Raw genomic sequence first — 72,089 nt, forward strand, 5'->3', positions numbered from 1 at the left:
GATATTTATTATAAGGTATAAAAATCTCTGGTATAATACTCATGCTAAACATAGTAAAATACAATTCAAATTCAAATATTTTTAACTTTTGCATAAAATAAACTTAAAACAAACAAAAGGAAACCCCTTTTTTATTAAAAAATATGCTCGGTATCAATGAAATTTTATTATTGTTTACGGGAGATACGTCGAGATATTTATTATAAGGTATAAAAATCTCTGGTATAATACTCATGCTAAACATAGTAAAATACAATTCAAATTCAAATTCAAATATTTTTAACTTTTGTATAAAATAAACTTAAAACAAACAACAGGAAACCCCTTTTTTATTAAAAAGTATGCTCGATATCAATGAAATTTTATTATTATTTTAGATTAAGTACACATGATGTTGCATACTTACAAAACAGGGTTTTCCTGAAATACTGGAAAAAATTTATAAGGTTTCAATTTGATATTGACAGACACAACAGTTATGATACAGTCTGGTAATCAATTTCAGGCTTTCTGATAAACTATATGTTTTGTATTGTTTTGTTTTGTAGTGCGGCTAGGTTTAGAAATTTTATTTTTTGACAAAACTTAAGATTTATCAATCTTCATAACAATAATTTAGTATCTACTAACTACTATCTAGTACCAACTATAGTTACTAAAATTAAGTTTATTTTTTACCTCCTGAGAAAATTAGAAAGATAAAAAAATTCTAATTAGTTAATCATTTTAAACTATTCTTTCAATTTGATTTCTGGACGACACATCAAAGGAAAATCCAAATTGTTGTTCTTATTTAATTCCGAGTATTTTCATATTTATTCAACATTTTAAACCTTCTCTGGACTTCCACAAATAATTCAAGACCAACATTAGCCAAATAGGTCCAGCCGTTCTCGAGTTTTAGCGAGACTAACGAACAGCAATTCATTTTTATATATATAGATATAAGACATTATGTAAATAATTCAAAGAAAAAAGAGTTATATGTATTTTGACATCTTAAAACTAAAAAGTTACTTATTTGTATTTGTAAGCCATACAGCCAATAGGAGCTTGTCCCTGATTGGCTGTTCGCGCTAGGATTCGTTTCGGTTGGTGCAGCATGGCTAACGATACTTAAGATCAGTCACATTTGGCTGGTTGCTGCTGCACCGAACGGTCACGTAAGAGTTAAGTACCAAACTGATACACATATTTTTATTTTCTGTTAAGATATTATTATAAGGGATAATAATATCTGTACAGAAGTATATCAGAACAAGTATCTATTAATAAATAATTTTTAATAAGGATTTCATAATCTGATAGCGCCTTGTGAATAATGAGTCAGAAAATGTTTTAACATAAGTACAAGTTATTAAAGATTCCTCAACTTGTTGAATGTATATTGTACATAGATTATATCTTAAAAGATGGGTTAAGAGTTTCTTATCAGTTCTACTACCCATGTCAAAGCCCTTTACGAACAGATGTCCCTTCTTGACGCAATAAATATATTTCTAAAATTATGGTGGTTTACTTGAATATCAATGCTTCATCATTAGTTTATTATCATATTTGCATTACTTGTAATTTAATAATAATAATAATAAATTTTTTAATTGCGAAAAACTGCCACCAAATTTTTTACAAGTACAATAGATATGACAATTAACATTGTATAAAGAAAAGAAAAATAACAATACAAATGTTTAAAAAACAATAAAGAAAGAGATATTAATGCTTTAAAACTAACTATGTAGAATGATAACAAACCAGGCAGCAGCGCGATTCGCAAAAAGGAAAGTTCTCAGCAAACGTTAGGACGTATTTTCCTAACACTGATATTATGAACTTCCTATATTTTTTTTTTTTTTCCGTGAAAGCTATTTTGGCAGTAATGAGTGAAACAAATAATTATAATATTTAAATATTTATCGTATCCTCTATCTAATAAACAAAGCTCAGAATTTAGTAAATTTATAAATCTGTAAAAAAAATATTTATATCAAGTAGTGATGCGTATACACGCATTTACGTACATCCCCACTAGCTAGACAAGTATATAATAAAAATATATATAAAAAATGCATGAGTAATTTAATATTATATAGATAAAATATATCCATTATGATAACCATCCTCACTACAGTCGATGTATTTACTCTTGCAATAATAGCTTTTTGTAGTTATTCTTAAAAGATTCCTTTGAGTGCAAATTTCGAAGTGGTGGTGGCAGGTTATTCCAACACTTAGTGGCTGCGTAGCGAAAGCTACCACGAAATGCGGTTGTGTGGAAGATGGGTATATTTAAAGAATCGTGCGAAGCGCGGGTCTTATGTGGAATGTTAGCATCACTTCTCCATTTTAACTTTTTAAATAGATAAATAGGGATTTCGTTCTTTATTATACCGAATAGTAAGGTAGCAAAGTGCAATTTCATACGACTCCCCATTTTTAATAATGACTCTCTATTTAAATAAGGGGTAACGTGGTCTCGCCGCGGAATGGAGAAACAATATTTTGCACAAGCGTTTTGAACACGTTGTATGAGACGTTTAGTACGCTCCAATAAGCGTGGACCTATGGCTGCATCCATATAATTAAATTTGGAAAGAATCAAAGATTCACAGAGGAGTACACGTAGGTGTTTTTTTATTGAGTTTCTGATTCGGTATAGTACTTTCAGTCTATAAAAGCAACTACGAACAATCTGAAGTATATATTTTTCGAAACGTAAGTTTTCGTCTACGAGCAAGCCAAGATTTCGGACCTCGGTTACCCTCTCTATTTGTTCATTATTAATTTTAATGTTGGGTTTACCAGTTACTACTTTTTTAACTTGATGCCGAGTACCTATAACCATATATTTCGTTTTTTTCGAATTTAATAGTAATCCATTGGATTTCGACCAGTCAAAGATCCGATTAAGGTCTGAGGTTGTTGAATTGTATTGAAGGCTTCCTTATCATACGGCTTGAAAGACAGGTAAATTTTTATGTCATCAGCAAACATATGAAATTTACAATATTTGATATGTTGAACCACGTCCGCTGTGTACAGAGTAAATAATAAGGGACCTAGGATAGACCCCTGAGGTACCCCTTTTTTAGTTGGGAGAGGCCGCGAAGTGGTCACATTTCCGTCATGGTTAGTAATTTCAACGAATTGATGTCTGTCACGTAAGTAGCTCGAAAACCACCGCAAAGTTCTTTCTTCTACGCTGTAGAATCGCAATTTAGCTAAGAGAAGATCAAAATTAATGGAATCGAATGCTTTGGAAAAATCTAATAGAACCATAACAGTAGCTTCCCCTTTATCTTGTGAAGAAAGTATATCGTCTATTACATTTATTAGGGCTGTAGTTGTGCTGTGTTGTTTCCTAAAACCTGACTTTAATGTAGGTAGAATATTGTTTTTTTCTAAATAGGTCAGAAGTTGACTATGTACAATCTTCTCCAAAATTTTGGAAGCACAAGGTAAAATACTAATGGGTCGTAATTCGTTAATTTCGTCGTTTTTTTTGGGGATAGGCCTCACTAGTGCATTACGCTAAATATCCGGAAATATATCTGAAGCAATTGATTTATTAATTAGTTTGGTAAGTGGACTCAGTGTATAAGGAAGAGACCACAGCATATTCAGTAAGACTCCATCGGGACCAATTGCGTTTGACTGCAATTTTCGAAAGGTATTTGCAACTTCAACCTCTGTTACAGGTTGAATAGTAAAAGAATAAGATCCGAATCTGTTCATATTGAATGAATCTATGTATGTCCGAGATATACCCTCTCCTCCCGGAACGTTTAAAAAATATTGGTTTATAGCCTCTGGGTCACATAAGTGGGGGGGAAGAATTTCGTCATGTTTACTCTCAAACATCACGTTTTGTTTAATGTGTTTCCACATAGTTTTAGGGTTATTTATATGAGTGCTTATATATGAATTAAAATATGCCTGTTTTTCTGATATTAATGCGTTCGACACAACTTTCTTAAGATCCTTATAGTACAGCAAATGACCAGGATGTTTACTTAAATGCGCCCTCTTATAAGCCTCGTCACGTCGCTTCATCATTAAACGTATGTTATATGTGACCCAGGGTTAGCTATGTTCCCTAATTCTAGCTATTTTAATTGGTGCAATGGTGTTAAAAACCTGTAACAGATTTGAGGTAATAACGGAAGCAAACTCATTTACACCAGACGGCACGTCCTCATTCCAGTTAATAGATGACATGCAGCTATGCAACTGAGCTGGATCTATATCTTTGATGGGTCTATACTTAATAAGTTTAATTTTACGTTTAGGTTTGGGCACATCAAGTTCGCACGCAACAAATGCATGAGAACTGAGAGAAGGAATGTGATCGACCCAAACCTGTGACACATTTGCATCTGTACAGATAAGATCTAATAGGGTATCACTGTGGGTAGTGAAGTGAGTGGGCTCAGTAACATACTGTTGAAGAGAAAAGCTGGCCAAGAGGTCACGCAGAGCCAGAAGTTTTGCCTCATTTACTTTTAGAAAATCAATATTAAAATCGCCGAGTAGAACAATGTAGTCATGCTGTGATAGAGTTGAGATGGTATCACATAGGGCATTTATAAATGTATATGCACACAACCAGGGTGGGCGATAAGCTGTACCGATGGCTATTTTCCTGGAGTTAACGCGAACGCTTATCCACATTTGCTCAACTGAAGCTACAATAGGATGCTTGATAACATGTGCCTTAATTTCCCGGCGAATATAAAATCCAACTCCACCACCCCGACTGCGAACCTCTGAAGGACGAGGAATGTGACGAAGGCGATATCCAGATATACGTGGAGCTCGCATTTCCTCTCCTATTCCTAACCAAGTCTCATTAACAGCCAATACGTCTAAATCATTACGTAGTAACCCAGCCACAAAGTCTTCATGTCCTGTACTCAGTGAACAAGGATTGATTAGACCAACCTTCATTCTCTTAGGACCCATTTATATAATGAAAATATATACCCATTGCAATACATATATGACCGAAACGATGTAATGCTACAAAATGGCAATAAAAAATAAAAATAAAATAATCACAATACATACCTATATAAGAGACAAGACGTGTAACATATATGATAGGCAAATGACTATTTCCCTTTTGTGTTAGTTTATACGACTTAATAATTAACTCAATTTGATTAATTAATAAACTAAATAAATTTAATTTAAACGAATGAATATTTCTTTTGCGGAGCGCGCTGCTGTCATAGTTCGAAATGATTTCATTTTCATTTCGTAAACATAACATACGAAGTTCTATAAAAGAAACGAGGACTACCACTACATTATATTTACTCATTAATAACCAAAACGAATTATAGTTAATGCAATAATAAATGAAGAAAATTAACTCAAATACAGAACATAGTTTTAAAATAAAATACAATATAAAATAGTAAATGCTACAATTAATGAATCTCAAAATTTGTGCGTTTTTAATATGAAATACGAATAAAGATAACAAAAAAATGTATTTATTTTTCAATATATAAACAGCGTATTTATAGATTAAGGTACTATAATATGTGTAATGTATACAAGTTTTTAAATGTATATATACTAATGTAAAACCATACAAAAACGTTTTTAAAAATAATTTATGACACAGTATGAAAACCAATAAATTTTTCAGACAAAATCCTTTTTTAAGTCCTGTTCCGAACGGATTTGGTAGGATTTGGAAGTACTATTTCTTCTAGCAAAAATTCGTCCGCCTTTAGTCCAGACGAAACGCCAGTTTTTATTACGGCCAAGCTGCTCACGAGCAAGATGGAATAGTTTCCGGTTTTCGAACGTTAGATGTTCGTTGATATAGAAACGTCGCGCATGGTCACCTATTGCAGTCCCGCTAGTGTCAGCTCCCCTCCTAACCCGCGCAGCATGAAGCAATTCGTCACGTAAGTGTCGTCGAGTCAGGCAGACCACAAGCGGACGAGACCGTGCAGTCCCCCCCTCTTCTACCGGACGCTTTGGACCGCGCCGCGCCGTATGAACAATATCGCGATCGTTAATGACCAGGCCGACCTTTTGAGCCAGGGTAATTGCTATGTGCGACAAATTTTCATTGCCGGTCTCAGGTATTCCTGTAATCTCCACGTCATTCAATAACTTTTCCTGCTCGGAATCATTCAAATTCTTTTTTAATTCATTTAAAGTACAAGTAAGCTCTTGATTTTGCACACTATAATCATCTACCTGTACTGCTGCGCAATTCAACTCTAGCTGAGAAAGTCGCGTCTCGATACTATCGAGTCTCGAACTGAACTCGTTGACTAGTAACGATATTCGACTCATGTCCTGTCTGAAGCCGGTCAGCTCGGTGCGAAGTAATTTAATTTCCTGGACAAGCGAGGACGACTCTTTCTGCTCCGAATCCAGGTACAGGTCTTCGTCTCTGACGCGATCTTTCTGTACCGGTCTGCAGGGCTTGGGTTTACATGTAGTGCACATCCATTGCTTATTCGTTTCGCATCAGGGCTTAACTTAAGGCATTGCTTGTGAAACGTTTCGCTACATTTGTTGCATTTAGCGCCATCTGTATTAGCGAAGAATTTTCCACACGTGTTGCATTTGTTGGTCATTGTGATGTGGTCAACGATTACCCGTGTCGATTTCGTATCAGTTAGATATCTCAGGTGTCACTAGATGGCACTTTAAAGCAAACTCCACTGAATTTATTATATTTTTTAATAATATTATGAAGTAATTGTCCTTATTTAGTGAAATTGGCCTGATAAAGTGTTCAAAATCAAATAAAAATAATTAATGTAATTAATGTAATTAAAATAAAATAAAGTACGGAACAAAATTCGTAAACAGTTAGTTAGCGTTTTAACTTTCAAACCTTGAAGGTAGTTCCATCAGCTGATCGATTGCCGGATTCTTTAATCACTTTTTTTACACACAAACAAACACTATTTCAAATGGATAACATTTACAGTTGTAATTATAATATAAATTTACACTTTATACTAGTTCTTTTTATATTTAGTTACTTTAAATAATTCAAATTTCAAAGACAAGACAAATAGCAACGTTACTGCTTGACACGGAAAAAAAAAATCTATTATTATACTATTCCTATGCTCTATTTCTAGTAACTAGTCTAACCCGTGCAATATGTTTTGGATAACATTGTTTCTTCCAGTATATTTTTGTATGTAAGTCTGTCTATATTTGTTTCTACCAGCTTAGCAGTTCCAACACTATGTCTATGAACATACCCTGTTTATTATTGATTCTTCAAAAAAGAATATTTTTCTACTGTCTAACCGTCCAGTTTTCATACCTTCTGGCAAATGCAAGCCGGGCTTGACTATGACGCCGTTTCGACATGGACACCTTCCTTGCTATCCTACCGTGCAACCTTTCTTCTACCAAACGCCTTTGAATAGTGCGTACCGAGATTGCTGAAGGGAAGCTTCAAATATTCTTTGATGTCTTTATAAACTTTGGAACGATTTTGTTTGATGTTTACTATTGTTTAACCTACGATATGCGATAATCTCGACGAGACAAATTTCTCTTTTTAGGTACACGCGGAACATTTGAAGTTGTTTGATACGTGGCAAAATGCTTCACAGCGTGCTAAAAGTCATCGTTTTAGAGTATTGCAAGATGGTCGGCTATATTTTGATACGAGCAAAACCTTCTCGTGATGTTTTATAATTACATTCCTTATAGATTTATAGCAACAAATTTTTTCCCATTGCTTTCATTTGAAGCAATCACCGTCAAGACTTAGCAGCACTAAATGGCGGGAAAATAATAGAAATATCGACCTACAACCAGAGAGCCATAGAGTATTGAGTTTAATAATTTTGAATAAAAGAATAAACTGTACGGCGTTCTTAATTTGACCAGCAAGTAAGTAGTAATACTAAGTTCAGGTTTAAGGTATAAAGTTTATCTATTTATTTTTTAGTCAATTATATTTAACAACGAATGTATGTGAAAGTTATGCAATACAGAGAGAAATACAAAAAAATACATGCAATTAGAAATACTTGCGGTTCTTCCTTGTAAATAAGCGTTCTTAATTAAAGAAGCGTCAAAGTGAAACGAAACACTATTTTTAAATTATATTGTCACACACACATATTTAAGATACGAATAAAATGAAATGAAAAATAATCAAAGGAAATATTCTCTTGAATTTATCTTGATTTAATTTTCGCTTTGTGTATGATTTTTAATCCATTCGCTAATACCAGGATCCGCTAAGTTAGTAAAAACTGCAGGCATATATTCATTGCAATCGTAAAGAAAAGACGACAATCCGCAGACTTCCTTGGTACTAGTGACAAAGAGGGGACCGCCGGAATCACCCTGTATAGAAATAAAAATATATTTTAATAATATACATTTAGAAGAAATAATACAGACGACCTAACAGAAAAACAAATATAAAATAAAGAAAATTATACAATAAACCACAATCCGACTAGAAACCGTGTAATTTTCAAAAGTCCCAAATGTCCAGATAAGATTATTATATATGATGCAGCAGTACTAAGTATATTTGACAGTAACATTTTACTTGGCTGTTATAACAATAAATTTCTCTTAATTTATTTTATTTAATGCTCTGTTTCATGCATCAATGTACAAGTAAAGCCACGAATAGGCTACTTCCTACTAATCTATCGAATAAAGATATAATTTGCGTCTCACAATGTATCAATAGGGCTATCTAGCAGATAAGTGCCATTTTAGTTATAGGATGGATCTAGAAGCAATTATCATAGTTATCTGCCGGGCACTTGATAGCCTGACAGAGTGAAAAGTATTTGAAAAAATAATGTCAATTTATAAAATACTAGGGCAGCTCTAGAGGCTAAATAGGGAAGGATTTGTGTAAATGCTAAAAAGAAAAAAGCTTATCTGATCTATATACACACAATATATGCGCCCCACGTTTATGACAACAGAAAAATGTCAATCTGCCGTTTTGCATGGTGGGGGTGGCCATACGAAGAAAATAGGAAAAAAAAGCCATGTGGTGTCGTGCGACACCGGATAGGAACGTAGTTCTAAAAAAATGGGCAGGTTCCATTGAATTCCACTGTTTAAAATAAGAAACGTCAGAAAATTTCTGAAAACTTTTATTTTTAGATGTCGTTGTGCGCGCGCAACGTAATAGTCAAAGAAATTTATTTTCAATAACATCAAAAAGGTATACATTATGTACATGTTTTGCTTTTATGTCAATGTACTTTTGCAGTTATAAACCAATTTAAATATGATTTATTTATTGCATTTTGGTTTGATTTCGCTTTGTTACCAATGCCCTAAATAAATAAAATAAACAATCAATGTAATTTGTCAGAAATGTGTCAAATGTCAATAATTATTACGTGTCAATTATTTATATACAAATAATACTACGTTCCGGACGTTTTTTCCAGGTTAGGGTACCCCTCCGCATCGTCCCATAAGGAATTTTGTTCCAAAATTTTTTACAGTGTGTATCTACGAGAGGATTTTAAGTGAACCTACTTGTAGCTCCTATTCAAAATACTGACGATTTGTATGTGACCAAAAGCTATGACAGATTTTTGAAAATACAAAAAAAACGTGACAATTTGAATTTGAATTTGAATTCACAAGATGCAAGATTGCCCCACGTATATGATTCTGACGTGCTCCCAAAATCCCCACCTCCTCTACTATAATATTTGGTACATGGCTTGATTATGTTATTACTTATGGACAATATTATGAAAGGCTCATGACTATTGATAAGTTGACATTCTCAAACTTCGATACTCGAAAGTGCAAACCCATTATGTCATGATTAATTTTATTGTGAAATAATTAGTAGAAGTGCTAAGATATTATACAAATAGGAAACTGTAAAATATGAAATTTAAATTTGCCTTAAGACCCCTTAAGAATGTGTTACATTATTTCGTATAAAGGTGGAGATTGACTTGTAATATTTTAATGTAATGTATCGCGTTTTTGTAACAGAAACCAAAGACTGACTTGTAACATTACCCTGTAATGTATCATTCGTGGCGAGCACCGCGTGCTCCACTCAACTGTGGGTTTTTTAGCGAATCCCTCTGATTGTTACATTACAAGTCAGTCTTTGCACGTCGACAGAGCAAGTCGCAAGCGCAATCCATTTAGTTTTACACTCACGATTTTCAATGAGTATAATGCAGTGGGACAATGAAAAACCCCTTTTTATTTAACCACAATTACAATGAAAATCAATTTTATGGGACTCCCACTCATGCAAATTTTTATTTGGTTTCTTATAATATTCATTAAATTCGTACCACCATTTTCGTTTCTTTTTTGGTACAAATTGAATATCCAATATAGTTTTCTTTTCTTCTTATTCGAATAACAATAACTTAGTAAAATTAATGAAGCACACACAACGTCTACATCTGCCATTATGAGAAGAAATGGAGCAAACTTGAGCCAAGACCTCGAATGATACATTACAAATATAATATTATGTTACAAGTCAATCTGTGTCATCGAATTGGCCTCGAATTTTACATTACAAACAAACGGTGCAAGTCAGTCTCCACTTTTAGAAATAGTTTTTTTAATTACTGCCTTTAAGCCATCTAGAATATAAATATAGCAGTAAAGTGGTGAGATACACAATCTGTGTTATTCGGAACTTTTATGTAGCCATGAATTTATCTAGCCTATGACAATTGCTACTTTACTTGTACATTGTGAAACAGCCTCTAAGTCTATATGCTTTATGTTGGAAAGGTCATGGGCCACGATATGGTTATTTATTTATTTATATATTCCAGCAAAATATAACTCAACTTTACCAACACAATCCCAGTAAATTCCCGTAAACTTTATTTTTAGAAAATTAGCATACGTCCTGTAAAAAAACGTTTTAATGAATATAAATATATATTTACCCGACATATATTCGAAAATTGAGTGGAACGATCAACAGGAGCTTCTGCACAGACCATTCTAGGTGTAAGATATTTTTTGTAGTCTTTTAAACATTTAGTATAATTTACTTTCTCAAGAAAGGTTGCCTTTAAAAACGCAGAGGGTCGCCCGTATTCCTGAAAACAATATGCGCTCTTATAAAAATACTCATTGAGAACCTAAACGTTTTAATATTTTCTGTCAGTACCGGAGCTTTGTTAGGAGTACACACCTAATGAACCCAAGCCATAAAAATATATAACGAATATAAACGAAGTATTTCTTACTCTTGTAGCGCCCCATCCAGACGCTGTACAGTTTGTACCATCAGCAAGCTCCTTTCCTGGTTTGACGAAGGTGGCTTTGGCTATTTTAACACCATCAAGCTTCAACTTTTTTGATAATTTTACGACTGCTACATCAAAATCAAAATTAGTATTCTTTCCAGGATTGTTATATTTTTCATGCACGGTATAGGTTACATTTATGTATGGATATTTCTGTAATAATATATTATATCAATCTATTGAATACTCTCTCGCATGAGATTGAAAGCAAAAACAATATTATGTTCCTAATGAACTATAATTATAATAACCTACTTTGGAACCTCCAAAGTAGGTTATTATCATCAATGCAAAGGAAGAGCTTAGTTTTGTTAAGCTTTGAAAAGTATTTATGATATTTTTTACTTACTTCTTCCGAATCATCCCATTGGGTAAATCCCACTCTTACTTGAGCTCTTTTGATACTAAAACATAAGAAAAACAATAAATTTCATCAAAGGTAAAAAATATATAGATACTGTATCTGTATGGCTACAACAAGAACTGCAGTCGACAAAATGGGCAAAATATGGAGAAACAGAAACATTACAAAAGCCACAAGGACCAAGCTAATGCGAACGCTTATCTTACTAAATTTTTTATATAACGCTGAAACGTGGACATTGCGAGAGGTTGAAGAGAAGATGATAAACACGAGAATATGGTGCTGGAGAAAGATATTCGAGTATCGTGGACCGAATTTCGTGCCAACGTTTTGATACGCTAGGAGCTAAAAATCAGACACCATTAATATTCCCTTGTGCAATCTCGTATACTCGCCATCTTTGGAATGTGGTCCAAAGAGAGGGCGGCAGTTAGTACATAGGACCTTCTGGACATTCACGATCGCTCTGGCAAGAGCGTATCTGTCATAGCGAAGAAGATATGTACACATTAGACAACTTCAATATAAAAGAGTGGTTTTGCCAAATCAATATGACATTGGCAGGGAACACCTAGCAGAGTTAAAAAAGAGGTGAGTTGACTTGGAGCCTATATATTTAAAAATGTTAAGTTGGGGGAGTGACGGTCTAAAGTCGTCAGTACACGTCGACGAGGTCCGAGTTGCTGCTGCTATAAACCCTGTGCCTAAAACACATATTCTGTAAGATTTCGTTAGTGTTTTACATCCCATACCATTAAATGATGAATTCAGGTTTCTTTAAAAGTAGATACTAAAAACTAAGACGTCATTTTGTGCTAAAACTATGATAATCAAGCTCATTTTCTTTTGAATGCAGAAACTAATTTATGGATTTTCTCATCTTACTTTATCTGCTAAAACTCAGATATTTATTTATAATAGCTGATACATATACTTAAAAAACTATTTACAAAAATACAAAAAATGGAAAAGAGGTGTTGCCGAGTCACTTCTTTTGGAAAATGTTAAGGAATGTAAACAAAATTTCAAATTCAGTGTTGTTAGCCCAGCAGAAATAATTAAAACTTTCAGATCCTTAGAAATGAAAAAAACTGCTAATATATGGGGCATATCTGTAAAAATAATAAGATCTGTTATTGACGTCATGGCACTATATCTAGCACTAGTTTTTAATAGCTGTATTGAACATGGCGTGTTTTCTGACATTCTGAAGTATAGTAAAATTACACCAATATTTAAATCGGGACTCACTTCTGACCCGAATAACTATCGCCCTGTTTCAATGTTGCCGACCCTAAGTATATTTTTTGAAAAAAACATTTTAAGCCAAATGCTTACTCACTTTAACGCTAATTATAAGTTACTTCATATAAAACAATTTGGCTTTACTAGGGGACGCTCAACTACGGATACAGGTGTTGAACTCATCAGGAATATTTTTGAGGCCTGGGAGGAATCACAGAATGCAATTGGTATCTTCTGTGATTTATCTAAGGCTTTTGATTGTGTTCAACATTCAACGCTGGTCAGGAAGCTATGTCACTATGGTATAAGAGGATCTGCACTCGATCTTCTTTTTTCTTTTTTTTTATATGGAATAGGAGGACAAACGAGCGTACCTGTTGTGAAGTGATCACAGCCGCCCACAATCTCTAGCAACACCAAAGGAATCACAGGAGCGTTGCCGGCCTTTAAGGAAGGTGTACGCGCTTTTTTTGAAGGTACCCATGTCGTATCGTCCCGGAAACACCGCACAAGTAAGGTCATTCCACAGCTTTGTAGTACGTGGAAGAAAGCTCCTTGAATGGAGGACCGCCACACATCCAGATGGTGAAGATGATAACCTAACTTGTGGCGTGTCGTGCGAAGGTGGAATTCGGCGGTAGGAATCAGGTTAAACAGCTCTTCGGAACACTTGATATGATAAATGCGGTGGAAGACACACAATGAAGCGACGTCTCTACGCAACGCCAAGTGATCCAGCCGTTCACAGAGCACTGGGTCCCCGACAATTCGAGCTGCTCTGCGTTGCACGCGGTCAAATGGATCGAGCTGATACTGGGGTACGCCAGACCAGAGATGACAGCAATACTCCATGTGGGGCCGGACCTGTGCTTTGTAGAGCGCTAGTATGTGGGCCGGCTTGAAGTATTGTCCTGCTCTATTAATGACGCCCAGTATCTTTGAAGCCAATTTGGCTTTGCCCTCAAGATGTCCACGAAATTGGCAATCGCTCGAGATTTCGAGACCCAGTATTCCGATACTAGGCGAGGCTTTAAGGGAAGTGTTGTCGAAAAGCGGTGATACAACAAATGGGGTTTTTTTAGTGGTAAACGCGCAAACTTGAGTCTTCTGGGGGTTAAATTGGACAAGGTTCAATTTACCCCATTTCGCGACCTTCTCAAGAGAGGACTCGATAGAGGACACAAGTTTCTCCCGACACTGGTCGACGATTTCCCGAGAGAGACCTTCATAGCCTTTGTATACGGCATCACCAGTGCTGTCGTCTGCATAGCAATGAATGTTGGAGGTATCCAACATATCATTGATATGCAGAAGAAACAGCGTGGGAGATAGCACACAGCCCTGGGGCACTCCAGCATTCACGGGCTTCGGGTTCGAGCAATATCCGTCGACAACGACCTGAACGCTGCGCCCAGTGAGGAAGCTGGAGGTCCCCTGGACGAGTCTGGCCCGATTGTGCTGACGTCAAAAGGCGGCAGCGGGACTCTCCCACTTCTAAAAAGCCCTTAGTCGCCTCTTACGACACCCATGGGCCTGGGACTCCCCTATTCTTTTTACGCCCCGGGGAAAGTCTTCTGATCTCATATTTAAATAATAGGATTCAGAGGGTCTCTCGGTATGGGGGTACCACAAGGGTCTATTCTTTGACCCTTCCTCTTCCTAATTTATAAAAATGATCTACCTAACCTTGTAGAAAAAAACACAAGATGGTATTGTTTGCGGATGACACTTCACTTATATTCAAAGTGAAACGAAGCCAAGTTTTATATGACGAAGTAAACAATGCTCTATCTGACATCGTGTACTGGTTTAGCGCCAATAACTTATTGTTAAATAGTCATAAAACCAAATATATTAAATTCACCACGCCAAATGTCAAAAATGTAGATGCGAATATTTTTTTAAATGGACAGGTGGTAAGACCAGTGGAATCTGCTGTATTTCTTGGCATTACTCTTGATTCCAAATTGCAGTGGGGCCCCATTATTGAAGGATTGGCGAATAGGCTTAGTTCTGCAGATAAGCGGTTAAGAAAATTAGACGGTTAACTGACATAGATACGGCGAGATTAGTATACTTTAATTATTTTCATAGTATTATGTCCTGTTATATGTGGTATATTGTTATGGGGCAGTGCAGCCGATATTAATACCATCTTTGTGCTGCAGAAGAGGGCTATTCGCGCGATTTATAACCTAGGTCCTAAAGAATCATTAAGAGAAAAATTTAAAGAAATAAACATTTTGACTGTTGCTTCTCAATTCATTTTTGATAATGTTCTGTATGTTCATAAGCACATTGAGGAATTTTCTAGAAACTGTGACATTCATAATGTTAACATGAGGAACAAACATAAACTTGTTATGCCTACTACTCGGTTGGGTCGAGTTAGCAAGTCTTTAGTTGGGCGATGTATATGCTTCTACAATATGATCCCAGAAAATGTACAAAGCAAATGTGTTACGTAATTTAAAAGAATTGTTAAAAAACGATTGTGTGGGAAAGGTTATTACAGCATAAACGAGTTTCTTAATGACACTACGGACTGCGAATAAAGCGAACACCCTCAGGCTCTTTAATTATAAATGTTTATTGTACGATATCACATTGTAATCCATATTTTATATTAAAAAAAAGCCCGCTGAGTTTCTTGCGCCAATTCTTCTCAGGTCTGAGGCAGTCTCTTTTGTATGGCTAGTAGTTTTTGACATTCAATAAGTGATTTTAAATCCTATTTTGTATTAAAATATTTGAATTTGAATTTAGAGGAATCCTTATAAAAGGAAACACTTTGAAAGCTATTTCTCTACATCAATACACCAAAAATACAGATTTGACTCCGGGAATGCTGGAAGAAGTGAAAACTTTAAGTAGCATTTATTTGGTTAAATACAATATTAGTTTAGTGCGTTATCGTACACAAAAATTATAATTTATGTAACATAAAAATATTAACACTTCGGGGGTCTACTCGCAAAATCGACAACGATATATTCGGAACGATACGATAATACCCCGAATACTTATATTATATTATATCGCTCCCACCCTACTCAAACAAATGTTCGTATTCCGTATCGTTTATCGTACCAACATCGTAATCATGGACTAATATTTTGATTTTTTTTTACGATGTTAGAGTCAATGAATTATGAGCAAACCTTGAAAAACTAAATATTATCTGTGCTATGTCGCTGTTAAGTTTCAAAAGTCAAAACATAATTTAGGCGCTAAGGACCATACCAGACTCTGCACCACCAATTTGCATCATTTCCACTAAATGTAAATACTCAAAAAATATGTAATGAATATAATATGACCATTTAAAATCAAATAAATAATACAAAACTAGCGGATAATAAAATATAAAAAAAAGTGATTCAACCCTTCTCGTCCACTTCCAATTTCTCAGCCGGTCATTTGCATTACTTTCTACGCATAAACCATCAACAAAATAACTTAAATTACTTTGTAGTAAAAAAACCTGTTGAATAGTAAATCACAATTATTTTTAAAATATTTATTAAGTATGTATATAGTCTGGCAAATATATCTATACAACTTGAAACGATAATAGCAACGACAGCCTAGAAGGTGTCGTTGAGATTATTGTAAAAGTGACGTTTGATTATTTGTTATTATTATACAAATTCTAATATTCGTCTCTGACATTTTTAACCGACTTCAAAAAAGGAGGAGGTTCTCAATTCGTCGGTACGATTTTTTTTTTATGTTTGTTACCTCAAAACTTTCGACTGGCTGAACCGATTTTCATAATTCTTTTTTTATTTTATGTTGGTGCTTCCCGTGTAGTCCCATTGCAGGTCCAGATGAGAAAACCATAAAAGTCTTAAATTTGCTATACATACGTATAGCAAAGTGGATGATAAATTTACGAATAACTCAATATCGCGCCAACCGATTTCGATATTTCTTTTTTTTTTTTGGAAAGGATATACTTCAAAAATAGTTTAGTGAGAGTTTGGTTAGGTTCTGATTACGGAATCCATGATTGAATTATTAGTTAGTGTACTTCAAATTCACTAAAAATCATAAAATATTTTTTTAACAAAAAACAACTGACTTCAAAAACACTATTTCAAAACAATAGACTTAATATGCACTAAAAAGTATAAGAATAATTGCGTATCTTTATACCATCTGAGCAATTAATCTAATTCTTGTTACGATTATTGTAATTTTTGGAGTCGGTGTCATCCAAGATAGATTTGTAACTACATACATGGTTATAGGTGAGATGTGCTTGAGTTGTGAGACACCAATTCCAAAAATGACAATAATCGTAACTAGTTTCGACATACTCCATTAGTTTCGACATACTCCTAAAATCGAACTCTTACAATAATTTTACATTATAAAGTGTATCTCTCAGAACAATCAACTTTCATCCATAATAAACGATAATAATATTTCACGGCTGACATTCGATCCCTCGATCTCGCGGTGTTTCGGTTTCGCAATCACAATGATTAGGGATGTTATAATAATGGAAAAGAATCGATTAAATAAAAATCGATTTTTTAGTATTCAAATTTAATCGATGTGACAAAAATCGATTTTAATAACAATAAATAATCTATGTCTGCGAATCGAAAAAATCTATGTTTTGCATTATTTAAAAGTACATGTTTTTCATATTCCAATAATAATCCTAAGAGATTCATATTAACAATTTATCAGATGAAAATCAAATAAAATTATATGAATTAAAAATAACCAATTCAAAACTAAAAGAAGGAAATGTTCTTTTAAAAAGTTCAAGGTAAGGAATAAGAAAACCAAATAGCATTATTGATACAAATTTTAGTACTATTAAACGTTTTATTTATTGTAATTAAAATGAAATGATGAGCATCCCAACATAACGACAAACTTATTGTCTCAAAAACTAAACAATAAATCAAATAAAAAAAAATTGCCATAAATGTCAAGTCCTATTATTTTTAAAATTGACTAATTTTAAAATGAGAATCATAAAAACTTATCGATTCTTCTATTATCTCAAAAACTAAACTTAAATACAAATATTTCGTTAATCTTCAAGTTTAAACAATAAAATAATAGTTACTTACCGGACATTTGGTCTTATTTAAATTTGACTAGTACTATAATAAAATACTTAAAGGATCAGCAACAAATCCTGAATCGATCCAAAAATCGATTTAAAAACGTAATTTATACAATCGATTTACTAAAAATCGATTTAAACACGTAATTTATGTAATCGATTTACTAAAAAGCGATGAATCTATACATGTACAGTGTAAAATTTGAGTGTCTGTTTGTAATATTGAAATAACCGTTTTTACTACATGTAAATGAATATATATACGGTACATATACCAAAATAACATTTTAACAATTTTGTCAGTCTGTCTGTTTGTTCCGGCTAATCTCTGAAATGGCTGGACCTATTTTGACGGGACTTTTATTGGCAGGTTTATTAATAAGCTTATGTAATAAGGAGTAACTTAGGCTACGTTTATTTTAGTAAAATTCTTTTATTTTAGAAAAATAATTTAATGTTGCAATGTACAAGAGACGGTTTAACTCTAAAAATAATTTATATGGCAAAAGAACGTTTGCCGGGTCAGCTAGTATCACTATAAAATCGATGATAAAAAATAGATTATAAGAAAATAATAATCGATTTAAAATAAAATCGATTATTTACTAACATTCCTTAGAATGATTCAACCACATGTTCATGTCCAATGAACGTATGATCATTAAGTCACAATAGCCGAACTATAATTAAGTAGTATAAATCTTTCATCAATAATTTCAACGACTCTCTTTCGAATATTTGATCAGGCCACGTGTCCTGTACTACTAAAAGTACTCTACGCCGTTTAAGTTTTCACTTTAAGAACTAAAGTAACATAATACCGATAAGCAAGTAAATATTGGGTGTTTGTAACAAATATTCGCAGAAGAAGAAAACAATTGAAAAGAGTATTTTATTATGTTCAACAGTTATGATCTTCGAGTACAGGAGGCAGGCCAATTGTTTTTGCAACTTGCCAATAACCACCATTTCTTTTTCTCGGACTATATAAAATAGCTTGTGTAGTTTGAATCGGTGGGAACCAAACTATCTCTGTTGATGCCGGGGAACTGGCTAGGACAATTAGTTATGTAAAGTCAAATGTTAACATTTTTTTAACAATAAACATCGCTAGACAAACTTCGACATGAGTGTGAACAATACTTGGAACGTAAGCATAACGGGGTGGTATATTGTTAGTTACTTAATCCCTTTCGAGCTCTAGTTTGTTAGGCTCTCTATGTAGTAAGGCTTATTATTACATTATGTTAGGAATATTTGGTAAAAAATTGTATTTAATGTAGTTTTTTATGTTAAAATAATTCCAAAACCTTTCAACTCACTGTGATCGATGTACTAGATTTAGATATTCTAGTTAAAAAAAATTAAGTGAGTTAGTTATTGTGGTGCATCAATCAACACTGTGAAAAATAAATGTATAATGGGAACATCATTTCAACATTATTAAAATACATAAAATACTTTGTTAAGCGTAGTTCTAGATGTCAGGATAAACCAGCCACCACAGGAGTACACGATCGCTAGCATACCGCGAGGACAAGCCATCATTACCTCTCTCGAACATAATTTAGGAAAAGAAATGTCCCACCCCATGACTTCGCCACAAGTGCCATTTAAGCGAGTATAACGAAGCCTTCCACAATAACTCAACCAAATAACAAGAAAAAATTATCGTGTACCTACATAGTATAATAGAATGCTCACTAAATACCCATCAATACAATTATTAAGTTTTCGTAAATTATTAAGGTCTCACATTCGTAATAGTGATGTCGTCATCGGATCTACTACGACGTGTTGAGATCGACTAATGTATTTAACACTCGGGTGAGGTAATAACTACGTGCATGCATATTATGTACGTACAACCTAGACCGTCGTAGTTTATCTCATTAAGCTATTGGGCCCGGGGATGCTCATCTTCAGGAGGGTCTCCGAAACAAGGTCAAAAATGGGTCTACCAATTAAAGAGTCATGACCTCCTGGACTAAATTCACGTGTGATTTTAGACCGCAGGCGCGATGACTTTGAATAAGCCTACGGATTCCCACATAAAACTCTATAGGGAGTGGCCGTGGAGAGATGGCACGCTTAGCGTGCGACGGAGGTGATAAAGGATTGGGCGATTAATTGCCCTTCTTTTTTACAGATACGTATGGCACTGAAACTACCTACGACTCGCATACTGGTATGCCCCCGATATAAAGCTAGTTTAAACTCACTAACATCATTTCATGTCGGTTAAGGCTCACGGGTTTTTCACTGGCTTTTTGATGATTTTTGCATAAAATTATTTTATGTCACTTAATTATAGTTCCCCCACCCTCGACCATTAGTCTGGCGAACACATCTTGTGCAATCCTAGGTGAGACTAATTCGACGACAGTTATGACTAAATTGAGAACTAAAATGGTAAATTAAAATAAAAACACATACTCTTCGAGACAATGTGCGGCAGTCACAATATATTCTTCATCATATATGACTCCTCCACAAGTATTCTTATCTGTTAACACGAAAGCTTGAAAGGGAACTTCTTCAATGCCGATGTAACGCCCACCCACGATTTTATTATCTGTGGTATCATCGACTGAGTAGCTGAACACATCTGAAATAAATAAATAAAACTTGTACATTCTGGTATACACAAAAAACACAAGATTCGCTTAATTTGGGGATAAACCTTTTAGTAACACAAGTAATAATAATTGTCTCCCCCACATAGTTTGAAATTTCTGATGCTGTATCGTTTTGTATCTTCAAGTTAACAATGTAAAGTATGATAATATACTACACCCTCAGCTCTATTTATACCATAAATTTACTTAAGTTAAAGCTGTAGTCTTGCATAATTTAACAAAGTAATTTCCCTTCCTATAATTACTTCTAGAGTTAAATGAACATTTTGGCACAGTTGTCATATGTACCAGTATGTAAACTAAGCCTTGTTGATAAAATACTTACCTACACTTGCGTACATTCCATTGAAGCAATAGGGTTGTCAGGTTATTTTTCTAACCAAGTTTTAAAAAAGGAGGAGGTTCTCAATTAGACTGTATTTTTGGAACGAAGTTCCTTATGGGGCGTTGCAGAGCGTAAAAAAGTAAAAAGCGTAAGTAGTATTTTTATGTATAGTGTATGTATGATGGCTATAATGTGTCTAATGCAATATTATATAGTCTACATGATGACTTTTATATATTTTCAAAAGATTTTATTGTATGTTTTTCTTGGAAAAATATTTTTTGGAATATCTTTTTTTAATTTTCATTGAAATATTGAAAAGAAACTTTGAAATATGTGATTTGAAGATTTGTCCGTTGAAGTTTCACTTCTACCACAGTCTAGAGAAACTCTTCCCTGCAGTCATCGCAATTATCGTATTTATGAGTGTAAGAATAATTAACATCTATTTCGAGATACAAAATGGTGGATATGACTTTTTGAATAAAATCAATATAGGTATCATTTTTAAGGTTTACGGGAGTGTTGATAACGAATATGACATCTATTTTGAGATCCAAGATGACGGATGTGACTTTTACAATAAGATCAAAATGGGTATAATTTTCGAGATTTACGGGAGTGTCAATTACAAATATGACGCCCATTCCAAGATCAAAGATGTGACATTTTCAATAAAATCAATATGAGGTGGTGGTGGTGGAGTATCAGTGAATATACAATTCTTTTTCAAAAGCCCAGCATTACCGGCTTCAACACCCTCGAGAATCATGAAAACAGCTCCCATGAAAAAAAATGTTGATAATTTCAAATTTCATGTAGCTCCAACTTGGATTTACATTATGACAGCCCTATCAGTTTCAACATTCTCAAAAACGATGAAAACGACACCCATGACGAAAAAGTTATTATTTTCATGCAGCCGTCATCTTGGATTTACATCATGACAGCACTACCATATTGAGCACCCTCAAAAACCATGAAAACGACCCCTGTGACGAACAAGTTGATAATTTTTTGCATCTCCCATCTTGAATTTTCATTTTGACAGCACTAGCTAGTATTTATTTCAACACCCACAATAACCATTACAAAACACAAGTGGGTAATGTAAAAGCAAGCGAAGCAAGCTTCAGACTTCCTTAGTAACTCGTAACCTTCATTTCAAGGTATTTTAATCTCAAGATATAAATATCTGAAATCAAAAACGCATATCTACTGATTCTGTGTGTTAAAGTTTCTTTTGTAAACAATGCTCTATCTGACATCGTGTACTGATTTAGCGCCAATAACTTATTGTTAAATAGTCATAAAACCAAATATATTAAATTCACCACGCCAAATGTCAAAAATGTAGATGCGAATATTTTTTTAAATGGACAGGTGGTAAGACCAGTGGAATCTGCTGTATTTCTTGGCATTACTCTTGATTCCAAATTGCAGTGGGGCCCCCATATTGAAGGATTGGCGAATAGGCTTAGTTCTGCAGATAAGCGGTTAAGAAAATTAAACGGTTAACTGACATAGATACGGCGAGGTTAGTATACTTTAATTATTTTCATAGTATTATGTCCTGTTATATGTGGTATATTGTTATGGGGCAGTGCGGCCGATATTAATACCATCTTTGTGCTGCAGAAGAGGGCTATTCGCGCGATTTATAACCTAGGTCCTAAAGAATCATTAAGAGAAAAATTTAAAGAAATAAACATTTTGACTGTTGCTTCTCAATTCATTTTTGATAATGTTCTGTATGTTCATAAGCACATTGAGGAATTTTCTAGAAACTGTGACATTCATAATGTTAACACGAGGAACAAACATAAACTTGTTATGCCTACTACTCGGTTGGGTCGAGTTAGCAAGTCTTTAGTTGGGCGATGTATATGCTTCTACAATATGATCCCAGAAAATGTACAAAGCAAATGTGTTACGTAATTTAAAAGAATTGTTAAAAAACGATTGTGTGGGAAAGGTTATTACAGCATAAACCAGTTTCTTAATGACACTACGGACTGCGAATAAAGCGAACACCCTCAGGCTCTTTAATTATAAATGTTTATTGTACGATATCACATTGTAATCCATATTTTATATTTAAAAAAAAGCCCGCTGAGTTTCTTGCGCCAATTCTTCTCAGGTCTGAGGCAGTCTCTTTTGTATGGCTAGTAGTTTTTGACATTCAATAAGTGATTTTAAATCCTATTTTGTATTAAAATATTTGAATTTGAATTTAGAGGAATCCTTATAAAAGGAAACACTTTGAAAGCTATTTCTCTACATCAATACACCAAAAATACAGATTTGACTCCGGGAATGCTGGAAGAAGTGAAAACTTTAAGTAGCATTTATGTGATTAAATACAATATTAGTTTAGTGCGCAATCGTACACAAAAATTATAATTTATGTAACATAAAAAAATTAACACTTCGGGGGTCTACTCGCAAAATCGACAACGATATATTCGGAACGATACGATAATACCCCGAATACTTATATTATATTATATCGCTCCCACCCTACTCAAACAAATGTTCGTATTCCGTATCGTTTATAGTAACTACATCGTAGTCATGGACTAATATTTTGATTTTTTTTTACGATGTTAGAGTCAATGAATTATGAGCAAACCTTGAAAAACTAAATATTATCTGTGCTATGTCGCTGTTAAGTTTCAAAAGTCAAAACATAATTTAGGCGCTAAGGACCATACCAGACTCTGCACCACCAATTTGCATCATTTCCACTAAATGTAAATACTCAAAAAATATGTAATGAATATAATATGACCATTTAAAATCAAATAAATAATACAAAACTAGCGGATAATAAAATATAAAAAAAAGTGATTCAACCCTTCTCGTCCACTTCCGATTTCTCAGCCGGTCATTTGCATTACTTTCTACGCATAAACCATCAACAAAATAACTTAAATTACTTTGTAGTAAAGAATCCTGTTGAATAGTAAATCACAATTATTTTTAAAATATTTATTAAGTATGTATATAGTCTGGCAAATATATCTATACAACTTGAAACGATAATAGCAACGACAGCCTAGAAGGTGTCGTTGAGATTATTGTAAAAGTGACGTTTGATTATTTGTTATTATTATACAAATTCGAATATTCGTCTCTGACATTTTTAACCGACTTCAAAAAAGGAGGAGGTTCTCAATTCGTCGGTATGATTTTTTTTTATGTTTGTTACCTCAAAACTTTCGACTGGCTGAACCGATTTTGATAATTCTTTTTTTATTTTAAAGTTGGTGCTTCCCGTGTAGTCCCATTGCAGGTCCAGATGAGAAAACCATAAAAATCTTAAATTTGCTATACATACGTATAGCAAAGTGGATGATAAATTTACGAATAACTCAATATCGCGCCAACCGATTTCGATATTTCTTTTTTTTTTTTGGAAAGGATATACTTCAAAAATAGTTTAGTGAGAGTTTGGTTAGGTTCTGATTACGGAATCCATGATTGAATTATTAGTTAGTGTACTTCAAATTCACTAAAAATCATAAAATATTTTTTTAACAAAAAACAACTGACTTCAAAAACACTATTTCAAAACAATAGACTTAATATGCACTAAAAAGTATAAAAATAATTGCGTACTTTTATACCATCTGAGCAATTAATCTAATTCTTGTTACGATTATTGTCATTTTTAGAGTCGGTGTCATCCAAGATAGATTTGTAACTACATACATGGTTATAGGTGAGATGTGCTTGAGTTGTGAGACACCAATTCCAAAAATGACAATAATCGTAACTAGTTTCGACATACTCCATTAGTTTCGACATACTCCTAAAATCGAACTCTTACAATAATTTTACATTATAAAGTGTATCTCTCAGAACAATCAACTTTCATCCATAATAAAGGATAATAATATTTCACGGCTGACATTCGATCCCTCGATCTCGCGGTGTTTCGGTTTCGCAATCACAATGATTAGGGATGTTATAATAATGGAAAAGAATCGATTAAATAAAAATCGATTTTTTAGTATTCAAATTTAATCGATGTGACATAAATCGATTTTAATAACAATAAATAATCTATGTCTGCGAATCGAAAAAATCTATGTTTTGCATTATTTAAAAGTACATGTTTTTCATATTCCAATAATAATCCTAAGAGATTCATATTAACAATTTATCAGATTAAAATCAAATAAAATTATATGAATAAAAAATAACCAATTCAAAACTAAAAGAAGGAAATGTTCTTTTAAAAAGTTCAAGGTAAGGAAAACCAAATAGCATTATTGATACAAATTTTAGTACTATTAAACGTTTTATTAATTGTAATTAAAATGAAATGATGAGCATCCCAACATAACGACAAACTCATTGTCTCAAAAACTAAAATATAAATCAAATAAAAAAAAATGCCATAAATGTCAAGTCCTATTATTTTTAAAATTGACTAATTTTAAAATAAAATATTTAAAATGAGAATCATAAAAACTTAACGATTCTTCTATTATCTCAAAAACTAAACTTAAATACAAATATTTCGTTAATCTTCAAGTTTAAACAATAAAATAATAATTACTTACCGGACATTTGGTCTTATTTAAATTTGACTAGTACTACAGTAAAATACTTAAAGGATCAGCAACAATCCTGAATCGATCCAAAAATCGATTTAAAAACGTAATTTATACAATCGATTTACTAAAAAGCGATGAATCTATACATGTACAGTGTAAAATTTGAGTGTCTGTTTGTAATATTGAAATAACCGTTTTTACTACATGTAAATGAATATATATACGGTACATATACCAAAATAACATTTTAACAATTTTGTCAGTCTGTCTGTTTGTTCCGGTTAATCTCTGAAATGGCTGGACCTATTTTGACGGGACTTTTATTGGCAGGTTTATTAATAAGCTTATGTAATAAGGAGTAACTTAGGCTACGTTTATTTTAGTAAAATTCTTTTATTTTAGAAAAATAATTTAATGTTGCAATGTCCAAGAGACGGTTTAACTCTAAAAATAATTTATATGGCAAAAGAACGTTTGCCGGGTCAGCTAGTATCACTATAAAATCGATGATAAAAAATAGATTATAAGAAAATAATAATCGATTTAAAATAAAATCGATTGTTTACTAACATTCCTTAGAATGATTCAACCACATGTTCATGTCCAATGAACGTATGATCATTAAGTCACAATAGCCAAACTATAATTAAGTAGTTAGAAGTATAAATCTTTCATCAATAATTTCAACGACTCTCTTTCGAATATTTGATCAGGCCACGTGTCCTGTACTACTAAAAGTACTCTACGCCGTTTAAGTTTTCACTTTAAGAACTAAAGTAACATAATACCGATAAGCAAGTAAATATTGGGTGTTTGTAACAAATATTCGCAGAAGAAGAAAACAATTGAAAAGAGTATTTTATTATGTTCAACAGTTATGATCTTCGAGTACAGGAGGCAGGCCAATTGTTTTTGCAACTTGCCAATAACCACCATTTCTTTTTCTCGGACTATATAAAATAGCTTATGTAGTTTGAATCGGTTGCAACCAAACTATCTCTGTTGATGCCGGGGAACTGGCTAGGACAATTAGTTATGTAAAGTCAAATGTTAACATTTTTTTAAAAATAAACATAGCTAGACAAACTTCGACATGAGTGTGAACAATACTTGGAACGTAAGCATAACGGGGTGGTATATTGTTAGTTACTTAATCCCTTTCGAGCTCTAGTTTGTTAGGCTCTCTATGTAGTAAGGCTTATTATTACATTATGTTAGGAATATTTGGTAAATAATTGTATTTAATGTAGTTTTTTATGTTAAAATAATTCCAAAACCTTTCAACTCACTGTGATCGATGTACTAGATTTAGATGCTTGTTAAAAAAAATTAAGTGAGTTAGTTATTGTGGTGCATCAATCAACACTGTGAAAAATAAATGTATAATGGGAACATCATTTCAACATTATTAAAATACATAAAATACTTTGTTAAGCGTAGTTCTAGATGTCAGGATAAACTAGCACCACCACAGGAGTACACGATCGCTAGCATACCGCGAGGACAAGCCATCATTACCTCTCTCGAACATAATTTAGGAAAAGAAATGTCCCACCCCATGACGCCGCCACAAGTGCCATTTAAGCGAGTATAACGAAGCCTTCCACAATAACTCAACCAAATAACAAGAAAAAATTATCGTGTACCTACATAGTATAATAGAATGCTCACTAAATACACATCAATACAATTATTAAGTTTTCGTAAATTATTAAGGTCTCACATTCGTAATAGTGATGTCGTCATCGGATCTACTACGACGTGTTGAGATCGACTAATGTATTTAACACTCGGGTGAGGTAATAACTACGTGCATGCATATTATGTACGTACAACCTAGACCGTCGTAGTTTATCTCATTAAGCTATTGGGCCCGGGGATGCTCATCTTCAGGAGGGTCTCCGAAACAAGGTCAAAAATGGGTCTACCAATTAAAGAGTCATGACCTCCTGAACTAAATTCACGTGTGATTTTAGACCGCAGGCGCGATGACTTTGAATAAGCCTACGGATTCCCACATAAAACTCTGTAGGGAGTGGCCGTGGAGAGATGGCACGCTTAGCGTGCGACGGAGGTGATAAAGGATTGGGCGATTAATTGCCCTTCTTTTTTACAGATACGTATGGCACTGAAACTACCTACGACTCGCATACTGGTATGCCCCCCGATATAAAGCTAATTTAAACTCACTAACATCATTTCATGTCGGTTAAGGCTCACGGGTTTTTCACTGGCTTTTTGATGATTTTTGCATAAAATTATTTTATGTCACTTAATTATAGTTCCCCCACCCTCGACCATTAGTCTGGCGAACACATCTTGTGCAATCCTAGGTGAGACTAATTCGACGACAGTTATGACTAAATTGAGAACTAAAATGGTTAATTAAAATAAAAACACATACTCTTCGAGACAATGTGCGGCAGTCACAATATATTCTTCATCATATATGACTCCTCCACAAGTATTCTTATCTGTTAACACGAAAGCTTGAAAAGGAACTTATTCAATGCCGATGTAACGCCCACCCACGATTTTATTATCTGTGGTATCATCGACTGAGTAGCTGAACACATCTGAAATAAATAAATAAAACTTGTACATTCTGGTATACACAAAAAACACAAGATTCGCTTAATTTGGGGATAAACCTTTTAGTAACACAAGTAATACTAATTGTCTCCCCCACATAGTTTGAAATTTCTGATGCTGTATCGTTTTGTATCTTCAAGTTAACAATGTAAAGTATGATAATATACTACACCCTCAGCTCTATTTATACCATAAATTTACTTTAATTAAAGCTGTAGTCTTGCATAATTTAACAAAGTAATTTCCCTTCCTATAATTACTTCTAGAGTTAAATGAACATTTTGGCACAGTTGTCATATGTACCAATATGGAACCTAAGCCTTGTTGATAAAATACTTACCTGCACTTGCGTACATTCCATTGAAGCAATAGGGTTGTCAGGTTATTTTTCTAACCGAGTTTTAAAAAAGGAGGAGGTTCTCAATTAGACTGTATTTTTGGAACGAAGTTCCATATGGGGCGTTGCAGAGCGTAAAAAAGTAAAAAGTGTAAGTAGTATTTTTATGTATAGTGTATGTATGATGGCTATATAGTGTTTAATGCAATATTATATAGTCTACATGATGACTTTTATATATTTTCAAAAGATTTTATTGTATGTTTTTCTTGGAAAAATATTTTTTGGAATATCTTTTTTTAATTTTCATTGAAATATTGAAAAGAAACTTTGAAATATGTGATTTGAAGATTTGTCCGTTGAAGTTTCACTTCTACCACAGTCTAGAGAAACTCTTCCCTGCAGTCATCGCAATTATCGTATTTATGAGTGTAAGAATAATTAACATCTATTTCGAGATACAAAATGGTGGATATGACTTTTTGAATAAAATCAATATAGGTATCATTTTTAAGGTTTACGGGAGTGTTGATAACGAATATGACGTCTATTTTGAGATCCAAGATGACGGATGTGACTTTTACAATAAGATCAAAATGGGTATAATTTTCGAGATTTTCGGGAGTGTCAATTACAAATATGACGCCCATTCCAAGATCAAAGATGTGACATTTTCAATAAAATCAATATGTGGTGGTGGTGGTGGAGTATCAGTGAATATACAATTCTTTTTCAAAAGCCCAGCATTACCGGCTTCAACACCCTCGAGAATCATGAAAACAACTCCCATGAAAAAAAATGTTGATAATTTCATGTAGCTCCAACTTGGATTTACATTATGACAGCCCTATCAGTTTCAACATTCTCAAAAACGATGAAAACGACACCCATGACGAAAGAGTTATCATTTTCATGCAGCCGTCATCTTGGATTTACATCATGACAGCACTACCATATTGAGCACCCTCAAAAACCATGAAAACGATTCCTGTGACGAACAAGTTGATAATTTTTTGCATCTGCCATCTTGAATTTTCATTTTGACAGCACTAGCTAGTATTGGTTTCAACACCCACAATAACCATGACAAAACACAAGTGGGTAATGTAAAAGCAAGCGAAGCAAGCTTCAGACTTCCTTAGTAACTCGTAACCTTCATTTCAAGGTATTTTAATCTCAAGATATAAATATCTGAAATCAAAAACGCATATCTACTGATTCTGTATGTTAAAGTTTCTTTTGCAGCCAGTTATAGCTACGCCCTGGGTCGTAAGATAAATTGATATGGCCACATGTTCTTCATACTCCAGAACTGATGACTTGACAAATGGTGGAACAGATTATGGGAAGGTAAGCTGGACAATCCAGGAAAGAAGAAATGCCTTAAACTGCGTCATGCTGCCTTCCCGATGAGTAGGTCCAGAAATTTAAATATAAAACGAACGGCCGATGAGCTTGCTGAGAATAGAGCTTCCTTACCATATTGAAGGAGCTTCATTGGACCTGAACAAGGGAGATCCAATGGTATTGGGGGAGCCCTAATTCGCATTCCAGGCAAAATCTCCTTCCCCACCTGAACGCACCGTACAAAATGAGTGTAGATGTGTTTTGTTGAATGGAGAGATGGTGAAGCCGGTTGGAATCAGCTATATTTCTTGGCATTAGTCTTGATTCCAAATTACTATGAGGCCCCCAAATTTAAGGATTGGCTTGTAGACTAGTTCTGCAGCATACATTCCTTACTGTTCAATCGCATTTATATTTTTTATTAAAAACAAACGATTTTGTATTTCAGACTCAATTTTTACGCTTACTTACGCTTATCCCGCTACGTACTGCAATTAAGGAACCCCTTCCTCTTTCAACACCAACTTTAATATAATCACGGTCAGAGCAGTATACCGTGAACTGAGAGTCAAATAATTCAGCGTCATTTATTATTCCCGGACGCAACTTTGTTGTAAACATATAACTATTAAAGTTATTGATTGCACTATAGATTGCCGAGGTACTAACAACAGAAATGTCAATAATGTGCACTACATGTCAAGGTATATTCCATTACGCATGCGTAGGTCTGAATGTCGCTCGCCAGGTGAGAAAAATATTCCGGTGAGTTTACGTTCCGACTGCAGTTATATTATAAACTAGCTATATTCTTATACATAGTTTAATGAATTACGAGTACTCTCATTGCCGACTCGTGGTCACACCAGTTTGTAACATCAGTGTGACGAATCATTTATCTTCCTCGTCGTCATACCACGACTACTACACCCTCTAATTAATATTGGTGATGTATCATTTTCTATTTTCAGCATCTTGGTATTCTTGATATTTGGATAACAAATGGTTATGAACGGAACTGATGGTAGGCCTTCTGTTAATACATGTGAAACAAAATATAATCCAAGTACCAATCTAGAAGTCCATATCATATTCTGCTGAAATGACATTATTGATTAGATGTCAATTCACACTCATTAAAACAAGGATAAAATGCGAAGATCAAATATTTGAAAGTAGTTAATGGAAATAATATGAAATAAAAGGCGTTCTTTTAATTTGCTTTAATTCTTTAAATTGCCTCAATTTAAATGGAACACTATAAAATTATTTATTATTAAGATCAAAACTATACTGAACTATAAAAACAAGAAACAAAATTGCAGACTTCTTTTAGTGTCCAAGCTGTATATGCAATTATTTACATCGTATCATTATCTTCGAAAATAAGCACTTACAAAATAGTACAGTGTTTTGATTAATTAAACATATAGCTGTGTTATAAAACAACTAAGGATAAAGAATACAGTGTCCGCCCATCTAGTTTATTGATACATATTGAGTTTGGCTAAAGTGTCTGTATATCTCTATCAATTTTGAAAGATACATTATCAATCAAAATAACTTCCCTTTTTAAATATCTTTAAACGAGCAATTCTTGTATGTAATCTGAAACTCGAAAACGGCTCCAACGATTTTCATAAAATTTATTATACAGGGATTTTGCGACAAGTCGATCTAGCTAGGTTTCGATTTTAAAAAATATAGTTTTATCCGTGTTTGAATGAGAAACAGCTACAACAATTAGAATACAAAGGTAAATTTCGCCATTATACACAAGACTATAACAGCTCAGATGGGCAATTGGGAAAGCAGGAGACCCCGAATCCAGATGTCCTATTAATTTTGTATGGTTCAAGTTTCTCACATTCTTAAAAATCCGAGCGAGGCTCGGTCGTCTGGATATTGTATATAAAATGTAATTTTATTTTATAATTTTATGTCATTCTCATACATCAGTGTTTGTTGTGTATTCTGAGGTTAATAAATATAAATAAATTAGTATTACGTAAGTATAAAGTTATTATATGCAGTTCACCATAAAATATAAAATTATTCATATATTTTAAACTTAGGAATAGTGTAGTAAGATATAAGCAGATGTTGTGAATATATCACAATCTCAAACTTCAAGTTTGGTAAGCAAAACAAAGCTGGGCGTAAATATTAGTTTAGTTTCATTTATATATTCAAACTCTTAGACGAAATTGAATTACTTCGGGAATTTCTGCAAACTATCACTTGTGTTCTGTCATTAGTTTTATCGAATAAAATGTTTCATTACTTACTGTCAAGACTCGAAAACAAATCTCATCCATTGCTGGGACCTACTTTATGGGGCTTACAGTCATGGGGAATATGGCAGCCCAGGAAAGGACTATTTACTAAGATTTATAACATTATTCATTTTGTAGCTATTCTATTTGTTCTTAGCCAATACGTGGAGCTTTGGTTCATAAGATCTAACCTTGAGATGGCTATGAGAAATGTATCTGTATCCATGTTGAGCACTGTTTGTGTCGTGAAAGCCATAACTTTTATCATTTGGCAAAAATATTGGAGAGCTATCATAAATTTCGTTTCTAATACAGAAAAAAATCAAATGGCTCGAAGGGATTTCGTAACAAATAAAATTATAAAAAGATATACAAGTTACTGTCGTAAGATCACCTTGTTGTATTGGGTCCTTACTTTTGCTACAGTTTTGACAGTTATATTAGCACCCTTAGCAAGTTTTTTGTCATCATCAGAATACAGAAACAATGTTAGAAACGGGTTTTTACCACATCCGGAAATAATGAGTTCCTGGGCTCCTTTTGATAAAACACACGGTTATGGGTATTGGGTTCTTGTAATAGAACATGTATTTATCTGTTTCTATGGAGGTGGAATTGTAGCAAATTATGATACCAACGCAGTTGTTCTTATGTCGTTTTTTAAGGGGCAGCTTGAAATATTGAAGACCGATTGCAGCCGGTTATTTGATAATGAAGATCCCAATCTAAGCTGCCATGAAATTATTACAAGAATAAAACGTTGTCACAACCACCACGTAAATTTAGTAAAGTAATAATATAAATTGTGGCTTGTTTATTGAACTATGAATGAATGTTTGAATTGAAAGTAAAAAAATATTTGATAATACAAAGCTTCGTATTTGATACCTGCTTTGAGTGTGATAGTATATTATATACTATTTTTAGGTATTCTAAAATGTTGGATTCGCTTTTATCACCAGTGATGTTTTTGTACATAATTATTTGTTCTCTAATGATTTGCGCAAGTGCAGTTCAATTAAATATGGTAGGTAACTTTATTGTTTCGAAACTTTATAGAATATATTAATTAAAGTTCGATTAATTTATGTTATGAGCAGAATTGTATTTTACATTAATATGCATTGGTTGTGAATCAGATGTAAATATTTAAGATCACTTTTATCTGAATTAAAAAAAAATTATAGAATATAATGATTATGAAATATTATTGAGATCGCATCTATATTTACGGGAGATACGTCGGGATATATATAATGTATAAAAAAATCTGGTATACTGCTCGTGCTAAACATAGTAAAATACAATATTCCTATGAGTTCAGACTTCTAACTAATATTTTTTCCAGAATGGAATAACTTCTATGCAGCGAATTTGGATTGCAGAGTATCTTTTAGCACTTATAGCTCAGCTGTTTCTGTATTGTTGGCATAGTAATACTGTCATGTTTTCGGTATGTATCATAATATTAATAATACATTTTATTTTACAAAAAACAAAGGTCCATAATACTTAAATATATATTTATGTACCACAGAACAGGTAAAATACATTAGAATGGCCATCACGCGTAATTTGTATGGGAACAACTGTCGCCACTAATGTCATACTACATAACAGAACAGAAAAAACTTGTAGAAGTGGCATCATGTCATTTTACTATAGAAACCGATGTCGCCAAACTCGTACATTTATCTATTAAATATATAATACACACACTTCATTCCTGCTTTATGATAGGCCTTAATTCACAATCACAAAACGAAATTACTATAAATTTATTAACATCAATTTCAAACTTAATACAATTACGCCAATCTCATATTCTTAAAGTGATCATGACAACCTCAGAATTATTTCTTAATTTGCGAAAAATAACATATAAAAACTTGAACTCTGTTACCATATATATTTCATATATATCATAATAATTTATAAATATTTTGCATAACACATAAAAAATATTAATTGTATTTAAATCGGCAAATTATGATTACCGATGATAGGAAATCCCTTCGTTGGACATATTTTTATTGCGGCTATGATTTCTACAGTCAAAAACGGCACAATAAGGCATATTGGTATTTTTTTTAAAAGATGATTATGCTTCACTTGATATCAAATGACCGGTCTCACATAAGCCTCGAGTAGGTACATTTGTACACAATAGTGGCGACAGGGTAACGCCCACATGCCACTTCCAGTTCTACTTCACTTCTAGTCAAATAAACACAAGCATTCGCACACATACGTAACCACGCAGCCTAGCAGTATAATTGGTCAATCTAACACCTATGAAGTTTCATATTTTTTAGTTAATCTGTCATAACGATAATGTTATACTTCATGGATGCTTACATGAGTATAGTAATGTGCCACGAATAACGAACAACCCGACTTTCAAAAATCGGTTTTGAAATTTCAATCTATAAATACTGAAACAGAGAAAAAAAAGTCTGTGGCAAATAACATTTATTACTTTTACAGTGTGTTAGTTCAATACATAAATACAAAATAATTTAAAATAAAATAAAAAAACTTATTCGAAGTGGTCTCCATTGGCTGCAATACAGTCCTTTAAACGTGAGGCCAGTTATCAATAGAAGCACGCATTCTTTCAATGGCAAAATTCTTCACTGCCAATCGTTCGGATTGTTTAAGGGACTCAAAATTATCATGGCCCTAAGAACAAACCATACTCTCTAAAACAGTCCATAAATCATAATCCAGCGGATTAAGATCGGGACTAGATGACGGCCACTCTTCAGCTCTGATGAAGTCCGAAACGTTAGTTGACCCGGCGCCAAGTCTTGCTGGAAGGACCAATCTTTGTTATTGAACATAGTGTTGTTAAGGGGCTTCACTACCTTCTCAAGAATGGTAACTTGATACACTTGTGCCGATGTTTTGATACCTTTTTCAAAAAGTATCGATCAGTCAATCCTTCAAAGCTAACCCAACCAAACCATCACTGAAGCCGGAAAGTCCTCACGTTGCGCTCTGTCAACTAATTGGGAAGCTTCCTTAGAGCTTCGAGCATATATACAGTCATTTTTTTTTGTTAAAATGTTGCTCAATTGTAAAAAAACCTCATCCATAAACAAAATTTTTCAGTAGCCTCCCTTTGCGTACTGCTTCAGAAGTTGTTTCGGTTCCACCACTCAATTCTTTTTTAAACTATCAGTTAAGGAATAACCAGTACGTTTCTTATAGGCTGCAAGTCCTGAGTCATCTTTTAAAATACGCGACATGGTTCTAGGTGCTATCTTCATCTCCCGGGATAAAATCTTTTGCTTTCGGACAGGATTTCTTCGAATTATCGCAAAATATTGTACATTGTTTTTGCGCAAAACGAGAAATCTCAATGAACAATCACATAAAATTGGCAGACTCCAAATTCAAATGTAATATTTTGTTTATTTTTAATTGTAACAGTATTTATGGCCAGACTAAGTATAAAAATTGATGCGCATGGGTTCTTTATACACAAAATATAAGCCATGTCGCAACGTCAGGTGATCAAGCCGTTCACAGAGCACTGGATCGCCGACAACTCAAGCAGCTCTGCGTGCAACGTTCAAATGGTTTGAGCTGATACTGGGGTGCACCAGAACAGAAATGACAGCCGTACCCCTTATGCTATGCTTACCGCTAGAATGTGGACGCTTGACTTTCTGACGTCCAACTAAAACAAAGCTCGCCGAACAGTTTTCTGTCTGAACTGTACAGGCATAGAGATCTGACACCGCGTGATGGTAGGCGGTGTCTTTTCGTTGTCGTCAAGAATCGAGTTGGAGGCAAAATGAGTACACACAAGATCGGCTTTCTCTTTTGCCGTATGGGCCAGGGTGTCATTTCTCATGTGCAATGGCGGCAGGGACGGCTGGTTGAAGTTACCAAGAGCAGCTTTCGACAACGACCAGAACAGCTTAAGTGTTCCAATCGGGTAAGTGGAATGTTGCTCGCCGATTCTGACAACGTGCTTCGATTTCGCACGGGCGATTTGCCGCTTAAAGAATCTGGAGGCACTTCGAAATAAGTGGCTCGCTGATCGACTTAACCATGTAGTAGGTATCATAAGTTAACTTGTTGTAATAGAAAACTCTATGATTTAGTCAAATACATACTTTACAGTACATAAACAGCATAATATATCGTGAAACAACAATCAATATTATGTTAATTAATGTCATTTATTATCATTACCACTCTGTTTGTATTTATTTCGTCATAAGTTATAAATTAAATGAAAAATAAAAAATATAGTCTGCATTGCCACATGTATCATCACGCATCATATGTTTAATACTAGTGATGTTATAAATAAGCTGTACCGGTTTTTACTCCTCTCCGTAAGAACAATCAAACGCGTTCCTACAGTTTAAATTGGGAATATCTAACCTAAGTAATATAATATAGTACTTTCTTCTGATATTTTTCATTTTATCAAAATATGATTAGTACAGTGTACTAGTTGTTAAATAATTGGATCTTGGATTATAATTTTAAAATACAAATATATTTTTTAGAGTTTAACAGTTGACGAGGGTGTATACGCAAGTGCATGGTGGTCTCAAGGAGTGCCAGTTCGTCGTAGTGTTGCTTTACTTGGTGCACAACTAAAGAGAACTATTGTGTTTACAGCTGGACCATTTACTGAACTAACAGTGGCTACATTTGTAACGGTAATAATGAGTTACTTATAACTTCATATCTGTAATTGGGAAACAGGCCCTTAGCCCCATCAAATTTAGTATACAATTCATTATATTGCAAGCGAAATATAATTTAGTAAAGTAACTATAGATGCCTAACAGAAAGTATACTAAAATGTTTGTACAAATAGTGTCCAAGGTTATTGGAGGACGTATTACTCTTGGTGGTATATAATACGTCCCATTTATTACAATACAGTTTGGCTCGGGATTCTAGAAAGCACAAAATATTTGGGCAGCATCCTAATTTAACTAACTATGGGATCTTCTAAAGGCAAAACCAAAGCTCAAATACTGCTTGCATACTACTACTCAACGGCAGTTATACCCACCGATGTGGTATACATATAACTGGTATTATGAACAAAAGAGCCTCCTAGCGGTAATGTGGGCAGATTTCAAAGTGGGGACAAAATGTTCAGATCTCTACGGCCTCATTCATTCAATGATTTGAGTATTCTCACTTTAACCCTACCCACCCTCACGATATTTTTTACATTTCGTCAATATTGTTTCAGATATTAAAAGGATCTTACAGTTACTATACAATATTGAGTAAAAGAGATAATTAAAGAAAATATCTAAGATAAGTTTGTATCTCTCTTGACTTGACTCTTTATAAAATCAAGAAATTCGCAATGCATTATTTTTCTGCTAATAAATTTTTAAACTCGATAAAGTAGTCTTATTATTTTTCCTCATTCATTACACCGCTCATGAGTACCAACATATAACTTATATCAGTATCGCATTCACACGGCGGCCGCGTTTTTTGATACAGCGAATGCATTCGATGAGGATTGGCACAAAGGTTTTTTTTTTACTAGGTGTGCCAGAATAACTCATGCGAATCATTTAAGATTACCTTACAAAATCAATCACATCACACGGATTACTTTACATTACATTACCGCGTTGAAGATACATTCAATACAGCACGACACATGAGGCCAGGAGTCTCCCAGGGCTCAGTTCTCTCCCCAATTCTACTCGCTCTCTCCCAATACGCCGTAGTTAACATCTAAGAGTGACGCTTAACATTACCTTCTGCTTCGATTCAGCATATCGACGGGCTACGTAACAGAGCCCGGTTCTTCTCGGTCCCCTGTCCGCTCTTGAACAAGCAGCTATCACTTAGGCACAAAGTGATGATGTAAAAAGTCATCGTACGTTGAATCATGTCTGATGGCACCGAAGTATTAATTCATGCGCACTACGGGTGCGTATGTCCATATGTGCGTATGTGCAGTATGTCCGGGACGTAGATCTCCACCGATAGGAGGAATGCGTCTATTTGTTACCCCACCAAGTGTGAAACAGATGCTTCGACAAATCAAATCAAAATCACTTTATTCATGTAGGTCACGGAAATGACACTTATGAATGTCAAAATAAATATATTTTCTTATTCGCTACTTCGTAAAGGGTTGAGCTAATAAGAAGAAATAGCAAGAAACTCATTGCCACTCTTTTAAATCAAGACTTACATTTTCATTGTTTTACAAATCATTTCAATTACAATATAATATGTAAAGTGATGCAACAATAATACTCAAACTACAAGTACTCAAAAAAATTAATGTAAATTAATACGTAAAAACAAGAGTTATGGAGTACTGTCATGGTTGACTATTACTGTATCAACAATAATAGTAGGCCATCGTAGATAACAGGGGTATTAAGCGACCATTTTTTTAATAAATATACAATATTTAATTCTAAAACCATGAAGAAGAGTTTCCGACTACAGGATCATCCTGCCATACGCACATACGGATACTCGCATTAGGTCAAACACATTCTTCGGCGAAGGCGAGATCCCTTTTTTCCGACCGCCGGCACTCGTCACGAGTGGCTCAGAAGAATATAATCGAGGTAAGTTTTAAAAGTTCTGTCGTAACTAGTTATACCATATCCTATTATTGAGTCAGCGAGGGCGTTATAAAGCATAAGTTTCACCTTTAATGGTATCCTGTCTTTAATAATGTAAACGTTAGCCAGAAATGCTCTCAGTTTTTCACAAACTCGACTTATTTGAGGTCGCCAAATAAACTTGCTGTCTATGACCACGCCCAGATATGTATGATTTTCAACCATTTCAATAGTGGGGCATTCACATACACTCTTATTTTGGTGTAGGCATAGATGTTCGTGAGCCACCATCCTTTCTCCGTTCGATTGTTGGGTTTTATTATGTGGGGAGCAAATGTGTACAAATTTGGTTTTTCCCACATTTAGAACTAATCCATTATCATGACACCATTTGTTCACGTTATCTAGATCTGCTTGCATTTTTATGAACGCTCCAGATACGTCTTTATCAGATACGAGTAGACATGTATCGTCAGCGTACTGAGATGAGGTACAGTGACTCAGGACATTGCTCATGTTATTAATATAGGCAATGAAGTGTAGAGGACCGAGCACAGATCCCTGTTCTATTCCCACGTCAGCTGCCACAGTCTTACTGTAGATTTCGTTAACCTTGACACAGTACGATCTATTTAGTAGGTAACTTTACACCATTTTAACAGTGGGCCGCGTACACCATTATTATAAAGTTTATTAATTTGGCTTTTATGATGTAATGTGTCAAATGAGCGTGAAAAGTCGAAGAAAAGAGCTAATACATGCTTTCTGGCATTAAGGGCTTCATTTAAATTGAGATATTAATAATGTCGTGCTTTTATTTAATTGAAATCCAAATTGGTTTTCACTTATGATTTTAAAAGTTTGTTTATCTAAAAAGTATGTATCTGGTCACTAAAGAACTTCTCAGTCATTTTATTAATACTCGACAACAACGTAATGGAACGATAATAATTAGACAACTCGTCATGTCGCCTTTTCTTATGTATTGGTCGAACACAACCGCGTTTTAGTTCCTTTTGATACGTTCCACTTTCTAAAGAGGTGTTAAGAAGCCTTGCAATGGCAGCAGACATCTTATGACCTATTAATTTAATGTCTACAACTTTAATTTGATCTTGTCCAGGAGCTTTAAAACTATTTAATTTATTTATGATTTATTTTATTTTATACGGCTTAGCTTTTCTAGTTAGTATACCAACATCACTATTATTGAAATACTAATTTTCATTAAGAATTTTTTTTTTGACATTTCGTAATTATTATATAAACAGAATCTTTAAATTCATCAGCAAATTTGTTGGCGATTTCTAAGGACGAGAGATTCTGGTTACTAAATGCTTCTAAAATAGTTTGATTAACTGTATGAACTACTCTTCCGCAGATTGTGTTAACCAGTTACCATAGTTTGCTTAGATGGAAGTAGTTATTCTTTATGGATCTTTTATAGTAGTTGTTTCTAAAATATTCAAGAACTTTTTGATATTTGTTTCGTAATTAAATATATTATAACCTGAGACTTTTATTAGTTGGATCTAATTTCCATAATTTAAAGGATTTATCTCTTTTTTTCACATAATTTTAAAATATTCTGGTCAATCCACGGATGCGTATATCTTGGAGTTTTGGGTTTATTTTTGCTGTTGAGAGCTTTCCTACTTGCAATTTTAAATTTGGATTTAATGAAATTATATATTTCGTTAGGACAAATCATTGTTTCCGAAATAGACCAGTCTATATTATTGAGTTCTTTTTGTAATCAATTTTTTCATAATAATATAATTTATTTATTTTAGAAACATCCTGTATATGGGCTTGCACTGTATTATAGCTACAGGCAATCAGTGTGACGCGGTGATCGGCTAGAACAGTATCTCTTATATTTTGTAGGGTGTCAATGCTTGCTGTTGGTTATAGTTAACACTGCAGAGCTATTTTGCATCACCAGTTTCCTTTATTTTTCTTTAAAAAAAAAATATTATAATATTAATTGTTATCTTAAAAAAGTTTTACTCGCAAAATATGATTAGGCTAATACTATCTAAAGTCTTTAGATGAATTCACTTGAGCCCTGTGATACGCTATGTAATATGGAAACCAGAATACGTATTAAAAAACAAGTATTGAATTTCAGAAGGCGTCTGAATACGTTTTCTTCAATCAAGTATTTTGTCAAATTATGCACATTTATAACGACAATTTTAAAATACGGGCCTATAACAGAATTTTGTGAGAAAGATTTAATTTGGTGATTAATAATTTTGTCAACCATTTTATCGATATCTCTGTCAGTTATTGAATTTATGATTGTCCACAACATTAAATGACATTATAGGCACCCAATTCCTTAGATTTAGCACTACGTAATCAGGTTATACAAAAATTATTTAAAATCCTATCGGAGTACATGTTTTTATAAAGCATCAAATTTCAGCCGTTATAGTTTTATATTTTGTTCGATTAAATAGTACTTGATTAATTCTCCATTTATTTAAATATTCAATGTTCATTAAAGTAATAAGTAATTTACTCTGTTTAATATAAACCCTCTGTGAACAGGTAGATATTTAATTTCACTTCCTAAATTTAAAGTTAATTACACCTTAATGAGAGTTTTATCAGTTAATAGTTTAATTTTAGGAATACAAAGACATTTTAACTTTCCAAACAGGAAATTATTTATATATTTTTACTGTCATCAGAAGTATATCTTCACCCTTAATTATCATAACATATTATAACTAACACAACCATACATCATAATTAACACAAAAATTAATAAGGCAATTCGGAAGCTATGGAAAGATAGGAACTGAATCGGATCAAAATCAGGATAGTGCAAACTCTAGACTTCGCTCTATTTCTACGGTACGTTGCAGAGACCTGGCCCCTTAATGCTATGAGATGTGGGTGTGGTGACGAATGCTTTGAATCTTCTGGACAGTTCACCGTAACAATATCTCCATACTAGCCCAGCACAAACTTGGAAACCAACTGAGACTGCCCACCACCTGTCTCCAACGTGTGCTGCAAATCTTTGGTCACAGAGCTCGCAGATAACTTAACGCAACTTAGGGAAGCTTATAGAGATGGGAAAAATGGACGAAACGTGGCCCATGGACAGGAGCCAAAGTGAGATCAAGCTCCCACTATTTAAAAATGTGATGAAATTGTACTGCAAAATCTTTAAGAATATAGGTGTATACCCTCTCATGTGTTATATAATTTGTCCTTAGATCTTTACTTAGAGCTATGGGGATTTTATCTCAGAACCTAAATTCTTTGACAATTTTTTTAAACTTCAAAATTTTGATACAACTATATTAGGTAACTGAACTAAACTAATTATATTTAATAGCTGACCCGGCAAACGTTGTATTGTCATATAAATTACTTTTAGTGTTTGACCGTTTGTTCTCAGACATACTTTTTAAAGCCGACAACCACGACCACGAAAACGTCTTTTCATTTTTCGGGTTAATATAATATAGCATAAGACACTCACATAAAATGTGGCTTTCTATTGGTAAGAAAAATTTTAAAATCGTTTCATTAGATCCAGAGATTATCATAATTAGAAAGTATTTTATTTATTCGTCAACATTTCAATGTTTTTATATTATTTTGCTATTCGGAACAGAGACAAATCCAACAAATTAAAAATCATGAGACTACGTTTTTTTTTTGTTTTATGCAATAGGAGGACAAACGAGCGTACGGGTCACCTGTTGTTAAGTGATCACCGCCGTCCACAATCTCTTACAACACCAGAGGAATCACAGGAGCGTTGCCGGCCTTTAAGGAAGGTGTACGCGCTTTTTTGAAGGTACCCATGTCGTATCGTCCCGGAAACACCGCACAAGGAAGCTCATTCCACAGCTTTGTAGTACGTGGAAGAATGCTCCTTCAAAACCGCACTGTGGAGGAGCGCCACACATCCAGATGGTGAGGATGATATGCTAACTTGTGGCGTGTCGTGCGAAGGTGAAATGCGGCGGCAGGTATCAGGTTAAACAGCTCTTCGGAACACTCCCCGTGATAAATTCGGTAGAAGACACACAATGAAGCGACTTCTCTACGCATCGCCAAGTGATCCAGCCGTTCACAAAGCACTGGGTCCCCGACAATTCGAGCTGCTCTACGTTGCACGCGGTCAAATGGATCGAGCTGATACTGGGGTGCGCCAGACCTGAGATGACAGCAATACTCCATGTGTGGCCGGACCTGCGCTTTAAATTTAACGTCCAGCTATTCTCCAGATATAAGTGTTTGAACAACTGTGTAATGTATGTAAATTGGAACTCGACGCCTGTACCGTAGAGGCTACGCATCACGCCAGGCAAATGCAGTTTCCATTTTGTAGCGCTCCGAGCCAGTGGTACACCGTTGGATCCATTTTCTTCTTCACAGTCGTTCCCTCACTGCTGAGGATCGTGACTCCGCTTAAGTTTGTCTACAGCTTTCCTCCATCTTCGGTCTTTTTCGGTTCGTCGCATGGTGGAGCGCCACGCTAATGGGTTGTTTGGTCTGCTCGGATATTTGGTCAGACCAGCGTCGTGGGCTCCGGCCTCTTGGTCTCTTCCCTTCAATTTTTCTGGTGACTATCAGACGTTCTAGGTTATCCGCACCGCGTCGTACAATGTGGCCAAAGTATCTCATGATCCACTGCAGACATGTAGTGGATAGACGTGGACTGCTCCCTATTTTTAGCTGCTTAAATTCATTATATAAATATAAAAAAAACCAACAACTAAACTATGTTATTAAAAGAAAGACGAAGTAATCCCTTATAATTTACTATTCAGCACAAACAAATTTCGCTTTCGTGGTCTTATTATACTTATAATTTGATTTTTATGGATATTACTACTTAGTAATATCCATAAAAATCAAATACCAACCTAAGTAATTAAAATAAAAATCCTAACTCCTTATAAGTAACAACCACAAACATTTAAGATGTTGTGGAATTATTGTAAGTAACTGTTAAGTATAATGTAATAGTTATTTATGCAACTGTTGTGTAATAAGGGGTATTAAAACACGAATGTGGATTTATCACATGAGGCGAAGCCGAGTGTGATAATAGTATCACATGAGTGTTTTAATACCTAATTATCAACAGTTGCATACAAGACTTTATCTACACCCAGAATATGAATCCTCTAAAAGATTCTGAAACAGTTAGCTTAGTGCTAACATTAAAACACCAGTCCTAGTAGTAACCTAATATCATTCGTTACTGATAATATACAAATAAAATAAGTATTAATGAAAAAATTTATTTATTTTAGTAGTAATTTACATTTTGTATAGTGCTAATTAAAATTCACTCGAATATAATGTTCTTTTGCAGCGTTTAAAATGAATCGCTTATTTTTTGTAAACAAAACAATAAAAAAATCGAAGAAAAATAGCGGGGATTCGAATAACCTACTTTTTTTTACGGCGCGCGACGTTCTGGGTGTGTGGAGCGCGCGTAAACGAAAATGTTCTTTTTTTGAAATTCATACAGATACCACGCATCGAGCAATAAGAATGTGGCTGTATGTTGAAACTCTTTGCGCATGAAGGGATAAAAAAACATAAAAGTGTTGTTATGAAATTAAGTACAACAATACAACACTCTTTTGGGTGATGTAATGGTTATTAGAACATTGGGTGTTTTAATGTTGGCAATAAGCTAACTGTTTCAGAATCTTTAATAGAGGATTTAAAGCATGGGTGTAGATAAAGTAACTTACCGATGTAATCTTATAAAAACAAAGTATCTTTCTAAACGTGTCTCCTAACCACAAAAAACCCTTTAAATCTATTACAACACATACAATACAATAACACAATTTGTAAGATTATTTAAGATAAACATTTTCATTAAACATTATTAATTAAGTATATTTGTAACTCCTGTGATTTTTCAGGAGGAAGCATCAATATCTTGCAGATTGCAGATTTCTTTTCTACTTACTTCACACTTCTTTTATATTTTGTATAATTCACACTATAGTGTTATAAATTATAGCCTAAGTGTTAAACTTGGTTGTAAGCTATATTATTGTAAAGATTCATCAAAATCCATTCAACAGTTTTTGCGTTAAAGAAGTACCTACAAACATACATCCAACATCCAGACCAACAAACTTTCACATTTATAATATTAGTAGGACTACTAGGATTACTTTTCAGTTTGAATACAATTAAACATGACGAATATATAACATGACAAAAATAATAGTCTTTTTTTTTAAAAAAGGGGATACTATAGGTCTGGCTGGCTAAAAGCTACTTACTATAATATAATAAAATGATAAAAACAGCAATTTAATGAAATAACTTTACAGAAAAAAGATGTTATAGAAATTTTATTTAAGTTGAAATAATTTTTGAAACCTTTTTATTCTGTGGATTCATCAACACATGTGAATAAAGTATAAAAACTGTAAGACCCCTTCATTATCTGAAAATACAAACATTTTATTAAAAAATCATGATTTATCTATCACGTAGGTGCAGATTTCCTATATGTACTAGTTACTAGTTAGTACATATTAATGTTTTATTTAATTTAATAAAATAATTTCTTTTTTAATTTATTCTTCAGATTAGTGAGGGCATTAATTCATAGAAAAATTTTGTAAAAATAAACAAGCTTCTCGGGTAGTCTAATTTTTTGAGAATTTTATAATACATAATACTTTTAATTTAAAATAATATCAAATACTCAGTTGTTGAATTTATATATTCAGTGAGCTTGAACTAACCACGGGTCGAGTGATTTATGTCATATTATTCCACATTTTTCAAATTAGAATTCAAATATTTCAAATTCAAAACAGTCTGAGTCAACCATCCACTCGAAAATATATGAGTCAGTGCTGAGAAGAACTCAGCGGGTTTCTTCTTTTTCGTTACAATTAAATTTATTATTTAAATAGCCCGAGGGCGGTTGCTCCATTCCCAGTGTGTTACGAAAGGAAATTATTAAAAGAAAGTCATTTATGTTATAGTACCACATAAACATTTTAAACAATTCTTTTGAATTTCGTAACACAATTACTTTGAACATTTTCTGTGATCATGTAGGAAAAGCATATACATTGTTCAACGAAACACTTACTAGATCGACTTAACCGTGTACTAGGCATTATAAGTTTATATTTTTTCCTGATATCAACATTATGATTATTACAGATTCTAGAAAATTCGCTAAGGTGCCTTTGAACATACGTCATAACATTATTAAGAATATATTAAGAGGCGATAGAAAAAAATGTTTTCTTCTTGTAATTTTTCTCTTAATGAATGTTATCGTTATAGCTTATAAATAGCCCTTTTCTACAGCATAAAGATGGTATTATTACTGTATATAGTCAGTAAATTATTTAATATTTTATCTGTGTTACAGAACTAGTCTATAACCCAATCAATCAGGGCATAGTTATAACCGGATACAAAACGGGGGCATAGCACACAGAAGCATGTGAATATGCGTTTTTGATCTCAGATATTTACATCATTGTGTGTGGCTGGAATGTTTTTATTACCCCTTAGTGAGATCCGCACTGAAACATTTAAAGTCCTTGAAATGGGGCGAACTGATCAATAACAAGCGAATTTACAAATCGCTGTTGCCCGATGTAAAAAAATTATACATGAACTTACATCAACAAAGGTCTGCACGGAGAGAACTGTAAAGGGGCCCGCCTTAAATATAAATGGGTTAGACATCTTGCCAGCCAGAAGCAATAACAGTCTTCGCTTTTTGACGTCACCCACCCACCAGTTACTGTTAAATACACCACGATCCACCCAACTACTCTGCAATAATCAGTCTATATTTTGACCGTGTGTACGAATTGTTCAAGTGACTGTTCTATGCCGGGTCTACATACCACGATCACACCACCACCTCACATTGAAATAACAAAACACCATAGATGGCAAAGATTTAAATAAAATAGAAACTGTTTTAATAATACAAGTATTATGCATGCTTAATAAATAAAAGCTACTGTGCTGCAATGATTGTCACCAGTTGGAACCAATTCAGAGTTAGCTGGACTGGTGTGGCTCCATTGTTACACTGGTTTGCATTTTCCATTATATTCCTGAATTAATTAAATGATATTAATAAACAGACTCCATAAATGTATAGTGAATAAATATATTTTATTCGTTGTCTGCTTATAAAAGAGGGCTTAATATGAAACCCTGTGGAACACCTTACCCCAAGGTGTGGTTATCACATTATAAGTGTTAGAATAAATAACTCTATCATCCTCTTCTGTGATTGAAACTATTTGAGTTCTGTGATTAAAGTATGAAAGAAATGAAATGAAATTTAAAATTTGAAAAATATAAATGAAAAATTGCTACGAAATCCTCATTCAAAGCTGCCAGATATCATCTAATAATTCTAAATCTTTATCTCTACTATATTTACTTCTAATCTTTTAAGATAACATTGAAAAGGATACACTTTAAATAAGAAAACAATTAGTGTTATCTTGTTTTCAGTTATTTTTCTTTTCTTTTTATTTTACTTGTGCCAAAATGAAGATCTAAATAAAATAATGAAATTCGATATATTTTAAAATTTTATTACAAGAAACGAAAAAGTGCAAAAAAGCAGCGAAAGAAATTGTGATGTTAATGACCGTGATAGTGTGGTATGAGTAAGTCAGTTTAAGTGTTTTCAATCCAATGTAGTTTTGATATATTAAATATTTTTTTTTTTCATATAAAATGCGAAGGGACTCTTTCGCCAACGTATTATCAACCTTCTTGTTACCATCCTAAATCAACTTACGTATTCAGTTATTTCATTACTGTGCCAACAGTATATAAATAATTGTACTACTAACGCGACGGTGTATTCCAAAACAAGCAGCTTCTGAGATAATCCTAGTTTGTCCTGAAAATAGTAAGCTAGTTATTAGTATTCCTCCGAGTTCCTTTATTTCAAGTGGCTGTAGCAGTGAATGTTTATAAATACGAGCTATAAATACATATAGTTTATACAAACATCCCCATACAATCACTCCTCCCTCTTAGGTACTAAAATACTTGTCTGGCCTTTTACACGAACATCAAACCTTTCATATTTGCTCTCTTTTACTTGAACTGGCCCCTTATCAATTCGTTGCCGAACTGATCAAGTAATACGGCGAGGCCGGCCTTTCTCAATACTTCCACATTTGCCTTATTTTGTAGCATAAAACCCACCTTCATCTATTCTCTCTTAATAACTACAAATCTACTTTTGGGATTTTATGTTAGGTAATCATTATTTAAAATATAGGTAATGGAAGATTAGAGATTAAAATAATTTTTTTTCTGTACTTACTATAATTAACAACCTCTTATCTACTTTCAGTATAGTTCTCATTGTTTTAAGAGAAAAACTTGATATAGCATCCAACTATCTTGTGTCAATACTTATAAAAATGTGTGCTCAAATATTGTGGATCTAGAGTCACTAAACCAAAAAGAGTAAAATTTTCACTTACTAAACTCAACTGAACCACACTACAGCAGATCATTACTGAACATAACAGAACGTACAAGAACATCACTGGCGATAATAGTGAATTTATCATATTAAAAACCCTGAAAATAAAATTATATATTAGACCTAGTCTGGTTAAAAGTTCTGTTACAAATAAAAATTCATTTATTTTTATATCGTAATATTATCTTAATAAGACTTATCCTCGTATGTATTTATTTATTGAAGTCTCAGCAACTAAAGTAAATGTAATTCTTTTGGAAATGACTACCTTTGCCCTTAATGCAGGCCTATTACTGTCACGAATGTATGGATTTATGTAATAATAATGTATCAATTACCATCAGCTAAACGTCCCGCTCGTCTCGTCCCTAATTTTCATAAAAAAGCGTGTGCTAGAGTTATCTAAAGCGACAGCATGTCGGCGAGCCATTTAGAGCAGGCCATGTTTTCTAAAACTGAACATAATTTGTAGTCCAAGTGGTTCAGATCTAGGCAGGCCGAGGCCAATCTTAGACCTTCATTTTGAAGTGTCATGGAAATGGTCGACGGCTCCATACCCACTTTAAGCAAGGAATCACTGCAATTTTGTTTCGTTATCAGCCTATTCCAGTATGGTAATTTAATATTTACCCCAAAAAAATTTAAATGGCGGGAAATGATTAAAGAATATAACATAATGAACGTACCGTACGTTACCCTAATTATCTAAACTTAATGGCTCTCGACTATTTATAATAATAGGTTGAATTATCCAGTAATTAAAAAAATATAATAAGATCAATCAATGAAGATCAAGTTTAGGGGCCATGTATTTGATTGCGTTGTACGTACCTTGCGTTGAAAAAGCCTCTTGGAAATATTATTTGGGGTAATAATGTGTGGACTTGATTATCAAAAAAATGACACAATCAAATTTTGAAAGTGTTTAAAGAAAATATAACTTTAAATTAACCAACAACAGCAGAGTTAGATACGACATGGGTACTTTCAAAAAAAGTGCGTACACATTTCTAAAAGGCCTTCAACGCCTCAATTCCTCTGGGATTGCAAGGGAATGTGGGTGGCGGTGATCACTTAACATTAGGTGATTTGTCCGTCTCTATGTAAAAAATAATTTATCGATGGCAAAATTATTGAGCCACTACGAGAATGCATGTAAAATGTAAAATAAAATAAGTTTATTACCAAAGAACCAACTTCTAGCATATTGAATGCTGTATCACTTACTTTGTAAGGAAAGAATGCAATCTGAAACATTCTTTGATGTTTCTCTCTACGCTGTTACTGCTAGATGTATTGTTTTCAAATATGATTTCACACTTATAGTGTAAAATTTTCAATTGCCCTTTTAAAAATGTCATTATACTGACGGCGTTCATGTCGAATACAGCGATAACGCCGGCTCCTTGAATAGTAATAACCACATGCCAGAACATTCCAAAAAAGTACCCAGGCATTTTGGTATTATCAAATGGATACCAAGAACACAATATTTGTGGATATGGCTCAGTTCCATTGTGTACTAATTCACGATAAATTGGATCTGTAGCGAATTTTAAGAATGGAGATATTAATAATGCAATACACGTAACAACTGCTGTAGACCAATATAAATAAGTAACAACTCTGGCATAAACTATATAGTCTTTCATTAGCTTTTGTATTTTCAACTCTCCTTTTTTTAAGTTCGAGATTTCTTCTTTAGATATCATACAATATATTTCATTCCATCGACGCTGATAGCATACTGTTCGTATATTCTTCGAAATTGATATAAGACTGACAGCAGTCAATGAGAAATTTAAAAGCACTTGTATGAAATCATTTTTCATCAAATAAAGTGCATAGAACTGAGATATAACGAACAGACAGCAGGCTGTATGAAATACGTTAAACAGAATATTCCGAGTCTTATTAGATTTATGCCAAAGACCAAAGAAATACAGTCCTTGCAGGTTTGGCCCCAATAAAGGATGTTTAGGGTTTTCCAGGCCTCTAGTTAGAGCGACAACCCTATTAACAATCATTTTTCAAGTAAACGTTATGAATAAGTGGTCCGAAAAGCCAAGCTTTATAGGTTCTTACTTTAAAATAGGACGTGTTTATGCCATAAGCTCAGAAGAATATTATTATTATATTTGATACCTGTATTTATTTATGCCATGTTTGGTATACACTAATAAAGGAATTAAATTTACTTCCTTGATTAATGTTCAACACTTTAATTATTTATATGCTAGTCAATTCAGAAAACATCGAGTAGTACAGTTTAATTTAAAGCGTTACTAGTTAAAAACATATCCAATTATCTTTATTAAGTTTTAATCAGCTAATTTGCATTATTGATATGCTCGTGCGTCATTAACTTATTTGAGTATATTACTGAACATTTTAAAAAACGTTTCTAAGAAGTAGGCAATACTTTTTAATTCATGATAGGTCGTTGTATTACTATATCAAGTTGACTAGCTTACTACAATAAAATAACCATTTCCACATTTCATACCATTTTGAATTAGTATTTAGTAGTAGTAAATTATTTCTTGCCTTAATTCTCCAAACATCATCTAAAGAACTTATAAAAAAACTGTTTTTATAATTTGTTCTCGTGTTGTATGTGTGGCCATAGTTTTTTTTTCTAGGCTATGAGATCATATTATGTTAAAATATTGTATTGTATTCGGTCCTTGGTACATTTGTTTCAAGCATATTGGACTTCTTGATGAAATTAAAAATCAGGCTTAATTATATACTATATTCGTATAGAAAAGACATACAATTTTATTTTCGAATTATTACATCTTGTATGATTCTGTCCCGAAATATGCTTCGCAGAATAATGTTAAAGCTTATAGACATGAAAGAGGCGGTTAATCAATACACCTTCTTGAGTTTTATAAAAAGCCAGCTGCTGATTCGAATATACTACATATCTCAAATAACTAAGTACTTACAAAAGGTAGCATTCATAAAACAAATTTGGCCCCAATTAAGATTTTGTAAAGGTTTTAAGTTCTTAAGGTAAATGTGGTAAGGAAAATCCTTTAGGGATCCTGTTTTTAGAATTGGTTTTTAAATAAAGATAAAAATAAATCGTGACAATTTATTAAATACTCCTTAATCCTCTCCTCTAATACTCCTTCATCGTGTGATCAAAGTATAAAAACTGTAGGCTCCCTTTATTATCTGAAAAATTACATTTCTATTATAAATAACAATTAAAGCTTAGAGGGTGAATTGCAATTTTAGTTATTTTTAAACATAAATATTGTTAAAGACCCTTTCTTTTTTCTGTTTATAGCGCCTGTGGTAACACTATAAGTGAAAGATGTCCTATAAAAAAGATAATAGGGTGTGGGTAATCGTCGTCGCATTGCTCCACTTAATGTAACTAGGAATTTCTGATTAAAGATCTTTAGAGTCAAAAATTTATAACTCTTTAACCTTTAAATACAAAAACCCTCTATTATTCTTTTTGAAAGATAAGATGGCAAATTCTAAATTTACTATCTGTTTCTCATATAAAAAAAAATAAAAAGTCGAATTTCTCTTACCACAATACCTACCATAGTCGATTCGAAATTGATCGCTTTTTTTTTAAATAAAATTATGTGTAAATATTGCATTCTGCCATTTTATAATCGTCGGTTTTAGTTAAAATGTCTAGCCACGCACAGCCACTGCCAGCTTATAATTATAAGATACGTTGGGGGAATAGAAATGTTAGTCAATTAGATAGTTATTACGAATATTGTAAGTGTGAACTTGAGAAGGTGAATATGAAAGAATTTGTAAATTGTATAAATAAGTGTAGTACCTAGTTGTGTAAGTAGCGATAAAGACGACTGTTTTAAAAGTATTGACGAATATTACGATAGGATTATTAAAGTTTTACAAATAGGTGCCGGTAAAAGTTCAGATGGAAGGATGGAACCTTCATGTCAAGAAAAGTCATCAAGCGGCTCGCCTTGATTAGGAATGCTGGTTAGTGACTGGCAGGCCGTCCACGGGCGACATAAATGAAAGAATGGTAGATAGTAGAAAAGTATTTAAAAATAAAGTGAAATGGTGTGTTCGTAATGAGGAAATGATTAACATGGACATTTTGGCTATGTATAGAAGAAAAAAGAAACCGTGTGGTGCCGTGGGACACCGGATAGGAAGGAAGTTACTAATTACGTATAAAAATATTAATTTTACTGATTTACTAAAAAAAATAATAAGTTTCCACTGTCTAAAATAAAAAAAGTGTGTGTGTCTAACACCTCGTTTACACCAGGGTATTATGCACGTATTTGACAAGTTTCATGCAAATTACAAGTACTAGTTGTATGCAATGTTTTAAAAATACAAAAACATAAAACTTGTCGTAGACAATATTTGTATGAAACTTGTCTGAAGAAATTGTATGTCACCTATTAGTTGGCTACATGTATATGATCTCATGTATTATACTTGTTGTAGGCTTGTAGCATAACCTGTTTAAGACATGTCAGTGCAGCATTTAATGAATTTGACAACACAATTGACTACTGGTACAGACAATAGAAAGGGAAGGTACTGCGGAACTGAGTGCAGTATACTTGTACATCATACAGAATGAAAGAAATTAAAAAAAAAACACGCAAGTACTGGTCGCGATCTTTTTCGAGGAGACGACAGCAAGAAGGGGCCTATCGTTCCTTATTGAATGATTTAAGAATAGAAGACAGAAGTGGATTCATAAATTTTGTTGGAATGAGACCAGTAAATTTGGAGAATGTGCTTCAAAATGTTGCACCATACTTTTCTTAGCAGAATTCACAGTATCGAGATGCCATCACTCCAGCAGAGCAATAATTTTTTTTATGGAAAAGGAGGACAAACGAGTATACGCACGGGTCACCTGGTGATACGTGATCACCACCGCACACATTCTCTTGCAACACCAGAGGAATCACAGGAGCGTTGCCAGCCTTGAAGGAAGGCGTACGCGCTTTTTTTGTTAGCTGTTTAATTGAGATATGTAGCTACTGGTGACTCATATTCTTCTTTGTATATGCATTGGATATCAAAGGCAAAATGTAGTTAAGACGATTATAAAAGTATCGAAAGAATATCTTAATATAAGCCGAGATAGATATTGTTAATAAAGCTTATGTCTTTGGCCACTCCATTTATCTTCTTCTTTTCCAAAAAAAAAGGGGTCTGTCCGGTAAATGTTTACAACTTTATCCACCAAGCATGGGTAGAGTATAAAACTTGTTTTAAACACGGACGAGTATAATAAGAAGGATTCCGTGTCACCTTACATAACAGTGAGGCACCAAAACAAGCCGCTAAACGTGTAAATACATAGCCCCACGCATATACTTACGCTAATACAAGCCGATCGGCCGCCATTATGAGATTTGCCATCGTCTGTGACAGAACAGTTTGCGTCGCAATAAAATATTTTAAAAATGCCGTCGTGTCGTTGTGAAAAAATGTAAAAACAATACTATAAAAGTATTTGTGGATATATGATTATTTAAGGGAGAAAACATTGTGTATACCCAGTAACCGCACACACACTAGCATAAAGGTGCTTCACTTGCTAATATCACGGCGCGTCCTTCGCACTCCTTTACTAGTCCGTGGTTTTAAATAAGTATTATACATAAACTTCATTAAAATTAATAATACTTGTTAAAAACATGTATGTTTTATGTTGGTGTGAACGCTATCAATGTATCAGACTGTATCAAACATGTCTCTGATCTATATGTGAACGCAAATGTGCTTTATACTTGTATAAAAACTTGATGGTAACACAGTGTGAACGCAAGAATGTTTCAGACATTTGCAATACATGTTAAAAAACAATTAATTATGTTTTGTCAAGTATTCTACAAGTTTTCTATAAAACAAGTTTTTGACTTGTTTCTTGGTGTAAACGAGGGGTTATGTATGCACGCAAGAAGTTATACTTCTTTGTCTTTATCAAAACAAATCCTTAAATGGTCAAAGCAGTTTATCTTCAATAACATCAAAAAGGAACTGTAAACGTCATAATGTTTTGCTTTTATGTCAATGTAATTTTGCAGTTATAAACGTATTCAAATATGATTTAAATATTCGTCCAAATAAATAAAATAAAACAATCAATGTAATTTAGAAATGTGTCAAATGTCAATAATTGTTACTTGTCAATTATTTATATATAAATAAAGAGTGTCGTTACAACTTTTGGTCTTTATTTTCTCCGTCTAGCCCCCTTACTCATAACGCGCGATAAGGAATTTCGTTCCAAAATTCCCAAATTTTCGGAATGCAACAAAAAAATTGCAACACAAACATAGTCTCCCTGTATCAGTGGATGCAGTTGCCCAATTGCAGGAGCCCAGAGAAATAGCAGAACTATTCGCCTCGAAGTTCAAAATACACTCGATGCCTGCACAAAACCCGGAGATGGTAACTTGCCCTGTTGTTCCTGCGAAACCTGTAGGACAGTTTACAGTCGACGATGTAGCCAAGGTAATTCGAGGAATAAAGCGGGGCAAGTCTCCAGACCAGGACGATCTTGGTATAGAGCACATTCTTTATGCGGGTGAGGTCCTGTTGTCTAAGCTATGTGTGAAGCATGCATACCTTCCTGATCCATTAATGAAAACAGTAGTTGTGCCAATCGTCAAGTGCAAAACAGGAGACTTGGGCTCGTCTAACAACTATAGGCCTATTTCTTTGAGCACCGTGGGCAAGGTGTTTGAGCGGCTGTTGCAGCCCGAACTACTGCAGAAAGTATGTATAGATGAGGCGCAGTTTAGATTCCTCAAGTCAGCCTCAAGCACACAGTTGACTATTATGTGAGCCGTAACACGTCTGTTTATGCTTGCTTTCTGGATCTGAGCCGCGCTTTTGATCTAGTGAATTATGAAATCCTCTGGAACAAATTGCCCGCCTCATGTCTGCCTGAATCAGTCTGGTAGAGGTGTTGAGATACTGGTAAGGGGGACAAACGAATCAAGTAAATTGGGGCGCCACGACCTCCGATGCCTATAGGTCAGAATGCGAGGTTCGTTAGGGTGGACTAACCTCTCCGGACCTTTGTACGTTAACGACCCGATAGGCGGGCTGAAGAGCACTGGAGTCGGCTGCCATATCGATGGTGTTTGCTTTAACAACCTGAGGTATACGGACGTCCTTAGCCCGTCAATCAAATGTTTCAGAAATTTATTGTCAGTCTGTGAGAGTTATGCCAACTCTAACGGACTGAAGTACAATGTCTTGAAGACTAAAATGCTTGTTTTCAAAGCGGGAAAGGGTCATCAGAGCTCTTATTATTATTTATTATAAACGCTCATTGCTTTATTCTTTGGAGTAACATACCAATCAAAAGTTACCGAGTTGGCAATAAAGTAAAGAAATTAAGATCTTACTGTTATAAATGTAGCAACACTGAGCGTAGTAAATGGTCCCGCATTAAACATAACAGTTTTGTTGAGCTGAGCTGCAAGCAGTATTACATTCCGTCGTTCACGGGCATCTACTGACCACCAATCACTGCCATATACACCGTCGCTTACTGTTAGACTCTAAAATGATACTCTATTAGTGATAAGAGTTAGTTTTCTGAGACAAGAAAGTTCTTATAAATTCGGAAAAGTAAAGAGCATTCTACTAATCATAACTATTATAAAACATCCAATAAGTAAGATAGCCATCGCCAAGTTTGAGATTCCGTAGTGGTGACGAATAGTCTGACTGGCTTCTTAAGCACATCCAAGTGGCTACAAATTCTGTAATATAAATATGTGATTTGGAAAAGCTTAGTCTCTTGAGATAATATATCTCTGTATCTATTAACAATACACAAATCACTGAAAATATTGCTGATGTCTATGATATAAATAAATTGAATAAATTCTGACGCCCGTTCCAATACAATTTAGTGCCGATCATTATTCTTTCCACTCTTAGGTCGATAGACTCTTAACCGATCTGCGGTTGTGGTTGTCAAAAAGATTTAATTGGGGCCTCACTATTTTTCGGCATATCTCTATTATAGATCATTCGAGTACAGTCATGAACGGAACCGCCGGGGTTCTATGGTCTGGCTGCAGCGCCTCCGTACGAATCTAAAGATTTCTAGATGACAAACGTTGTTTGAAATCTAGTTCCTAGAAAATCGGCCAAAACAACCGAATTTTGAAGAATGAATGTGATGGTTTTCCAGCATCACATATCCAGAGCGTCTATCTTCTTCTTTTCAACCTCTTGCAATGTCCACGTTTCCGGAAGCATCCAAAAGTATTCTTTAAAAGATTCGGCATGGCAGGCCGTATCAGTCGTCACGCCAGCATTAATGAAGTCATCCGCAGGGCATTTGCCGCTCTTAATATACCAGCTGTTTTAGAGCCAAATGGTATTACCCGCCGCGGTTGCAAGCGTCCTGATGGAATGACGCTGGTGGCTTGGGCACGGGGAAGGGCGCTGGTGCGGGACGCTACTTGCGTCGACACTCTGGCTGCTTCTCATGTCCAGGTTACGTCAGTTGGTGCTGGGGCTGCTGCTTCGACTGCCGAAGACAGCAAGCGTCTCAAATATGTTGGTCTCAGTGAGTCATACATCTTTGTGCCGTTTGGTGTCGAGACACTTGGCGCGTGGGGCCCAGAGGCGCGGAGAATGTTCAAAATACTATCTTCGCGCCTCAATAAGGCTACTGGAAACCCAAGTGCTGGCAGCTATTTCGGTCAACGGATCAGCCTTGCTATCCAATGCAGTAATGCTGCCAGTATTCTTGGTACGCTTCCACGTAATGATAGGTTTAATTTTATGTAGTCGTAGTATTGTAAATATAGTTATAAGATTTGTTTTGATTATATACTCGTATGGTACTTTAAATTCTCAATGGTACCGCAATTGTGCTAGCGACAAAGACACTTGGTCATAAGATGTAGTAGAAATACAATAATACTTCTGTTACTGCACTACTGCTTTATGGCAGATAAAGGCGATGCCGTGGTTCCCACTTAGCTTTTCCAAAACCTGTTTTCTCCCCTTTAACGAGTCAATTGTCTTTAATTTTCTTAATTTGGTTGTTTCGAAGTCATAAGTGCAATAAAAGATTGCTGATTACTTCATAGCCTCCAAGATTGTTTTCATAGAAATATTGTTAAATGGTTAAATATTTGTATGTAATATTGTATAAAATGTAAATATGAATCAGTTAATTATTAATAATTTACATATCCTTATTTCTCGTTTATTTTACTGTATCTAACTGTACACTATCACTGCGAAGTATTGCATTTGGCACATAGTTGTAAAGAATGTTTTATTAAAAAAAAATATTAATAATATTTTTATAATATTTACCATGGAATAAACTTGATTGCTGTGCCAACAGTATAAAAACAACTGTGTTATGAGAGCTCCTATGTATTCGGCGATCCAGATTTCCTGGACTGTGGTTACGCCCTCCTAAAATAATTATATTGAACATAATATAATCTTAGTAATATTAGATATATGTTTCAATAATTTTACCTTAGTCATTTGAACTGCACTCGAACAAATCATTAAAGAACAAATAATAACGTATAAAAACATAATAGGTGAGAGAACAGAATCAAACACCGTTGCATATCTGCAAATATAATTATTTGTAAACTTTACCTGAAATCTAAAATACCTCATATGAAAAATAAAATACCTCATTAAATTGACATGATGCATGTGACAATCGCGAAATTTCCTAAGTACGTCTTTCTTATTCGCAAATAAATTTTTACAATTTTCCCTCAATATTTCCAACTGGCCAGCAAAGAATATCATTATAACTACAGCATTTGTGTCATAACTAGCTACTGTCAAACTTCCGTATAATATCCCCATTATTTGTAACAATATCACGATCCCGTAACCGAACCCTCTAGATTTATCAAATGGTACCCAAGAACTAATTATTTCTGGGTATGGAGCGCTGCCATTCTTAATCAGATCACGATATTCTGATGATGAAAAGTATTTTGCAACTGGTGAAATGAACAATGCTAATGCAGTACTAAAAGCGAGAAGCCAATAAAGATAAGTTAATGGTCTAGAATACTTCGTATATTTTTTCATGATATCGTGTATCACTCGATCCTCTTGCAAAAGCTGCTTTTTTTCAGTGTCAGAAATAAAATAAATAACACTTCTCCATTGTTTGTGCAATAAAATAAAAGAAGATGATTTGGCGATACACATAAAGCCGAGAATTGATTTTGAAAGGTTGTTCAATGCTTGTTCTGAATCGTGTCTGAGAAACCATAAATCTACAATTTCAGTTATTTGAAACATGATTGCGTAGATCTGAACATAATTAAATTTTTCATTCCACATGCTTGATATCTTTAAAATCCAAATAGTGGGTCCTAATAAAGGATGGTTGGGATTTTCTAAATTTTTGAAAAAGTTTGACATAAATTTGACCATTGTTGAAGAAAGCAAAATCAGTATGTATATCTATTGTGTTATGATGTTAACTGCTGTTAGCTCGTTTTCCAGTAAATTTATAATGTCTTGTTCAGGCTGAAAAATAGTAAAAATTCAAATGTAATTTAACTATTAATTACAGACTTAGGGCTGCAATTTGCCTTGAAATTGGTTTGATCAATTAACCAGGTTCATTAAAAATTTCTTACATAATTAGGCGAACACTTTACATAACTTATTCGTTTGTACTTTAACTAACTAGGAAAAAAATAACGGGTTGCACTCCGGGAGTGTCCACAGAAGTGCAAACTAAAAAATTAAGTTAAATTTAAATTAAGTATTTTAAATGGTTAGGGAATCGTTTCGCATGAATTCCTTTACTTATCAGTTTATACTGTATTCTTATGAATACTAAAATATATGTGGTACTATATTCATTTATTGCGCTATCGTATACAAAAATGAAAATTTATATTAGATAAAACAATTAACACTTCAGAAGTATTACAATTATTTTACATTAAAAAGTTTATCTCTCATATAAATCAACTTTCATCCATAATTTCAACGACTGTATCACGAATTTTCGATCAGGTTACGTGACCTGATGCGAGTTTAACATTTTATACCCATCATAGGAAATGTGCTCAACGAAAAGTTTTCACTTCAATAATATAAACTATAATACTTATCATATAAAATTTGGTTTTATGAACTCCCTTTTGGCAGACGAAATTTTTCCGATTTTTTTTATTCTGAAGCTTTTATCAAGATAACTGTAAAATCAGCCTCAAACTTTTCAAGATGATTGTTGTCTCATAGAAGAAAATGTGCAGATGTCTTATAAAAGCCATTAGCCAGTATGCGCTGTAAAGAATGCTTAAAATGATTTCCTAAGAAAATAGGATCGTTTTAGGTAATCTTATTTTCTTCATCTGTGTCTTTCGAAATCTATGGAGACTCAGGAGATTGCTTTTTGATTATTATTATTGATTCTCCTGCTGTCTCCGATCTGGTTAACCAATAACGGCAGATGTATATTGTGCCGAACTCCGAACAATTACGTAACTGCAATTAGAAACCATTCGTCACCCTCCGAATTCGCCAGACCTTATTCTAACGGACTACCAGTTTTTTTTCGTAATTTGGAGAATTTTCTACGTGATAAAAAGTTTTCTTCTCATGAGGCAGTGCAAAAGCACACAGTTTGTTGAATATAGATCGCCACAGTTCTATCGCAAAGGCATAATAAATGACCTTCCTATTAGATGGCAGCAATGTACAGATAATGGTAATTTTTAAATAAGAATAAATATGTTAAATTTAAAAATAAACAAATTTAAATTTTCTCCGACTGTTTGATTCGACGATAATTGCGATGTGCAAATAATTTCAACGGTTCGATCGCGCCACTGACGCGTATTATTTATAAGTTTGTCTAAAATTTACTAAGTTTCTAATCAATACATGAGAAACTGCAGCGCATTTGAATGTATTATCACTTACAAAATTTACTTATTTTTTTATAATTGAGATGCCTCGGTTTCACATTGTATCACGATGTGCCATTAGTAGGTACCAATATATCCCCAAATAGCAGCTAGAAACAGGTTAAATGTGTTCACAAATAAAGATTATCAGAGGCGGAAGGCCGCCTAATGGGTAAGGACCCATTGCGAGGCCCCGGGTGGCAGCTCTTTGCGAGGGCCTTTGTCCTTCGTGAAAAGTATTTCATAAAAGTAGGTCTGGTTGTGTCACGAAAATGTGGGACGATTTTATTCAAGAAGAGGAGGAGGGTGTTTTTGTTCAAGAGAGAGAGCGGCGAGAGGCGAGCGCAGTATGAAGCATATAGCGCCGCTACTAAGTAGAACATCTTTCCTACTAGCGTCGTATCGTGCAGGTTTGGCGCAGCCGCCAGTAAGTAGAACATATTGCCACACATAAGTATAAAATATATAAACAAAAATATATAAACTAATATAAGAGATTAAAAATCAATTTTGCCAAAGAAGTTTTAATTCTGACATGACGTGTACTTTGTAGGCACGCAATTTTTTTTTCATCCTAAACGAACAGTAAATTATGAACTGGATTAACAGTAGTAAAGCTTGACTGATCACTTATTACTATATTACAAATGGCTAGTAGTTACCTTCATACAAAAATTCATTTCAATTCATTTTTGAATCAATTCATATTATGGATTTTTCAAAAATAAAAATTCTTTTTTGACATAAATCATAAGATCATATCATTATAACGTGTAAAATAATACAAAGAATTCATTGTAATATTTTATTTTGACGCGTTTAGCAAAATAGTATTTCTCGTACAACTAAGAATGAGCGGCAATATCACAGCACGAATATATCATAAGTCACGTTTTTTGTTTACCCTTATTAACCTTGTTTGTTTACAATATGCTTTTTTTATCTAGCAACCCGTAACATAAGCCGCATAAATATACCTCTACTACCGTACTTTTCTATTTCTTGTTTAATGGTTTCCAGTTTTAAGTCTGCGTACATCAGTTTGTTGTTAACATGCCAAGGAATATTAAGCATGTTTCTGATTGTTTTGCTTTGGAAGCTCTCCAGTATTTCTATGTTACCTGTGTTTGCCGATGCCCAGAGCTGAATCCCATATGTTCAAATAGGTTTTAGAATGGCTTTGTAAACAGCCATTTTGCCTTTATATGTGAGTTTGGATTTTCGACCTAACAGCCCGTATAGATTGCGGACTTTGGTATCTAACTGTTTGCGTTTGGTCCAGATATGTTTCTGCCACGTAAGTCGTCTATCCAGGTGCATCCCTAGATATTTTGCATCATCCGCCTGAGTCACTGGCTCATTGAAGATGAAAACTGGTGGACATGTTTCTCGCCTGAGTGTATAAGTTACATGAATGGATTTATCCTTGTTTGCTTTAATGCGCCATTTATCAAACCATTCCTGAACTAAAGAAAGATGTCTTTGAAGGCTTTCAGAGTCTGTCTGCAGTTTCTCATGTACAGATAGGAGCACTGTGTCGTCTGCATATGTAGCTGTTGTGGGAACTTCATCAAGGGTTGGTAAAGTCTGCTGTGAAAATAAGATAAAGCACTGGTTCCAGAATGCTGCCCTGGGCTACACCTGACTTAATCTCATGCATTGGTGATACTTCGTCGTTATATTTAGCCTCAAAGCATCTTTTTCCCAAGTATTTTAGTTGATGATTTCGAAGAAGCAATGAGGAAAATTCCGCTTGATTTTATTAAGAAGGCCTTCTTTATATCATGCCAGACTCTGTCAAATGCTTGACTGATGTCTAGAAATATGGCAGAGCAGTATTGTTTGTTCTCCAAAGTTCTATTGATTATTTCAAGCAGGCGATGGACTTGCTCGATGGTGCCATGGCCGGCTCTATATATACCTATATCTTAATAAGTAATTAAGCATCAAAATCAATTGCTTTGTTCAAAAAAATTTCGTTAAAGAATCTATATTTTTTATTTGCTTGAGTTGATCCGCGGGGCCCCTGCAAGAGCGAGGCCCCGGCCGATTGCCCTGTTCGCCGACCCCTAAAGTCGCCACTGAGGATTATGTTATAAATAATTACTCGACAATGGATGACCATGGTGCTCCACCACCGCATATCCGCGGTGCGAGTCATACATACCGGAGGTAAAATTCCGGAATGGCGCCGTGCGCTTTTCACCTTGGTCATTCGTAAATCGAGCGGGCCCGGTAGCATTCTCCCGATTGTGCTGCGGACATGTGCTCCGGAATCGGCGCCGGTCCTTACCTGTCTTTTCCGGCTCTCCTTCTCATCAGGTGTATTCCCGAAATAATGGATGGAAGAAAAGCTTGCGCTCGGATCCGTCCAACTACCGCGCCATTGCCATTACCTTCATTTTTTCTAAAGTACTGGAGTCGATTATCAACCGCCACCTCTTGGGATACCTAGAGGAGCACCAGCTGATCAGCAAATACCAGAACGGTTTCTGTCATGTTTGCTCAACTGGTGATCTTCTAGTATATCTCACCCATAAAAGGGCGCAGGCGGTTGAGTCGAAGAGAGAGGCGTTGGCGGTGAGTTTGAACATAGCGAAGGCCTTCGATCGGGTGTGGCAATAAGCGCTTATTGTGAAACTGCCTATGGGCTTCCCGAAGAGTTGTGCAAATGGATCACTAGCTTCTTGGCCGATCGGTGTATCAAGGCTGTTATCAACGTTGCATGCTCCGACTTAAAAGCCATAAAAGCTGGTGTCCCGCAAGGCTGCGTGCTATCCCCTACACTATTTCTTCCGGATATCAATGATATGACACCAGTTTGAATTTCATACAAAACGAAACCATATTTGATCAATCCACTTTGAAAAAATGAGTTGTAATAGGTTGTAATTGATAATAGTGATTGTGATGAATAATTTAAGTCGCAAATATTGTCTATGCTCATACCTATATATGTGAAAAAATTGTATAACCTACTAACTAAAAATAACATTTTGTTCCTGTTTTAAATAATATTTTTACTTTTTTTTTCAAAATATATTTTATTATTAACTATATATATATGTTGCAAGTAGGCACTAGGCAGCCTAGGTACCTAACAAATAAAAATGGAGACCAAATGGGAACGGGTATGGAACCAAAAATGGGTTCTTCTTACATTTACATATTGGGTGATTTAATTACTTACATAACTATTAAATTATCTAATAATATCAATAAATTATTAATATCAACTATGAACCTAATAGCGAAACGATAATAATTATTAATCAATTACTTATTTATTTTTACTATAACAAATTTAATAGGCATGAAATACATACCGAAATTAATATTGACACTTTTTTCATATTGACACACTTTTTACACAAATTATCTTGCCCCAAGTTCAGCATATATAGCCTGTGTTATATATATATTATTATTATTTATATTATGGGTTACAAGACAATGATATATTTAATACAATATACTTACTAAAATTCATATAAACATACATAAATACATTTAAACATCCATGACTCGGAAACAAACATCCATATTCATCATATAAATGCTTGCACCTACCGGGATTCGAACGCGGGACCTCTAGCTTAGTAGGTAGGATCGCCAACCACTCGGCTATACAGGTCGTCGAAATAACATAAATATCGTTATAATTAATATTAAATATAATGGATGTTAATATTAATACATGTTTCGTGATGTACCTGCCATCTAGCCGAGTGTACGCGAACTAGCACACTGCAAAATGTTGCGAGGCTTCATAAGAAATGCTTAACTTAATGATGACAGGTGTAGGAGATAGATGTCGCTAAGGTAAAAAAAATGAGCTTGCCATATATAATTTAATTATCGTTTGCTTTGGAAAGTTATATTATAAAATTAAATGCTAGGGTAGGTACATATTAGTGTGAATACTTCGAGGTCATGGAATTTATATCTGATTACATACGTACATACCACTCAAAAATCGCTCAAACCACAGAGTAGCAATGGATTCTTACGTATTAACTCATACTATTCGCCGAGTAGATTTCGGCATATTATCACGATCATTACCTAGCTTTTTCTTGTTCCTAAGCCGATTAGAACAGGGAGAGTGTAAGCCACACTGAAATCGGTTGTTTCTAATATTATTATCTTGCAAAGATAGGTAACCGACAAAAGAAAAAAACATAAATCTATTATTTTGACCTTGCTTACATATGTTTTCAATGATGTTTAAAAGGTGCCTTATTGTATAAGTATATTATCATTGTTGTTGAAAGAATAATTAACAATGTAACTACTACCACTACTACTGTTACTATTTTATTACAATACAAAGGTAGGTACATATATTATAATGGATACTATATTATTTGTTGATTTGTGATAAGTTACGACACAAGGCAGAGAAACTGGAGGAGATACCTACGACAAAGTGACTTATTAAACAGTGAACTCACGGTTCGGCGAAGGGTGAGCAACACGAAAACAAGGTGACATATACACAAGTTATATGGTGAAACTATAGCAATTGGAGCTATGAACACTACAAAAACCTGTTAAATATACCTACCTTAGGGGACTAAGTTAAAGAGAGTTGCACGAGTAAGCTAGATAATGATAAAATGTATAAATAATACCTATTACTTATAAGTTATAGCATTGACTCGCACAATAACACTATACAAATACAGACATTAGTAGTAACATTACAGTAGTAGTAACATACACACCCCGGACCTACTCTGGTGATCACTTTGACTTTGCGGTGATGATTCATGATGAAATAAGTTATACCTGTACCTTAAAGTTGCTGAAACTCACATGCGTGGTAATGACCACTACAACACTACGGCGGGGAACACCATGTACTTCTCGGGCTGTGAAGATTCGAGTAGGAACGGCGTCGGAATCATATTGCCGCCACACATGAATAAGTATGTCCTCGGTTATAACCCGGTGTCGGATAGAATCCTGACAATGAAGCTGAACACCAAACCGTGTGTGCTGAATATTATAAAAATATTCGCGCCGACGGCACAAGCTCAAGATGAGGTAATTGACGACTTTTATGGGAAACTGGAGGAAACGCTGAATTCAATTCCTGGTCGGGAAATAAAAATGATCCTTGGTGACTGGAATGCCAAAGTCGGTAGTACACTTGCGGATGACCATATCAGAAGCACAGTTGGAAAATTTGGACTTGGCATTAGAAATGAACGGGGTGAAAAACTGATCGAGTTCTGTACAGCCAGAAATCTCAGTATTATGAACACGTATTTTCAACATCATCCAAGACGTTTATACACATGGAGATCTCCAGGCGATAGGCACAGAAATCAAATCGACTATATCATTCTAGATACCCGCTGGAGATCCTCAGTTTCGAATGTGAAAACCTATCCCGGCGCAGAGTGCGGCTCTGACCATAACCTACTCGTGACCAATTTCTCGCTCCGCTTAAAGGCGCCTAGACGCCAATCGCCAAAACCCAGAAGCCTGCATCCTTCGGAGCGACCTTTCTTCCGGGAGGCGTTAGAGGCCAAACTAAGGGATGACCCAGCGCATGAACACGCTAACGCCGATACTCAGTGGAAACATTTTAAAGGTCATATCAACGATGCACTGGACCAGATCTCAAAGCGCAAAATGCCGGAGCGAAAGAGAGGATGCTGGATCTCCGATTGTTCATGGGAGGTCATTCAACGCAGGAAACATTTAAAAACTAGGGGTCTGCAAGATCATGAAGTAATGACCGAATACTCCGGGCTTAGCAGAGCTATCCAGGCCAGTTGTCGCCGCGACAAGAACAACTTCATTGAGGGCATCTGCAGCGACATTGAGAAACATTCGAACAAGCTACAAACTGCAGACCTTTTCAGGAAGGTTAGAGTCCTTTCCAAGCAGTTCAAAGCTAAATCGTGGATTATCGAAGATGCCGACGGCACTGTACTACACGAGCTCGACCACATTGCTGAAAGATGGCGTACCTACTGTGAGCAGTTATACACAGATCCCCACTCAACGCCCGAAGTTACCCCGGTTTGGAGGGACCTAGCACTGGAGCCCATGATTCTTGGTTTCGAGATATCTAATGCTCTACAGTCTCTCAAGAATAGGAAGGCACCAAGAAGTGACCAAATAATAGCAGAAGTGATTAAAGCTATGGGTGACCTGGTTGAAGAGACACTATACAATATTTGTTCACACGTCTGGCAAAACGGTGATTGGCCGCGGGACTGGTCGGAATCCGTAATTCTTCCGCTGCATAAGAAAGGGTCAACCAAGAGCTGCGGCAATTATCGAACCTTATCCCTCATCTCGCATGCCAGCAAAATTTTGCTTCATATTCTCAATAAACGCATCCACTACTATCTGGATTGGCAAGTTCCGCAGGAGCAAGCTGGTTTTGTGAAGGGCAAGGGCACTCGGGAGCAGATTCTCAATGTCAGGCAGCTGATTGAGAAGGCATACGAGTTTGATACGCCAGTGCTAATGTGCTTCGTCGACTACAGTAAGGCTTTCGACTGTGTTAATTGGAGTTGCTTATGGAGGGTTCTGCAAGAGCTTGGTGTATCAAATCATCTCATCGCTTTGCTTCGCACCCTGTATGGCTCAAGCCAGGGAGTTGTAAGATTTGATAAAACAACCTCGAAACCCTTTAAGTTTCATCAAGGAGTGCGCCAGGGATGCATTTTGTTGCCCATTCTCTTCAACGCCTATGGAGAGCACATTATGAGACGTACCTGCGAGAAGTGGGAGGGAGGCATCACATGTTGGCGTGAAAATCACCAACTTGCGCTACGGCGATGACACTACTCTTCTTGCAGCAAATGAGTCAGAAATGGCTGCACTTCTTGAACGTATGGAGATGATTAGTGGAGAGATGGGACTTCCCATAAACAGGTCCAAGACCAAAGTCATGGTGGTGGATAGATCTGGGAAGTAGGAACTAACTGGTGCGCTGGGCCTAGAAATGGTGGACAACTTTTCTACCTGGGTTCCAACATAAGTAACGATGGTTCGTGCGAGAGGGAAGTACGCAGGAGAATTGGCATGGCTAAGAGCGCTATGTCTCAGCTTGGAATAATCTGGAGAGATCGCAACATTTCCGTAAAAACTAAGACCAAACTGGTACGGACCCTAGTCTTCTCAATATTTTCGTACGGCGCTGAGACTTGGACACTGAAAGCTACAGACCGCAAACGCATTGACGCCTTTGAGATGTGGTGCTGGAGAAAGATGCTCCGTATCTCCTGGACAGCATTTCGATCTAATCTCTCCATACTGTGTGAACTCAGGATCTCCTCGCGATTGTCTTCCGAATGTCTGCGCAGAGTTTTAGAATACTTCGGTCACATCGCAAGGAAGGACGATGGAAACCTTGAGAGGCTCATTGTGGTCGGCAAAATAGATGGGAAGAGGCCTCGTGGACGCAGTCCAACACGATGGTCCGATCAGATCCGCTCCGCCCTCGACTCTACGGTTCACAATGCCTTTCACACCGCCAGAGACAGGAATAGATGGAGAGCGATCATACGTGAGAAAGTGATACAGAGGGGTGGTCACGACCCTCAGTACTGAGGATTACGACGCAGGGAGGAGGAGTACCTTAAAGTAGGTATAATAAATATATTGGTTTTTTTATATCAGACACGGAGATATTTTTTTTCTGTATATTGAATTGTGTACTTACATTATCTTACCAACATAGGTAATCAATTTTGTAATCATTTGGGCTATGTCAGTGACTTTGGTTCTAGTCTCCTCATTTCTGATTCGATCTCGCAGGGAAACTCCGAGCAAAGCCCCGTCGTTCTTATCAGGCCTATAGCTAGCGACCACGTCTACTTATCGTAAGTAATCACTGGCACACTGGTTGAAAACCTTTGTCTTCAGACACTGTGGTATTTGGGAAGAGAAAATTTTACGGAGCTTCCCGAACGCTTCCTATCTGAGTTGGATTCGACGAGTGACCTCTTTCGCGAAATTGCACCTGCATGGGACAATCCAGTTTGATTGTTTGTCCAAAGTAGACGTACTCATCAACAATTTCGAGAGTACAGTTCCCAATGGTTAAGATAGTAGGTGCGACATGGTCATTGGACATGATCATCGTCATGTCCATGTTCATTTTGAGGCATACTCCTTGGGAAGCTACAATGACGAATCAAAAACAGTTCTTGTAATAAAACTAAAAATATTTAATACTTATCACATACAATTTGTTCTCGTGAACAAATATCGGTTATCGATGTCGTGGTTATCAGCAGTACAACAAATATCGGTAATGAATAACGATAGGTGGTATATTTATAATATTGCACAATCATAGTGTGACTTTACATTATGATGTAATTACATTATTTCATACGTAAGTAGGTACGTGTGTAACGTCGATACTATTAATTATTATTTGCTCATGTGACAATACGCTACGGTACGCAATAGGTATTGTACTCATTCATAACAATAATAGCTTAAACACGTGATCGGATTGGCTATCCGACTAAAGAAAAAAGCGCTCTAGTTGCGCGGACGTTTCAGTAGCTAATTCGATGGTATGTCACATAGTCCATAACATAAAATTATTAATAGGAACGTACGGCCCGTACCGACTACCGAGTACGACATCGGAGTCATAGATAATACACTCCGGTCCAATTGCTTCGAGTAATTTCTACTTTATTATTTTGACAAAGGTACCAATCTCTGTTCTTATAGTATAATAATGTGAAATGAAAACAGATGCGTACAATAATCCAAATTGTTTTATAAATTCATGTCAATCACCAGCAACCAACCGGATGCTACCACCGGTCGTCACGATTCAAGTCGTAACTCGTAGCTAATGAGTATAATTTTACGAGAATCTATGTTTCCGTCGATAGTTTAAATATTAAGCAATTAATCGTGTTTTTTGAACTTCTGTTTCTTCTTCCTCAAGCAAATTAAAATATAACATTTGTAATGACATGATCATGACATGTCTTCCTTTCGTAGTCATCACTTGACTGATTTCGATCTCTCACAGCTCACATCTCCGCTATGCAGAGCTCACATCTCCAACCTGCTACATATCTCATCTCCCCTTTGGTGGCAAAAACCTGACGCTTCGGGGCTAATCACCTCTCCTCTCCTCTCCTCTCCTCTCCTCTCCGCTTTGGTTCGCGCGTTTCGATAGAATTCTTTTCTCGCACAGACACTTATTAGTTATTCATGTTATGTAACATTGCCTTGAGTGATAGTTATATACTCTAAACACCAAACGTGGTAACTGTACCTACTTGTAACCCATCTCTTGATCTATTGCGGATGTCCATTAGCGGATGGTTCTCAGTTTTTAAACTCTTTAAATAAATTATTTATTAAATCAAAAGGCAAGAAATCAAAACATATTTTGTTTTCACGAATAAGGTTGGAGGTCATGGTTATCACCAGTCAGATAACAAAATATAATAGTGTCATGGTGGTAAAACATTGTGCAAATAGATAGGATCAAATCGAACTCGGGTACTAAAGTTTAAAAAATATATATATTTTGTTGTTGGTATAGGACTTCTCCAATTGCCTTCAATGATTCCTCCCATAATTTCATCTTTTTTCTTGCCTGACTTCTATAAGTGCCATCTCTGGAATACCAAAACTCCCTTGCTCCACTTTTCTGTTTAACTAAGTAGCATGTCCAGTCCATGCTCCATTTCTAGTTGCGAGTTATTTATGTCGGTGACTTTGGTTTTATTTCTTATGTCTGTATTTTTTTCCTTTCCCGAAGATTTAATCCCAACATACTTCTTTCCACTGCACGTTGACATTTGGCACCAAGACTCGCATCTATTGATTTTAATATTTACGCTTAAATCTTTACTCTTGGTGATTTCTTTTGAGGACCAGAGCTAATTCCAACTACTAGCTATGCTTTTATTTACTTCCTTAGACAATGAATCATGGGCGGAAAAAATTTGACCGAGATAGACGCACTCGCAAAAAAAAATCCAGCTTATTTTCGTATACTACTATATTTATTTTTGTAGAACTAGACATCATTTTGTTATTGCTAGCATTCATTTTTAGACCAACTTCATTACGTTTTTCTGCAAGGGCTTGTATCATTATTTGAAGGTTTACAGGATATTCTTCGAGCAAGTGATTCAGGTGACTGCTGTTGTTGTTAAGTCCAAAATCTTCCCAGTCTAGTTTTTTGAAGATTCTTTTGAGTACAGTGTTAAACAACATCGGGGATAGTGGTACTCCCTTACACCTCTGTTTATAGGAAATCCTTTAAATCCTAGTTTAAATTCTAGTAGTCGGCTTTTACTAATACTGTAAATATTTTTATTACTTCTAAGTATATAGGAAATTTCCACTCCTTGCTGTCTTAAGATTGGTCAGCTATATTTATGATTCAAAGAATCAAAAGCTTTGGAAAAATCAATAAATGCTGTGAAGAGGTTTCTGATAAAATTGTATTTTTCCAAAACTTGTTTGATTGGGTGAATGTGGGTAATTGTGCTATAGTTCTTTCTGAGCCCCGCCTGTTGATTTTCGTCTGTTACTCTTCAAGTTCTTAAATATAAATATTTAACTGGTACACAAATAACAACCTATTGTCAAATAATGTAAAATAGTACAACTATACATATTGCCCAAATAGCAGATAGAGTCAGGTCTGCGGCATACCTGTTGATGTTACCGTTAGGCGCTTATCGGAGTACCTAGAAGAGCTATTGGAGATTTTAAGGAGCAAGAGCGTGAATGCCTAACGCTCATAAGTAAATGGGGTTGCGATGGGTCCCAGCAATCACTGTTTAAGCAAAAACTACAAAATGATACCGATTCGGATCCAAATATATTTCAAAGCTGCTTTGTACCTGTCCAATTAGTTTGTCATCATAGAAAAGGCATTATTACCAATTCCGCATAAAAATATTTTTGGCCGCGTAGATCGTGCAAATACGACTCTGTGCGCCGTTAAAGAGTACACAATTAATGTTGCGACCGGTAGATTAGTGTACTTCAGATATTTTCACAGCATCATGACGTACGGTATTTTACTGTGGGGTCATGCTGCTAACATAGTGTTTGCTCTGCAAAAGGGAGCTGTTCGTGCTATATAATAGATTAGTTATAGACAAGTCTCTCAAAGAAAAATTTAAAGAAATAAATATTATGACTGTTCATTGTCAGCACATTTATGAAAATTTAATATACCTACTTACGTTCACAAAATCGTCACCTTTTATAATTACTTGTACTTAGTTCTAGCAGGCTTCGTAAAATACATATTGGATAGTTTTAAGGGTAAATGTATACACTTTTATAATAAAGTCCAAGCCACTGTTCATACTTACATTATCTATAAATAAATTTAAATGTTTTATTAAGAAATGGCTCCGTCGTAAAGCCTACAACTCCATAGCTGAATATCTAAATGATCGGACAGCCTGGGACTAGAATAAGATTATTTTATAGGCAATAATAAAATATTTAAAAGTATATCTATACTAACCTATCTAGGTTACCTAGACAACATTCGGTGTTTGTAAATGATACACAAACGCACACATGAATAACATTGCAATAGCACACTACATTACGATTACACGTCAAAGAAGGATAGTAAATGCAATTATCGCAAGTGAAAAAGAGATAAGTCTAATTTGCTAATTACTTCGTATTTGCATAGCAAAAACACAGAATCATTCACCAGATATGATTTTTTACCGTACACCGTGATTTATCCCTAAAATATTAATATATATATAATATTAAAGATTAATTCATGAGTTCATGTAATAAAGTTTTAAAGTAGTAAAACTACATTTAAATTAGGTAAATTAGGTGTTATTGATTTAAAAAAAAAAAAAAATATAATATATAGCCATATGATGATATAAATTATTTGTACAGTAAATAATAAAAAACATACAGACATATGAAAACAAAACCGAAATGTATTAACAATAAGGGTTCCATTTTTACAATTGTTAGTACAATTGTAAA

The 72,089-nt window shown here is 34.6% G+C and overlaps 4 protein-coding genes and 1 long non-coding RNA gene across 7 annotated transcripts; 1 reads left to right on the forward strand and 4 right to left on the reverse strand.

Annotated features, from left to right (window-relative positions):
• Positions 1-5,652: 5,652 nt before the first annotated feature.
• LOC126975551 (uncharacterized) lies at positions 5,653-6,474 on the reverse strand. The gene has a single exon (XM_050823481.1). It carries the CDS (start codon positions 6,472-6,474, stop codon positions 5,653-5,655), a length of 822 nt encoding a protein of 273 aa, XP_050679438.1.
• Positions 6,475-8,092: 1,618 nt separating this feature from the next.
• On the reverse strand, positions 8,093-28,287 carry LOC126975482 (uncharacterized). Of its 3 annotated transcripts, none has more exons than XR_007731725.1 (6): positions 28,170-28,287; positions 27,923-28,094; positions 11,641-11,695; positions 11,232-11,444; positions 10,926-11,081; positions 8,093-8,352 (listed from the first exon to the last, which is right to left on the reverse strand). It is a non-coding gene; the product is annotated as an uncharacterized LOC126975482 (long non-coding RNA). The 3 variants fall into 3 exon arrangements; XR_007731723.1 differs by lacking the exon at positions 27,923-28,094 and adding an exon at positions 20,426-20,597 and having other exon boundaries at positions 28,170-28,269; XR_007731724.1 differs by lacking the exons at positions 27,923-28,094; positions 28,170-28,287 and adding exons at positions 20,426-20,597; positions 20,673-20,772.
• Positions 28,288-32,066: 3,779 nt separating this feature from the next.
• Positions 32,067-32,864, forward strand: LOC126975469 (uncharacterized). The gene has a single exon (XM_050823388.1). It carries the CDS (start codon positions 32,067-32,069, stop codon positions 32,862-32,864), a length of 798 nt encoding a protein of 265 aa, XP_050679345.1.
• Positions 32,865-44,999: 12,135 nt separating this feature from the next.
• Positions 45,000-50,192, reverse strand: LOC126975457 (odorant receptor Or2-like). Its single transcript, XM_050823372.1, has 5 exons — positions 49,393-50,192; positions 48,164-48,263; positions 47,464-47,568; positions 46,317-46,472; positions 45,000-45,111 (listed from the first exon to the last, which is right to left on the reverse strand). Exons 1-5 carry the CDS (start codon positions 50,190-50,192, stop codon positions 45,049-45,051), a joined length of 1,224 nt encoding a protein of 407 aa, XP_050679329.1. The 3' UTR covers positions 45,000-45,048.
• Positions 50,193-51,299: 1,107 nt separating this feature from the next.
• LOC126975475 (odorant receptor 4-like) lies at positions 51,300-58,467 on the reverse strand. Its single transcript, XM_050823395.1, has 5 exons — positions 57,839-58,467; positions 57,673-57,772; positions 57,502-57,606; positions 55,563-55,718; positions 51,300-51,351 (listed from the first exon to the last, which is right to left on the reverse strand). The coding sequence occupies exons 1-5, from the start codon at positions 58,465-58,467 to the stop codon at positions 51,307-51,309; spliced, it is 1,035 nt and encodes a 344-aa protein (XP_050679352.1). The 3' UTR covers positions 51,300-51,306.
• Between the last annotated feature and the right edge of the window lie 13,622 nt (positions 58,468-72,089).

Source organism: Leptidea sinapis, chromosome 36 (assembly GCF_905404315.1).
Source record: "Leptidea sinapis chromosome 36, ilLepSina1.1, whole genome shotgun sequence".
Lineage (NCBI taxonomy): Eukaryota > Metazoa > Arthropoda > Insecta > Lepidoptera > Pieridae > Leptidea > Leptidea sinapis.

Excerpts from the sequence above, each read along its gene's own strand:
- LOC126975551 (XM_050823481.1), bottom strand. The coding sequence starts at position 6,474 with ATGTGCACTACATGTAAACCCAAGCCCTGCAGACCGGTACAGAAAGAT.
- LOC126975469 (XM_050823388.1), top strand. The coding sequence starts at position 32,067 with ATGTTTCATTACTTACTGTCAAGACTCGAAAACAAATCTCATCCATTG.
- LOC126975457 (XM_050823372.1), bottom strand. The coding sequence starts at position 50,192 with ATGATTGTTAATAGGGTTGTCGCTCTAACTAGAGGCCTGGAAAACCCT. Across the intron at positions 47,569-48,163 it reads GTGTGGTTCAGTTGAGTTTA|GACAAACTAGGATTATCTCA; the intron begins GTAAGTGAAAAT and ends TACTATTTTCAG. Across the intron at positions 46,473-47,463 it reads GTAATGAAATAACTGAATAC|AGTAGTTGGGTGGATCGTGG; the intron begins GTAAGTTGATTT and ends TGATTATTGCAG.
- LOC126975475 (XM_050823395.1), bottom strand. The coding sequence starts at position 58,467 with ATGTTTCAAATAACTGAAATTGTAGATTTATGGTTTCTCAGACACGAT. Across the intron at positions 55,719-57,501 it reads GCAATCAAGTTTATTCCATG|AGTCTAACAGTAAGCGACGG; the intron begins GTAAATATTATA and ends GTATCATTTTAG. Across the intron at positions 51,352-55,562 it reads GTGTTGCTACATTTATAACA|ATAATAAAGGGAGCCTACAG; the intron begins GTAAGATCTTAA and ends GTAATTTTTCAG.